The sequence below is a fragment of the Episyrphus balteatus genome, chromosome 4, assembly GCF_945859705.1.
Source record: "Episyrphus balteatus chromosome 4, idEpiBalt1.1, whole genome shotgun sequence".
Lineage (NCBI taxonomy): Eukaryota > Metazoa > Arthropoda > Insecta > Diptera > Syrphidae > Episyrphus > Episyrphus balteatus.
Window position 1 is genome coordinate 471,007 of NC_079137.1, and position 58,590 is coordinate 529,596.

At 32.0% G+C, this 58,590-nt stretch overlaps 1 protein-coding gene and 1 long non-coding RNA gene across 2 annotated transcripts; both read left to right on the forward strand.

Annotated features, from left to right (window-relative positions):
• The first annotated feature begins 24,726 nt into the window (after positions 1–24,726).
• Positions 24,727–25,430, forward strand: LOC129918075 (uncharacterized). Its single transcript, XR_008772918.1, has 3 exons — positions 24,727–24,921; positions 24,987–25,038; positions 25,120–25,430. It is a non-coding gene; the product is annotated as an uncharacterized LOC129918075 (long non-coding RNA).
• A 5,213-nt stretch (positions 25,431–30,643) lies between these two features.
• On the forward strand, positions 30,644–53,431 carry LOC129918068 (helix-loop-helix protein delilah). Its single transcript, XM_055998415.1, has 2 exons — positions 30,644–31,658; positions 51,639–53,431. The coding sequence occupies exon 2, from the start codon at positions 51,683–51,685 to the stop codon at positions 53,087–53,089; it is 1,407 nt and encodes a 468-aa protein (XP_055854390.1). The 5' UTR covers positions 30,644–31,658; positions 51,639–51,682; the 3' UTR covers positions 53,090–53,431.
• Positions 53,432–58,590: the final 5,159 nt, after the last annotated feature.

The window sequence follows — 58,590 nt, forward strand, 5'->3', positions numbered from 1 at the left end:
ATGTTCTTATTAAATTAAAGATAGGCCAACATTTTGGGATTGAGTAGATTCTGACTGGCATAGGGACATAGTAGGAAACTTGGAAGAAAATAAATCACACTTATGGAACGAAAGGCACTTGAAGCTTTTTATCGTTTCGTGGTTTTATTTTGACAAAAGAATTATTGAGCTTGTTTCCCACCAGCAGACCTTTTTTGTGGTATACTTTTCACGGATTTCATCTCTCTTTCGTCTGGCTCATTTCCTGATCAAACAAAAAAAAATAGAAGAAAAAAAAAGCTCCGATAGACCGTCAAGAGTGTAAAGATAAAATAGAGAACCTCAACATAGTATATCTATATTTTTGTATAAAACAGGGTACTTTGCTTGCTCCTTATCAAAGAGCCTATTCACAGCAAAAAAAAAAAAAAAAAACTAACAAGGACAAAATAAATCGTTTTAAAATTTAAATTTTCTTGATGGGACAATTATTGTCCCAAGACTCACAAGGACTATGTTAATGCCGGGTGATGGAAGAAAATTCAACTATTTACGGTCTACGGTCGGGTTCAACAGAATCGTTGAATTGTGGCTTTCAATTGAATTGCTTCCTCATGCCATCAAAACAGGACGACCGACACAGGGGCAGCAGAACTCTATAGAAATAAAAATTTATCTATGTATGTGTTTATGAATACATATATCCATTCTATATCCCAAGAGGAAATTTATCGTTCATATTCATATCATGTTCAAAAGTATATCATCTCTATTCATGTTTTTTTTTTTTTGTTGCCTTTGACAAATTCAAACAACAGATTTTCATTACAAATGATGACAAACACATACAAATACTAATTAGCTAATGTACAAGGAATATTTAATATGCCACACACAAGAAACTATATTTCTAATATATTAATATTGATTTTTCGTGTTGATGTTGCGAAACGAAAATGAAAAAGGATGAATTTTATTCTCCCTGAAGGTTTTAATATAGGAAGCTGTTGAACTTTTCAACAACAACAGTGATAAAACCTGCATCAAATATTAAACAAAAATCTTAAAGACAAAATATTATTTGCAATAATAGTTTCAGAATCAAATAGAGCTAGAATACAAATTTTGATGGTTGTTGGTTGGGCCTCCGTCGAATTATGATCACAAGTCAATAGTAGGAATTTGGTATTGTGTGAAGTGAAAAAAAGTTGCGGATTTGATACAAATATATGCGTTTTTAAATCAAAGTCTTCACATTTAAATGCATTGGGCAACCCATCAAGAATGAATTACGTTTTTTCCAAATCAATGAACAAAATTTAGGGTCAAAACTTGGCGCGGATTCATTTCAAAATTGTCAGTTTTAAAAATGTATTTTTCTTCCAAATAATCAAGAAAATAAGCATTTACAGATACTGAAATGAATTTGTCATTCATTTACAAATTATGAAATTATAGAGAAATCTTTCAAATCTCAAAAACTGCTCCACAATTTTTGCTGATATAGTCTGAAAAAGGTGACTGATAAATTACAAATTTCATGTTAACATGATTAATATCAAGAAATCCAATCAGAAAATCTACCTATTTTTTCAAATACTATTTTTTATTAACTGGAACTGTCAGTACATTGCTCTTCTTAGATTTTGTAAAGTTGTCCTCAGAAGAAATATATTATATTTAAAACATAGGTATTCGTGGAATATTGTATAGCTTTTAAATAAAGAGAGATTCATTGCATGATATGAATTCTTCAGAATCAATATGAAACTTTTATTTAAAGAACTGTAATGGAACGACGAATTTGTAGAGATATTCGAAATTACTTTCTCATTCAAAATTTTACCAAAGTAGATTCTAAAGTTGTGTTCAAAAGAAATATATGGTAGAACTAATATTTAAAACATATTCGTGGAATATTCTATAGATGCTTATTTAAGAGATTCATACAGGTCATATGAATTAATGAGAATCAACAAGAACAAACTTTCATATCAACATTTTGACTTCAGAACGTCAACATTTTTTAACTTTCCCGTTCAAAAAAGTACCAGAGCAAGTGAGTTTTCAGAAATAATCGCCCCTAAGTGATGGATTTAATATCAAGAAATATTATTTTTAAAGAGACATTTTTACAAGAAATGGTTTTCTTGAAAACTTAATATTTTTTTTTAAGAAACAACGACAAGTTGTTTTTTCACGATTAAAAAAAAAACATTTTTCGGTCTGTATTAAATAAAAACAAAACAGTCGGCTAAAAAAGTATATGTCGGGTGGAGTAATTTAGACTTTAGAGCAATACATGGCGATATTGTCTTGGATAAGGGAAAAAATTGCAAAGAAAGTCAGTTCCAATTTTTTTCTTAAATGATTTACTGCTTTTGGGAATGTCTTCTTAAGCCGAACCCCACGAATGTGTGATATTCACAAAATAAAATACAAGCGATGCTTCTGTAATTTTGTTTCTAACGCATCACACACTCTATCCGCTATTACTCCAATATACCTTGCGTGTATATTATAAAATTGATGTTTTCAAAAATCCATTTCAACACGCATTTTAAATCAACTACTCATCACTTCAATTACAATAATTCAAAAATTAAAAAAAATAAAACCCATTTAAACGATTTAATTTTGTTGCTAAATTGAGTAGGTTAACCACGAATTGACAATCCAGCCATCAGCTTATAGCCAAGCCAATCATTGAAGTCTAAATTCCTATTTCAAGCAATAAACTCCCAGCTAGCTACCAGCCATCAGCAGCCATCGATTCCAAAGTTTATGTAGTAATGATACCTGAGTGGTGCTTGATGGCGTCCAAACTAAACGTCATCGTTTAATTGAAAGCCAAACCGTGACATGTATCTTAATTTAACACTTGTTGAACTTTTCAAAATTTAATTGGCTCGTGTTTGTTGCAAGTCGCCAGCAGAACCGTATAAACGGCTTTTAAAAAATTGCATTAGAGTTTTTTTTTGTTGTTCGATTTTGTCTATTGGAGTGCTAAATTCAGTTGTAAAAAGTGTTTTGATTGGTGCAAGGCATAGTAAACGCATTTAATGGTAGTTCAGTTGATTTAAATTGTATAGTGGGAGAAAATAGCTTTGATAGGTTCTTTTTTTTTGGTTCACACGCATTTTGTCCGACATGATATTACCAATTCAACTCCATACTGACGATATCACCTTTAACAACAACACAAAAAAATTCTAAGACTTAATGGTGTCGTTTGATGTTTACATGTATACGAAATGTGCGGAATGGATTTGATTTGCTTGTCTTACATAAGAAAGCAACTAATGAGGCACCATATTGAAATGGAAACTATCATTTTTGGTATATTGAATTTGCATTGAATAAGTGAGAATTTATGTTATGGTTTTCGGAAATCAATTTTAATATGAATTCAGGATTATCTCATCTCAGATTATTATTTATTTACAAAAACTGTCAATAGAATTATTTTGAAAGTTTCATGCTCACACTTTATGCCTTGAAATTGCAATTAGCCAATAATAATTATTATTATAAACTTCTAAGTAAATAAAAACAAAACCAACTCTAAGAGTGAAAAAAATTTCCATTGAACAAGAAATTGAGGTCATCATTGACTTTTTCGCACATCCATTTGTGGAGTACCCACTTCTTGGCGCCACAATGATTCTTTTTATTGAACAGCGATATACACTGGGTATTACTTATTTGTATTGGTTACACTGCACCAATACTCTATGTTAATGGCTTTTGATTTCACTCAAAGTTGAGAGTTAAAATGACCCAAAGGTCCAGCAGAGAGCATGCGTGGCCGTGTGATTTTGGTGGTCAGTTGACAGTCATAATTATTGGCTTACCAAATTTGGACAATCATGTAACATGTCCAAGAAGCGTATATGTGCGACAACTTTGGTTGCATTGCATATTACAGGCACTAAACACAGTATTGCAGTAGGTACCTACACTCTGCGCGATAAGACATACGGCACGAGAAAAATGTTTTGAAAATGTTTCAATATATGGTTTGGTTCATTGATGCTGGTGATGATGATGACGATGATGATGGTGGTGGTGGGTGAATGATGAAGTGACCAAATCTGGAAAAGTCGTACTTCAAAAGAAATCTTTGATATTAACTTAATAAAAACAAATACAAATATCGAATTGAGAAATCGCAATGAGTAATATCATTTAATTTTTGGCCCAAGGAGATTTAGTCATTGTTTTTTTTTCTAAGAAAATGTTATGAATTTTAAAGTTTGTATAAATTTAAGTCTTGGATAGGTAAAATTAAATTTTCATTTTTTGTTAGGTATATAATTTTTTGTAAGTGACTATGTATCAGGGTTGTAAAACATCATTTTATTATATTAATGCATTTGCTCTTCATTAAAATTTTTTAAAAAAATATGTATTACAAATAAAAAAACCATTGATAAAAAAATATTTATTGCATAGCTAACTGAAAAATTTTTGCAAATGAAAAAAATTTGCATTGAAAATAAAATGTTTATTGCAAATAAAAATATTTTGCATTGAAAAAAAAAATGTATTGCAAATAAAAAATGTTCAGTAGGTATTGAAAAAAAATTAAATGCAAAATGTGTGCATTAAATATTTTTTTTTAATATTCTTCGAATTTCTTACAATTTTGAATATTTGACAATATATTTATTAACTATTTCAACTATTACATTGAACCTTATGTATGGTCAAAAATTCAAAATTGTTGGAAATTCGACAAATATTTAAAAAAAATATATTTAATGTACACACTATGCATTGCATTTTTTTTTTTTTTTTTTTTTTTTCAATGCAGAAAATTTTTTATTTGTAATAAAATTTTCTTTCCAATGCAAAATGTTTTTAGTTGCAATAAATACCTATTTATTTTTCAATGCAAATATTTTTCTGTTGAAATAAAAAATTTGTTTTTTAATGCAAATATTTTCAGTTGCAATAATTATTTTTTTTTATTGCAAATTTTTTTGTTTGTAATAAAAAAGGTACTTTTTTTTTAATTTCAAATTCATTTTTTTTTTTTTTAATTGATATTTTTACAACCCTGCTATGTATGACTAACCCCAACATTTAAAGGAGATCATTCAAAAGGATAAAGCGATGATTCTTTTTAGTAAACAGTTTCCCTTCAACACTGTAAAAAAGCAAACCAAATCCTTTGGTGGTCCCGAAAAAACCAAAGATATTCAGTACCAAGTGTAAAAAATATTCGTTCTTGTTGATTCTCACATTTTTAAGTACCTTCGATTTTGCTTTTTAGGTATAATTTTGTATTCTTTTTAATTCAACCGTGCGTCGTTTAATTTCTTTATGTATCTTAAATAAAATTGTTGTTCTACCTACAAATTCCATTAGGCAAAAGGCTTATTGGATTTTTTTTTTTACTATTACTGCTGCACGTAATGCGGACAATAACAACAGGTAAGTATAATGGCTCCCACTTATTTAAAGTTCCCTCCGGCAAATAGCGCAATAAGTGCAACATTATTGGTATTTTTGTTTATTTTTTTTTAAACAAGAACACTTCATATAATGAGAATAAGAAATGCGTGGACTCTTGTAGCGCACAGTTCGATTAATGTATTTTACGTAGGAGGCCAATGCACAGCGCATAGCTAAAACACCTCGGATAACTTGCTTATGTAGGTACATTTGTATATAGTATTTTCGACAGTATAGAGTAAGTGGTTTCAAAACCATCAAAACGAACAGTACCTACTGTTGTACTGTTTTATTCTCGCCGCAATGAAAAAAAAAACTATTTGATTTTCATTCATTCATTCATTCATAGTGATATTTTCGTATACCTATAGCTACGCCACTAACTTTGTGCTACCCCCGCAAAAGTCGTTAGGCTCGTCCCACGGATACTGACCTTCTCTGGTGCAATCTCGCGCGAGCGCGGCTCAATGTGACAGCTTAACTTGAACACCTTGCCCAACAAAGTTGATTTTAAAAGTTTTTTTTTACAACTTTTAGATACAGATCTTTTTCTTATACACCAAAAGGTGTATAACCGTTACCGTCATACTTTTTTATGCTTGCTGTTGTTATGTTACCTTGATCACCGGAAGTTTTCGTTTTGAATGAATTTTTTTTTTTTTTAATACTTTCGGATTCATTGATGACGCAAAATTAATTTCGCTTGAATGAAAACACACTATGACAACCAAATTTACATTTATGAATCAGTTTTGTATTTTTGTTAGATTACATTTGATGCTTGTTATTTTGAATAAATTGAAAATAAATTATTAATCAGAGTAGAATCAATGAATTTGATATTTTAGACTTTTATAGACCTAACACGGTATATGTATATTATAGACAAGTTGTGTATACCAATTAGAGAATAGGCAAATTAAAAGTAATTTTCTATTTTTCATTATCAAATTTGAATAACAAAAAATTATTTACATGTTCATAAGTTTTTTTAAGCATTTACTATGGTGGTTCTGTATAATATTTTAACGACCCGAGCGACGGTCATTAAATTGGCTCAGAATATTCAAAATAATACCCTATAAATTCTTTTAGTACATCCACAGGGTTTAATAATTTTAATTATGGTTTAAGTTTCCAAAATTTGATCCGATTGTATTGAAATTTCATTCAAATCATGTAGGCGTTTATGGGGAAGTCAGAAACAAGGAAAAATGTTTTATCAATTTTTTTATTGTTTTTAAAATATAATCTTTTTCAAAATTGAATTCAAAAGCTCTTCTCTCAAGAGTCTCTAAGAACGCTTCATATGTATTAAGTTAGAAGTGCAACAACCCATCCGTTTAGGCTACTTTAAACACAATAGTGGTTTTATTACTACAAAATTCGTTGTTGTAGTACCCCGTGGCTCTTTGGTAAGTGCGATGGACTGTGGAACCAGAGGTCTGGGTTCGATTCCCAGCGTCCACTACCTACAAATTAATTTTTTTTTTAGGGATAATAGGATTCATCGGGAAATTGCTGGTCCCTTCCATTTTTGCACATGAATGGTTGAGAATTTTTAGTCACTAGGAATTGCTCCTTCATGGGGTATTACATGTATCAAAATATTGAAACTACTTTGGGAGAAACACAATTTTTTATTATTCCCAAAGCAGAAGTTCAAAGTGATACAATATAACAAAACTACAAACTTCAAACATTATTGACAACCTTGAGGTTGCTATACCAATAAACCGCAAATATTTTTCAATTACCAAATTATTGTAAAGCTCTGCAAAATCAAATAATTTTATATCCACCATTAATTTAAATAAAATGTTCTCCTTCCTTATTCTTCTTCAATAAGATCAAACATTTTCCATTCGACAATTTGCAACCATAAAATAGATTCCTAATGCGAACCACATTATACAAAAGAGAAGAGAAGGACAAAATGGGATTCAATTACTGATTCGTGCATCATAGATCTCCTTTTGCGGGAGAATACCTCCACTCTATTCATGGATAAAGTGACGGTTTTTGTAACCGTACACTATCATAAGTCAAAATGTTTAGTGGCTATAGTTGCACGGATGGATATATGTTTAAAAAAGTCCAGTCGCCCAGTTCGGTCTTTTTCTCTCTCTCACTCTCTCTGTATAATAACGCTCTATATAGCCGTAGCCAAACTTCATCCTTGACTCAGCTCAACTCAATCCATTCAATTGCTTCATCATATCCTATATATTATGATGATGGTGATGGTATTCCAGAGAGTTAGGGTACTATTTCTCTATTCCATCCAATTCCTATTCCTAAATTCCTCCTCCTGCCAAAGTCATCTATGCCATTTGCGACTGTTTAGACATTCAGTTCACAGCGGGACTCATTGTATGTGTTACAACGATTTTACGTGCACAAATTGCATGCAAATGCTACTTGGAGGGTGGGTGGCTTCTGTGTCGGTCGGGCTTCAGGCTGTTTCGCATTGCAAGTTGCAAGTTTTGTCTCGCTGATATGTTTGAAAAGAGTTACCAGACTATTAAGATAATAACTTAATTATACCTTGGCGTATATAAATGCTATTCGTTGTATGGAGTTTTGAAACCTAATATTACGGAGGTTAAAATATTTAAGTGTTCAATTTTTGAGTCGAAATTTCTATTCAATGGAAAATTGTTCGTCCAATACATTAGGGATTGGACAGTTGGCCCAGTTTTTTCAAATCCTTTTATTGAGGGCTACGGTTATATTTCGAACAGGTATAGATGCCAAATGTGCCGGATTACTACACAGAAAAAAAATAACACAGAGATAACCATACTTCTGGTAGATTTAACTTCATTTTTGATATGTTTAACTATATTCTGATTAAATATACTAGAAGTAAAGTTATCCCTGGCTTTGTTTTTTTCTCCGTGTAGTATCTAGCATTTTGGCTTCAAATCAAGAATATCACGCCTTGAAGTCAATACTGGTAAAAACTAGTTTTATAAACCAAAAAACTTCTATGCCAAAAGAATTGCCATTTTAAATTAAAAATATGAGATTTCAGTTGAAAGCTGTACAATTTACCGGGAATGTCATTTTGGTTTGGATTTACTAATTTTCCCTGAAGTTTGGAGTTTGCACATCCGATTAACCAGTTTCCGCTTATATTTCACATTTTTGTCTGAGAATAATAAGTTTCGTCTGCAATGTAAAGTTTCAGTTACGATTTTCTAGGTTCCTCTATTATTTGTCAGGTTTTTCTGTGATTCACTACATCAGCTGAGATTTAACAGTTTCTGAAAAAGTTTCATGAACTTCCGCGGATACCACCCTCTGTGATTTGACGAATTTAACAACACAAAGTACGTCACAAATCAGCTTGAATCATAATTTTTTTCTGTCTAAACTTCTTAGAAGTTAATTCATTCTCATAAAACCTTTTAACAGCTCTGCCTGGCACTTAATCAAAGTTCCATCATAAACATCAAAATACTTTGAAAGTTGTATAAAAGTTCAACAATTCTGTTGAGCGACTCACGCGACTCCAATTATCATTAAATTACTTCTTCATTGAGTCTTTTGGTTCATTAAAAATGGAAGGAAAATATACTAGATAACTAAATCTGGTAACCATAATTGTCATGTATAGGTTACAGATATCACACAGACCAACATCACCACCGACACAAGGAGGCCACTAGAGACCACTTTGTTGAAACAACTTCAAGTGGGACGTGAAGGGGTTGAATTGGGCTGCATGGGGGCATTTTGGGGGGTAGGAGGGGTCATGAAGGGATGTATGAGGTTGCGAGAATGGATTGCTAGATGATGGCAAGCGGGTGCAGCAATTTTGTATCATCCAACAAAGGCGACCGAACAAAACTGCTGAAACCGAGAGCAGCGAATTACCAAGAACGTGGTTTGAGTATTTAATTAGTTGGCTTGACTTTATTGGTGCTGGTGCATTTCTTTTTCTTATACTCTCTCGACGTAGAACTCTACATATTCACTAGAGTCAAGTCACTATAGTTTGTATGTGTGTAAGAGTTTGGTTTTGTGTGTTATAATTTGCCACGAATCACAGTTCTTAATGTGTTTTATGTTTTTTTTTTTTTCAATTTTTTTTTTTGTTGGCTTCTTGTAGTTTTAATTCCTTTCATGTGCGCAAGGTTTTGTTACCAGCCTTAGTCTGTTAGCAGCACTTGTAGCACAGTTCCTATATATGGAGTAAGTTGGAGATACTATACATCATAAATAAAAGAGAATTTTTAAAAACCGACTTTACTTAAGCAATCTATGACTATGACTCTATGAGCTTGAGTTTGAGGGGTTTTTTTTTTCTTTTAATTTTTATTAAATGAACTCCTTACCACCCACCAAGAGAAAAATGCTTTGAATTTTTTTTTTTTATTATAGAACTTAGAACAGATGCCGCATTGGTTAGGTTTGAAATTTGCAATTTAGCTCTGACGATGTTGAAAGTTAATGTGACACGTCCTAATGGCAAAGGCTATAAATTTATTGAGTTATTCCGTATATGAGAGGTGAGGTGATGTTTTAATGGGTGGGAAGAGAATGCTTTAAAGGAAAATAAATTATGACAACATGCTCGAATGGGGATGACAGCTAGATGATATCACAGGGCTTATAGCAGTATCATAAAAGGTATGAAAGAATTGGATCATGCTGGATTTTATTAATAGGACTTGTGCAACAATTGCATGAGTGTTGGTTCCTGTTTTCGAGGTGTGAAGATGTAGAAGAAGTAATTTGGATTTAATAGGAGATTGTTTAAGCAGTGCGGAAATAATGAAGAGATTATGGGATATATTATTTTATGGGCTGGTTTTGATGGTAGAAGACTTGAGTGTAATGTAAATTTAAGAAAGTTTTTTTTTATAAATTCTGAATGGTGTAGATATTTATTACTCATGCCATTAAATTTGCTCTCACAATTTTGTTTGTGTATGTCTGTCTGTATCTCGAGCCACAGTTCAAACAATTGATACATTAAAGGAGAAAATTAATTTTTTTAGAACCAAACAGCACCTGCCATATGAGCTAGGTATATGCAAAAATTTCCAATTTCAAATAAGTTTCTTCTTTTGAGCGGCCATAATATTAAAATATAGCAAATTATAAAAAATAAATTTTTTCACTTTAAAATATTTTTTTTTTAAACACATTTTTTGAAATATTTTGTTTACAACACATGCGCACAAAAAAGTCGTACGTGTATTTGACCAGAGTGATGAATTTTGATGCGCTGGATCAGATTCCGAAATATGTTTGGCCCGTAAAGTTTCAAGTTTTTAGTAAACTGCAAAAACTGTTTCGATTATTTTGAAAAATATTTGAAAATTAAAAAAAAATTATTTTTATAAAACAGTTCTAACGATTTTGTTTTTGTTTTTTCAAAAATTCTTTTTATGCCCAGTAACCCAAATCCAGTGTTCGGAATCGAGTGTCGAACACATCATTGTCAAAAATGCAATCTATGCAAAAAAAAAAAACTGCATTTCCTAGCCTATGTTAATTTTAGCATAATTTTTGATAAAAACCATATAAAGCTTTAAAAAATCCAATATTGGAGCATAAAATAGTTTCTCTCCAAAAATTGTCAGTTTCATCGAATATACATAATTTTGTCAATAAGAACTCTTACTTAAAACTGATATTTAAAAAAAGGCGTAGAAAACTGAATTTCATGAAATAACTCCTTAACAATAGGCACATTTTAAAAACGAAAAATTTGGACAAAGCTTTTAAAACATAAATTTAATATTTTGAGATCAAAATCACATTGACCATCAAAGATACAGTTTTTTTGAGGTATGCACAAATTTGATACAGAAAATAAAATAATGTTAAAAATCCGACATTAGTTGTTTCTTTTCAAAAAATTACTCTTGAACATTGAAAATTCGAAATATCTGTAGTTGAAGGGAAGGGTTAGAAATTACAAATGTAATTCCTATTTCCAGGAAAAAATACATGACTCGTTTTTCCTTTTCATTAAAAAAAATGTCAGGCATTTTGAAAAATCACCAACTCATCATCATTTTCCTGAAAAATTCACAAAGGACTGCATTCTCAGAAATTCAATTGCAATTACCTACTTAAATGCCCTTCTTTCTCAAAGGCTCTCTAATTTCTTGCAATGGCCTTGAAAAACAAGATAACTTGAATAACTCTCGTATTACTTTATTATTCAATAAAAGCTCATATTTAAAACCTCTCCCAGTCATTATGGAAGATTTTTAATGTGCTTTTCATTTGACAAAAGTAAAATGACATTTGCTTCCAAGCAAGGGAACTAAATTTCACTTGACAGTCTTTTCCATGAAAATCGTGTTGTTGGTCGTCTTATCAGCTACCTCAAAGTATCAAGCTTTCTATTTTCATTGTGAGCACACCGGCGGGCGTGCGTAACCTAAACAAATCGTTAATCACTATTTGGCTGTGACAGGTCGCATGTGGGTGACACCTACACTCACCTGTCACTGCCACCAAGGAGTTGCACATCGCCTCTCTCTCAAGTTCTCTCAAATCACTGCTGTGTCGTGGCTGGGCTGTCGCCTCATCACTTTGTTGTTACCAACAGAAAATCTGAAAGTCCTCTTCGTTGTCGTTATCGGCAGTACACCGAAAAAAAAAACCAATATCAATTTAACATTTTTTAAATATCAAATTAACATTTTTTAAATATCAGCCAAAAATGCTCTATAAAATGTGTTTTATGATATTTAAAATGTTAAAACAATATTTTTCTTATCAGGATGATATTTAAATGTCACATTTTGGACATTTTCTTTGATATTTTATTATCATTTTTTCATATCAATTTCTGATTCCAAATTATTGAAAAATATTAAATAAGAAATTCTTAATGTGTACTTATTCAAAGGCGCTTTGTGTTTTTTTCGAAGTAAAATGTATGATTTACTGAGAAAATTTGATCGGCACTAAGATTTTACTTCACATAGTTTGGGAGAAAATAACAAAACAATTATATCACCTATAATAGAAAAAATAATATCATCACTATTTTTTAAAGAATATTCCCTTTCAGTAATGTTTTAAAAAAAGAAAGAAAATTCTTAAAATAATAAAAATAATAAAAAAGAAAAGGAAAAAAATAGGTTTCATTATACTAAACTAAAACGTAAAATCTAGTCAGCATTGATATTTTAATTGTCAAAGTGAAATTTTCACTATCCACTTAAACATAAAAAAATGTCAAAATGATATTTTAATTGTCAATGTGAAATTTTCACTATCCCACCTTAAATTAAAAAAATGTTAAAATGATGTGATAAAATATCAAAATTGATATTTTAATTGTTGGACGACTTTTGTCACTGAAAAATGTTAATTTGATAGCTGTTATTATCAAATTTTTTTTCGGTGTAGTAGCAGCGGCGGCGGCAACGGTGAGTCCTCATTTAAGTGTATGTTCTCCTACGAGACATCAAACAATAATGAATGGATTTAATTTTAACACCGCTGCCGCGCGCGCTGTGCAACAAACTCCTCTTCAATTCCGTGATAAACCGATTTGGCTATAAATTATTGTGCCGCCGCCGCGCCGAGCCGTGTTGCCATTGCTGCCACACTTTGCTTCTTTTTTTCATGTTTTTGACTAGATGTGTTGTCGTAAAACAAAAGAAAGCAGTGGGTAATTGGAAAAACCTTTTGTTTTAGCGTGTCTAAGCGGTACTTTGCATGTAAAAAACACTCAACGAGTCTTTATCCTTTTGTATGAACGAAACGAATAATAATAAACAATAGCACAAAAGCGTTCAGTAACTAATTGCTTTTCATGTTTCACATTGAAACTTAACTAAAGTGCTGAATTTTATGTTTGTTGGTCACTAAAATAGGAATGACGACGACGTTTTTTTTTTTTGTTCCTTTTTTTTCTTTTTTTTTGGTTTTGGTTTCCTGTTCAACTAGTATAGTTCTATTTTTTCCTCTGAGATTCTTTTTGTGTGTTCGGAAGTGTATACCTACTCATAATGAGTATTCATTCAATGGTGTGGTCAACAGTCTTCAAAAAGAAAAATTACAAAATTTCAAGGGTTATAATCATTGTAATTAAACAGAGAGAAATAACAGGAATAACAGAGTGGTTAAAGGGCTACTTCAAGGAAGTTTATCAAAGTGAGAACCACTTTCAAGTTTAGTGGTGAGAATTTTTTGAAAGAAGTGTTGCCTTGAACGTGTTAATTGGCAATATTTTTATATAGTTTTCAATTCAACTGGAAATAGTAATTCAGCTGAGAGTTCAAAATAAAATACACTCCTCCAAATTTATAGAAGGTTTTATGAAAGAGATAATGCTCAACTTTTTTATTAAAAAATTAAGGATTTGGTAAGCACTTTGAACTGACGACTGCCTTCACATGGGCAGGTAAAAAGATATCAAAGCTTTGATATGACTACTAAATTTTCAGCTACAGCACATTGTTTGATTTTTTTGTTTTCCTATTAGGTACAAATATAATGCCTTAACCATGAATAGTCTAGAATGACTGGTGCTTTTATATGAGTTTTCTTTGTTACATTGTACATATGTATACTTTAACTTTGGTTTTTTATTCAAACTAAAAATAAAGATTTTTTTTTTGTAAATTACTTAAATTATTTTGTATCGCACTACAACTTCTTATTAATCCTTGAAACAATTTCAGCTGGCATCTACATAATTTTAATGAACAGAAAATGGTTTACAAATATCAACAATTTCTTAAATTGTTAAGAAAAAGACAACTTTTGATCACCAAGAACAATTTTTTAAAAAAAGGTTACGTATACACCACAGTGACCGTTTCTGTTTCAACTTTGAAATATCAAACCAAAAACCTGGATAAATGTAGAATTTATTTGTTCAAAAATTATCCCAAATCTCAATTTTTTTCCACAAAATGGAATTAGAATCTCAATGCACTCGGCCGAAGTTACGTACCTATACTTAAAATGTGTACAAAAAAATTTAATTGTTGGTGACGATTTAGGTATAGCAGAAACATTGTTGGATGATTGGGGCCAATGCTGCTGATTAATAACTCAACAACGTTAGTACGATTATACCTATAGAAATTCAGCACTTATTATTTTTTTTACAGGACTTTTTTGTAGCTAACTCAAATGTGAGTTACTTCTGAACTAGTTCTGCAGTACCTCGAGGTTTAAATTTACAGAACAGTATGTTCAGATGTTTGCGGAGAAAAACTGAATCTTAGTATTCAACATTTTTAAAATAGTTTAAAAACCAACAAACCCAAATATGGTCACTCTTTTCATAAGCAGCGAAATAAGGACTCGAGAACAAGAAGAAGAAGAAGAAGTGTGCTTTCACTTGATACTTTATTCAAGAGTATTAATTGTGACAGAAGTGAAATCTACCTAAGCACTTATTTTCATGTCAATGGTTTTGACCTGAAAAGGTTCCTTTCGGCGCAGACCGAAAAGGAGCAAACATATCTTCAACAACAACTACAACAACAATCTCGCCTCAAAAAACAACTTTGACGAGAAAAGAACAGGGGGGAAAAAACTTTTTCAATGTCGAATACCAGCCAAACGATACAACCCCACACTCTGAACCTAGGCCAACTCGTTTGTAACAAATAAACGACAATTTATCAGCTCTCTGTCAGGGCATCTCATGCCATGGTGGCTCAAAGACCCCATCATAAACGTCCGTCTCCGTCCGGCAACCGACGCGTAGCGACGGGACGTGGTTTGCCGTTTCTTTCATCTGCATTGCATATTATCGTGGGCAGAGCTTAATGTAATTTTCTTTAAGAAAAATATAAAAAATATTCTTAATTTCGCGACTTTTATGAATTGCTCTTTTTGACTTTTGGTCTACTTGGGCTTATTATAAAGAACTTTATGTCAACCCCACATTCGCTGTCGCACACTGCACTGACTGGGTAATGTCGTAGGTGCATTGGTATGCCTGTCTGGATTTCTGGCTAAAACAAAAAAAAAGTAAAAAAAAACCATATCTCCGAGGGTTTTTGTTCTTTTTTTTTTTGTTTGTGTATTTTATTGACAGATCTAAGAATACATGAGTCAAAACTAGTTAAGCAGCAAGCAAGCTGGCAGCAACCCACAGCTTTTGGCGGAAATGTCACAAAGATAAATACAATAAAACGCTATCTGTCAAAGAAAGCACACATAGCAGATTAAAATGAAGTAGGAGAGTGGGCGCATCATTCTGGGGCATGCCGCATGCACAATATTCTCTATAGTCTGTGTATGCACAAGTCTACTTATATAAATACATAGCTGAGGATATAGCGTGATTGCATTTTACGCCTAAATACATACTCTTTGTTGTGATTAAGTGTTCTACATTCGTTATTCCTTTTTTTTTTCAACCAAACCAAAAATGCGAGGGAAAATCCAATTTGGGGAAAGCATATTACCATCAGCTACCAGCTACAAGCTTTGTCCATTTGTTCCATGTTACAAATGGGTTCGATGGAAGGGAACCTGCCAGTCTATTTAGCAGTAAAACTGTTTGATAAGCTATTTAGTCTGTGATCTGTGTCTTTTTTGTTTTGAAACTTTTTGCACATATTCGACCGACGTATTGATTTGATTCCTCGAACAAATTTAAAGTTCTCCTCTTGTCAGGGTCATTTTAAAACGAGGTCATGAAATCTCTATGTAAGCTATTGGAATCTTTTTTTTTTTTTTCTTCTTTTTTGTGTTCACAAAAATAACCCTAGCTCACATGCAATCCGTTCATAATACAGAAGATTAATGTTTTAATTATGAAATATATGTAAGTAGTTACTAGCAGCTAAACTTGGCTGATATGTCATGACCCAACATAATTAGAAGAAAACTTTTACTTATGAAGGATACAAACGGAAAATACAATTTTTAAACTGTCACAAAAAAACAAAAAAAGTAAAAGCAGGGATGGATTTAATAGAATTGGTCCATTGGTAAAAAGGAAAGTTAAATTGGGGAGTGCATTTTCAAAAAGGGATACAATAATTTTTCAATTTGTTAAACTACTTGTATGCATGCAGTTTTGTGCTCCTAATTTTAAGCTCAATAAAAAAGTTAAGTTTTTTAACACATAAAAAGTCAGGAAATTTGGACTTCTAAGATAAGCCAACCCTAACCTAAGAAATTAACAAAAATTATTGAACCTCAGAAAAATCACTTTACGCCTAAGAGAAAGACAGCTTCAATAGAAAGCCTCTTCGATATGCTTTAGATACTTTCCAGCAAGTTGTTCGTCAAAGTGATTCCATAAACTTAATTTTAGCACCCCTAACAGTTCTTCCAAAAAATCTTAGATGATTTCGTTTGACTGCTGCACTGGTACGATTTTGGGAACGAATCACTCATTCCGTCAAAATTTGGGGAGAATATATCAAAAACCTATTTTTCTTGTTAAACAGGATCTAGGGATCTCTCTAGAAGGCTTCAAAATATGTTCAGGTAGGTTCTTCAAATTCTGGAAATGCAGGAGCTTAGGGAATAGATAACTCGCCTATATAGTTTGTTTCCTCCACAAATTTTCAAACAATCAACAGAGCTTGGCCATTTGCAAAAAACTCGTCAACAACCGGAATTATTCATCTCTGACACCTTCACTAAGTCATCAAGCCGTTGCTTTGCCACATTTTTCTGAAATTTAACCTTTCACTTTTTCCGAAACAGAATGGTCTCATTTAGCATTTTTTTTTTTTGGTTGTGCTTGAAGACCTTATATTTTCATATTTCCCAAAGATTGCGATTTTCAATTTCATTTAAGATTGCTAAGTAATACTTCGATAAAATTCCATGGACTGTCACGCAAGTAGTTCTGGCTTCAAATGCAGCCTCTACCAAATATTTTTAGGGGTACTACCTCTTGCGAAGAATTCTTAATTCTTTCAAGACTGCCATAAAAAGTGCATCTCAACTTAGAAGTTTGGGATCGGCAGAAAACTGTAGGTCTCTCTACTCTTGCAAATTAAATCGGTTTTCCAAAAGTTCTGCTTTCAGTATTTCTTCACTTCTTCATTTCTTCACATTTTTACAGGTTTACCAGCTTTGCATATCTTCGACATGGTTATAATTCGTTCATTAAACCCCTGAATATTGGGAAATCCATATCGCTCGTCAAATCGATTTGTTAAAGAGTAAAAGGGGCACTGCAAAAATGATGTGACCTTAGCTGTCAACTGTCTTCGCCCAAACTTGATAACTGTGGTGGAAATTTCCGCCCAAAATGATACCAAGCTTTCTCATTTTTTTCTGTGAAAAATAAGATTTTGGATAAACGTCTTCAGTTTCTGTCAGAGTAAATCTTCATGGTTCACAGAAACCTTTCGTCGCGCCCGAAATTCAAACTATCGACAAATATTCTTCAAAACAGCCCTTGGTCTTCTATACAAGAACTTTAATTAATTCAAAGCAAGTTAGTTTTGTGGAAATAATCCCATACATTCAACAAGATAAACATGACGATAACCAGTTTTCTTTTAACGACGACGAACGACAGCGGACGTTCTAGTACGAGTACGTTTGTTTTTTTTTTTTTTTCTTTTTGCTGTCGAATATGTCGTGCTCTAGTTTCTTTAACCAGCGTGTTATTGCTCATTTTCACACATCGCTTACCACAAAATACAGTTTATGAAATGTCCTTGTGACATCAGCAGTACCTACCTAGTAGCGAGCGAAGCGAGCGACCAGCTTCAATTCAACTTCATCGTCATTGTCGTCGTTTTCATTTTCGTCGTAGTCGACAAACCAACGTCAACGTAAATTCATCCTCACTTTGTTCAAACAACCGTAATCGATCCACTTAGAAAAGAGCGGGCGTGGGACGTGTATGTGACAATTAGAAGCTTTATGGCTCCTTATTAGACACACACGTCTGTCGTCACATTGTTGGTCGGTTCACCCAACTGCATAACACAACACCGAAACTGCACCACAAACCCAATTATGACCACGGAGATATGCAAATTCTAGATACCGTCGTCAGCGTCACCATTACCGCCGCCGCCCATCATAGTCATAGTCAGTCATGTGGTGGACTATAGACTCTGGTACATATATGAACAAAGTTTAATGCTTCATGAGGTGCAACAGACGGGTAGAGGCAGCCCCCACTTGTTAGTGAGCTGCTTTTGGCACGCGATATTAATTTACCATTGAAAACAAGTATTAGCTAGGTTTTAGTGAGGAAGTGCCCCTAACATCACCCACTTTACTCTTGAGAACCGCACTAAACAGCTCGTTTGGAACTCTGGTATAGTGCAATTTTCAAAAAATAGGTATTGCAAGCGTTTTTTTTTAGTGTGTAAATTTCATAACATAACGTTTGGATGACCGACAGTGTCTCAAACAGTATGAAAACCTGTTGGCGGCAGCGGCGACAGAATAATTTTAATTAATTCATCAAGAAATCGTGTCACGCCGGCGATAAATTTGCCATGCGCTTACATTAAGTCTATCTCTGTTCCTCTTTTTGATATAGCAAGGGTCACCTGTCTGTCATTTAAACAACACATATTATAACATAGTCAATACTATATGCCAATCTCGGCTCGGGTGGTAGCAAGTGGCAGGCAGCAGGTAAATGTTGAAGATTGAAGCTTGAAGCCAGTTCAACTCAAATGCAACTCATGAATGAATTCCGCGCAATAAACTTGCATTCAATTATAATATTGATTCATGAATGGAAACCGCAATGAAATGGATGTTATGGTTTTTTTTTTTTATTATTGTGTGTTTGCTTGTATGTTTGTAGATAGGTTAGCTGCCTGCTGAGACTGCGACTCTATATCGGAACTCTGAGGAGATGAATACGAAAACGAGGAGCTAAAGTTATTCGATTTCAATAGAAATCAGACACTAGACAGGGTGTGCTGATTGGGACGAATATTTTAATTTGATGTTGAAAAGCTACGAAGGTGATTGCAGTTGTAGTTGAAGTGATGTTGAATGTGTGAGTATTTGATATTTTAATATAATTATATATAAACTGGGACTTTGAACTGAGCTTAAAGCTTGTTTTTAGACCACCTGTATGAGCCTTATACCCTGTGATTCAACTTTGTATTTTTATTCTACATGTCATTTACTCAGATTAATCAAATACTCGTCGCTTGTTTCTAGGGGCGAAATGATCCCTTATAGTAATTAGGTGAGTAGAAGAGATGCCTCCCTATTCATATTAAAGAGAAAACTTTCTACCAAACGACGCACATAGGGGTTTTCGACGCAAAAAGGTGATCAAAATTATTTGTTGGTATTTTCAAATGAAAAAGGTTTTTAAAAAGTGTAATTAATAAATACAAAAATTACTTATACTCCAGTCAAAGCGTCATTTGACCTTGCGCAGAGAGGCACTGTCAGTTTTTATTTCATGGATCCATAGGGGTATATTTAAAAGGCTTAAACCCAATTTCTCACCACCTGATCATTCTTTTTATTCACAAAAATGCATTTTTTGGGATATTTTACTTCTAAGCTAATATCGTTGCTCCAGATTGTCGTAGACCAAAAAATAAACATACATTCTCTTCCTTATAATATTTTGTTGTATGTAATTTCATTGTATTTGAGTGAGTAAATACAAAATGGCAAACATTTAAAGTCAAATTCTTGTTGTTAAAAAACACATTTTTGTCATTATTTCGAAAAAAGCTTATATCATGATTGACATTTTTCTAATCTATTTTGCCCTATTCATGTCCTGCATTTTACAGAAAAAATCAGCTCTTTATCACCAAAGATGGCCGAGCAATTGATAAATGAACGGATGCAAAACCGGTGCGAAAACACCCAAAAATTTCAGAGATTACTACCCCGTGACACAATGGTTAGTATGACATGGACTATTACGCTAGAGGTCTGGGTCAGAATCGTAGCCTAAAAACAGGGGTACTGCCTCTTTCTAGAAATTTACAAAGCTCCAAGAGTATCATTGTCATGAAAAAATGCATCTCTTCATCTCGGATGCGGCTGCCGTTAGATGTAAGTGTCATTCCATTCTTGCAAACACAAATATTGTTAGACACTAGAATTTGTGTGCTTAAGACAACCAGGATCAGAAAGAGGATGCTCTGCTCAGCCTTATATTACAACTTTCCTAATAAGCTTTACAAACCGAGAATCATCATAAGAAAAATGAAATACGATGAAAACAAGAAGTTCTACAGAGGCAAAAATCTTACAAATTTAACGATATCTTCTCTAAATCTAGTTCCCCTAATATCAACTATGACCTAATCAAAAGACCTGATAAATTAAAATGACGAAGGGCACATCCGATTTCTCGATAACTCTTACCACTTGGTTATTAAGATGTTTGTTTTAGATATATCCGCAAGAAACATAACTAAAAATATATTTTTTATCTTTAAACCCCCGCATACTATCTTAGATTGGCCGATAAAAGACTAGTATATCGTATAATGTGTCATCTGAAACTTTTTTGAATTTCCGCATTTACACCCATCGACTTTGTTAATGTTTAATAAAGCCATTGGCTCTCTTAATCGGATAATTAAACTTAATGCGATTTCTAATATCAATATTCACTGTCTCAAGGTGTCACTTTGACAACACTTCAACATCTGAAGTAAAAAAGCCTAAATAAATATTTGTTTTGCTGCCATCAAATTACGCCAGCAGCCATCATTTCTTCATGAAATAAGCTGGCTATTCCACACAGGGTCTATATATGCGTACACCAAACACAAATCTACAATTAAAATACTTTAGCTACTTGACTTTTCATTATTCCACCACACTCTGGACCTAAGCTCAAAAAATTTCAATATTGACCATTGTCAAACAAAACAAAAACAAAAAAGTGAAACAAAAATAACTGAAGCCAGAGAGGAGTCTACATTTAAGATGCCCCCTTTGGCTCATTCAAATTAATTGATAATGCGGCCAACCGTACGCACATACACGGCCAGCGCCGGCCGCCACCGTTCGTGCCGTATATAGGGCCCGAAGGAGTCTCCGCGTGTAATAAATCTACTGGACGCAATCAGAGAACGTGTGTGCTTTCAGCACATTTCCTCCGAGTGACAGACGCTCCTAACGATATACCAAAACAACCAACCAAAACCAACCTCTGGTGGTCAGTTACAGCAGCTTATATTTTGCGTTTTATATATGGGTTTTTTGTTATGGAACACAAGAAGACGGAAGAAGGTATCCGCATTGACATCACGAGGCCTACTTTTGATTTATGCGGGTGTTTGAGAGGCAAAGACGGAACGGGTCCAACAACGGTGAAATGACAACAAATTGCCAACCAAGTAGGTAGCTGATACAATACCTTTTGTTATACCTTGCTTCACGAAGAAGAGGCGGATTATCAATTTAAATTTTTTGAACTTTTCTTCAGATTGTGGATCAATATCGTCCGATTGTTCTTCTTCCAGAGTCCACACAGTAGGTAAGGTATAGTTGTTACAACAATCGGTGACGGTAACACAGCAGCACTTCACCTGTCAGTATAATTTTAAATCTCGATTGTTATAAATAATGTGGCAAGCCCATGCCTTTGCTTGGCTCATGTTGGCTGGACATGTCAAAGTTGTTAAATTGGTGCATTGTGCAATGAAAATAAATTTTCGGTACCAAAAAGTTTAAGTTGTAGCAGGTTTGAGGGAGAAATATATTATAAAAAAAACGTATCGCACTTGTCGTTTTGACCAAAATGTTTTGTTTTATATATGATTATTTGTGGTCGTGAAGATGACCTTTTATGGGAAACTTGTTTGATTGGTGCGGTTATGTGCAAGGGAAATTGTTTTATATTCGAGAAAAATTATAAAAGAACAGTTTTGTTGGTCATAAGTTGATACATTATTTTGTATTTTATTGCATTTCACTGACTTTTTGAAAGTTTTGTACGCGTGTTGTTATCAAAAGCACTTTATAGAGGAGGCTAGGGTAGGCATCGAATTTTGTACCAATACCTTCAAAAAAAATATATATTGTTTTTTTGCTGCAAATAAGTTTAAGTATATGTCAAAGTTATAAGCAACGATTGTTGTTATATGTTAATTTAGGAGAAAAAATCTGTTAACCATTTTTCCTCATTATCTCCTACATTTAAATGCGTAATTTTTGAAGTTGAAGATTTTAAGCAGTGAAACTTGCACCATCAAACTTATAAGGTAGCGAGCTTCTGAAAAAAAAAATTGGAGATTCAACTGACCTACATTGAAGACTGGAGGAATTTATGTAGATTTATTTGGATTCATTAATTGTTATGAGTTTTAGTGCACAAAAAGTTTTCAATAATTTTGTAATAACAAACATTTAAAAAACTTGATGTTATTGAAATTGTTTCAAAAAGTTTAAAATTGTGTCTAATGAGAATTACATACCTATCAGAAGTGGGATTCTTCTGTGAAATTCAATAACAGAACTATACCACTTTAATGCCAATTATAATTCTCTTAATTCTAAGAGAAATACAATAAAAAAAATCTCTAAAACTCTGTTAAACCAATTAACCCAATTTTTGATGAGAAGGAAAAGACAAAACAAAAAATACAACGAAAAATTTTTCATTCTGGAAAATTCATTTCATAACTCAAACAATCATCCGTTGTTGTTGTTGTTTTCTTTATTTTTTTAGATCACACAAAGTTAAATCTTAAACACTTTAAACTTGCCATATACCTCTAGATACTCCATATATAATTGCTAAGAATCATTTACAATTGAAAAATAACCATTAATTGATTTAATACACATTCAATCTATTTTCAATTAATTTTGCTGTTGATATTTTGTGATGATGGTTTTGGGCTACAACCAGCCACCAGATCACACAGTCTTATCTTATTATGCCTCCGGATCTGGCTTCGAAATGTAATTATATTTCGTCTGTGGTTGTTGGCATATATAAAATCCATTGGAATTAGTTTAATAGTCTCATCTGTAGAAGAAATCTTAATAATAGTCTAAGAATGAAGGGTTGCAAATGTTGAAAAATTAATAGTGGTTTTCGAAACTGAAAAAATCAAGTTGGGGACATAAAATGTGACGTTTTAATTTTTTAATTAGGTTTTATTTTTTAACTTTAACTTTAAGAATATTTATTAAATTAAGGGAATTAATATAAATAGAAGCCAAAATGAAGCACTACTTTCCAGACTATAAAAGTGTTTGAAAGAATATTTTTGCCAAAATAAAAGTTGATCGAAATCCCGAGAAAATAAATTCAAACACCTGAGTCAATAGACATAAAATGCTATAGAGTGTAGTATCTTTTAACTCTTAAAGGTTCTTAGTAAAAATACTTGAAAATGGTTTCAAAATTTGGAATATCAAGTTTTTATGTATGTACTTCAAAATTGAAGACAGGAAATGATAGGTAGGTATTCAATAAAAAAAAATTAAATTAATTCATCGAAACATTAAAATAAAGTTTAAAAACATTTAATCCATCCGTTTGCAAAAACTTGTTTGAAAAAAAAAATATTTTTCAAAAATCCAAATCTGTTTTTTTTAATTGGAGCGTTTTTTGGTTGGAGCGTTAAAAAAAAATAAAAAATAAAGGTTTTTAACAGAAACCGTTCATAATGTTTCAAAAAACATTCAAAGGTACTACAATACCGAAATCACTAGAGCCGTTTTTGAGAATATAGAATTCCCGTTTAGGTTGGCAAAAAAATCTCTATTTATTCTGAAATCACAAAAACCTAAGGTTTTCGATTTTGATGGAAATCGATCCACTGTTTGTTTGTAGCTCGAGATAGAGAAGGACAGTTAGACCAGACAGGCAAGATAAAAAAAATTGTAAAAAAAAATCCAACTTATCAAAACAATGGTCTATATGCAAAAAGGATGAGCTAAAGCTCTATCTCACTTTTCAGTACATTTTCTAGGATCTATTTCAAGAAAATGAGATGGATCTCAATGACTTTTTTTATTGAACAAACTATTGATATCAAGTTATATAAATTTTTAACTAAATTAAAGTATTAAAAATAAAAACTCTTTTTTCTTTTCTGCCCGTCATTTAGTCAACAGGCATTTAAAAAAAAGTTGTCAGTTGCAAAAAATACAATATATTTTTTCACAAAATCTTCTGTCATTAATTATTTCATATTTGTTTTAAATTTTAAATGCGAATGCAAAACGAACATAATAATGTATAGATTTACGTCATTAGAGAATAAAAAAATCCAACAATAAAACTGTAGTTTTTTCAGGCTTAAACGATTGAATTATTTCTCTGTCAGCTTAAAAACATCACTCAAAACAAAACTTTTAATTATGATTTTGTTTCTACTATTTACTTCCTCCCCTAATATAAAAATAATTAAAAAAAAAACTCATAAATATTCATTAGGAATAGCGTGCCAAAACTTTAAGGAAACAAAATAAAAAAAAAACAGAATTCAAAATCACTCAATGAAATTATTATATTGGAGCAAAGCAAATTTAGCTCAAAGCGCATTAGAACATGTGTATAATTTAATTATTGTCTGCACGGCAGCCACGGTATCTCAAGATTCTTTTTTTTTTAACAAAATAAAATTATTATTCATCATCTTGTTAATTCACAGAAATAAAAACAAAAAAAAAGCGGAGTTGTATGAGTGAATGTATCTAAAGACGGTGAGTTCTTCTTGTTCATTTGTTTTCTTCTTTTTTTTTTTGTTTTTGTTTTTTTTTTTCCTCTCTATTTTATCATTTTAGTCACGGAAATGAATTTACACTATAGCCGGGTGGTGGCAGAAGACGAGGAGTGTGGGTTGAAAACGGAAATTCTCTTAAAAAGATATTGTAGGTGGAGTTTTATAACCCACTAGATACCAGATACTATATCCCACCTACATTTCACCTGGCTGAGTTTATTGAAAAGAAGTTTTCGAGCTACAAGTGGATGGATGGATGCTGTTGCAGATGCGAAAATGATTTTAAGAGGAAAAAAAATGGAATAAAAATCATGTTTTTTTTTTATTTTAACTGTTGTCATTAATGATGTTCGGTGTTAAAGTTTAATGACATTTCCATGACTTTTTTTTGTTATTTTTTTTTTTTTTTTTGATATCTTTTTTTGTTAATTTTAATTTTTAATGCATTAAAAATACAGATTTTTTTGTTACAATTCATCAGAAGTGGGATATAGGAAAATAATAAAAATTGACATAAATTGGTTAAATAAATTGTTATGTTACGATGAAAATATAAATTGAAGATATTTTAATGTATCAGATAGTAAAGATATGTATCAATTAATTTTTTTATATTTTTTTTTTTTTTTGTAAATAAGAGCCCAGTAAAAATCGATTTTTTTAAATAAAAGAAAAATTAATACAAGCTCAATTTCGGAATAAGTATTTGGAAAAAATATTCCACGATTAGTGGAGTCAAATTAGCTTTATACCTCGGAATCCAGGGAAAGTCGATGCATCTGAAAAACGAGTATAGGGCTGCATTATAATAGGGTCAAATAAGAAAGTTAAAAAAAAAAATTTCACCGCTCTCGATTACAACAGTTTTTATAGACCGTTTACTGTCATTCCGTATGCAAGCGTCAATCGGAATTGCTGTCTCATTTTAGATTTTGATCAAACTTTGTAGGGATGTTCTCTAGGACTGTAAGGAAGCAAATCAATGATGATTTAATTTTAAGTTGCGTGGTTTCCCCGCTACCCGCATTCGAACTTTTTCAGAAGGTCATTTTTATGTTATTATAGCTTTGCGTCTACTAAAGATATCTTTTTGTTTGAAACGCCATGTTAAAGCTTAAGAGTAGTAATTTTTGAATATATATTAAAAAATTACGTAATAATTATCCCTGAATTAAAAATAATTTTTGAAAAACTGGTAATTTTGCTGATTTTTCATGGTTTTTGACTGGCTCCAGAACCTTGGCTATTATATGTAGGAAGCTTATACTTACCAAATTTTAAATATAGATATTTTTCAACAAAATAAATCTAAAATGAACTCGATGGCTGTACTCCTTATGCAAAAATTTAAAGTTCAAAGTTTTGAGTTTTTTGAAAAAATATTTTTTTATACTATGATTTTTTACGATTTGACTAAAGATAGAAACATGAAACTAACAGTGTGTTAAGTTGAAACTTTTAACTTTAAGTCCTCTAAATAAAATTGTGTTATTTTCATATCTTCTTAGTGTACCGCTTGTTTGAAAATTCAAAAAAATTCTAAAAAGCCAAAAAAACCCTACTTAAGGCTATGATTGCACTATGTTTGACATAAGATAGAAGCATGAAATGAATAGTATATTTAGTTCGTACTCTTTGCTTAACATACTGTAAGTTTCACATTTCTTCGTTTAGTCAAATCGTAGAAAATGACAGTATAAAAATTAGCTTTTTTAAAATACTCTATACTTTGAACTTAAAATTTTTGCATAAGGAGTACAGCCATCGAGTTCATTTTAGATTTATTTTGTTGAAAAATATCTATATTTAATATTTGGTAAGTATAAGCTTCCTACATATAATAACCAAGGTTCTGTAGCCAGTCAAAAACCATGAAAAATCAGCAAAATTACCAGTTTTTCAAAAATTATTTTTAATTCAGGGATAATTATTACGTAATTTTTTAATATATATTCAAAAATTACTACTCTTAAGCTTTAAAATGGCGTTTCAAACAAAAAGATATCTTTAGTAGACGCAAAGCTATAATAACATAAAAATGACCTTCTGAAAAAGTTCGAATGCGGATAGCGGGGAAACCACGCAACTTAAAATTAAATCATCACGGATTTGCTTCCTTACAGTCCTAGAGAACATCCCTACAAAGTTTGATCAAAATCTAAAATGATACAGCAATTCCGATTGACGCTTGCATACGGAATGACAGTTAACGGTCCATAAAAACTGTTGTAATCGAGAGCGGTGAAATTTTTTTTTTAACTTTCTTATTTGACCCTTTTATAATGCAGCCCTATACTCGTTTTTCAGATGCATCGACTTTCCCTGGATTCCGAGATTTTACAAATTTTATGTCTAATTTGACTCGACTAGATATTATTTTTCAAAATTTTCTCACAGTTTTGAAATTAAAGCTAATTTAAAATAAATTGCATACTTTTGGGTATCTTATGAAAAACAGTTCTGTAATTTGTATGTTCAATTTTATGCTAAATTAGCTCATCTACTTATTTGTAGAACATTGATTTTTGTCTAAAACCTAGCTTTTTAAGATATAAGTTTTTGTGACATATGCTCTTCTTTAGCGGCCCTAGAATAAGACATGTAAACCTCAGGACATTTTATAGATTGTAATCTATCTCAATACCAACCTGTATTTCAAAAATCAGTCAGTTTTTTTTTTCTTTCTGAGTTATTACCTCTCCTAATTAAGACAAAGTCCTGATGGCTACACATAAAATATTCAACAATTAATACCTTACAACCTCGTATGTATTTGCAATTAGGTTACATATCAACTTGTTTTGTACAAAATAAGCTACATATTATATTTATACACGAAGACAAAAAAAAAAAAAAAAACAAAACATTATTGAATCAACAACGTTGACCTGGTGATACATTGCCTTTTACAGCTCAAACATGTTCTTTGAATTTTCCACATTTCTTATTATGTTTTTTTTTTTTTATATATATATAATAGAGCAAAGTTTATATACCTACCTACAAAAAAAAAATGATAAGTTCAATTTTTCTTATAGAGAGCTTCAATGGTCGATTGAATAAATGATTTCGTTATGGCATCTCAAAACGAAAAACGCTTGTCCAATTGTCCATATTAAGCTGTTGCCACGAAGTTGCACCACCGATTCGATTAGAAAATCCTCCACAATTGGAGTGCAGTTTTGACGGTACAAGGACGCAGTGGCGCCGCCGCCATCATCATGCAATAAGCACTACCAATTTTTATTTTTTGTTTGTTTTTGTAAACAACATAGTGTACGCACTCGTGTGGTTTATTTTTTCTTATTTTTTTTTTTTTTTGCAATTTTGTCGTTGGTGCCGTTCAGCGGCGTCCGGCGGCGTGACGATGTAAATCTGACGTAATCCTACATTTGAGCAAAGAAAAAAATAACACACACATTTTCCTAATATTTCCCCCAAAGAAAACTACTTTAAGTCTTAAGTGGTGGCGGCAAGTGAACGCTTATATTGCAAAAACTGCAAACAACAAGTGATCAACATACGTTACTCTTATGGTTCGGTGATGAGGAACATAATGTAATTTGAAGGCTCTTAAAAGAGATGCGTAGGTGATCTGGAATTATTATGGATTGCCTGAGTGCTATAATATTTTTTTTTGTTTTTTTTTTTTGTAATTTGCATGCAAAATGTTGCAACAATCAGTTTAGCTCAGAGCTAGCGGTGGAGATCTATCATCATATAGCTAAAAGTAAAGGCGAAATGACTGTGTCATTCATGTAAAATGGACAAATTGTAACCAGGAACAAAATGAGTCACTAAAAGCAAAAGTTGATTTTTCTTGATAAGGACTGATAAAAGGAGCTGCATCCTAAGCACATTTATTTTTTTTTTTCTCAAAAGTAGTACCTAACGTGAATATTGGTAGTCTAAAAAACATTCTAGAAGTTTTAAGTACCTATAATTAAAAAAAAAAACTTTTATCATTTTTATCAAAAAAAAAAAAAAAAAACAAAATTTTCCATGGTTTTTCTCAAAGTTTCTATAGCCAGAACTGAACACTGCAGGCACCAGCTTTCTTATACAAAAAGAATTATCAAAATCGGTTCACTCAGTCCAAAGATATGAGGTAACAAACATTAAAAAAAAACTTTTTGGATAAGAACCTTCAGGCCTTAAAATCCGTACATGTCTTTAAATTTAAAGATAGTTAACGATGAAAAAGAGTAAAACCAACAATTCTTAGAAGAATGACTCCGAACTTTGTTAACAGTGCGCACAGCCATCAACAAAATGAAACAATTTTCTTAAAAAAAAAGTACGGCGATCGCTTTGCTTCTCAATACGCCGCCCTATTTTGTATTTTTCGCTGCTTATTGGAATAGATAAGTTTCAGTCAAAAGTGTACAAAGAAACTATAATCTGAAAGCTGAAACTTTGGACTTCTGCCATCACCGTAAAACTGAATCCATTTTTCAAAACTGCACGGCGATCGCTTTGCCGCCATAGCAGTTAACAAATTTCGAATTTCGTAACAAATAATTAAGTTTTTTTAAGAAAACTAGTGTATTTCATTTAAAGCTCAAAAAAAGTTGTTGAAGATCGGTCTAATTTCGTTGTTTCTAACAATATTTGTAACGTAAACTATTTTCGTACAGAATGAAGTAAGATTTAAGTTGAAAATATAAGTTTTCGTCTCTAAAAAAAAAAAAAACAAACAAAAAGTTTCTTGATTTAAAACTCTGAAGGAAATCCAAATCGATCCGTCATCATAACTGTCTTCCCCTCGAAAGCGACAAATTTATTTGCCTCCAACCTTTTTTTAATTATTTTTAATTCAACATCAAACTATCTTTCGAGAAACTAATGGAGCAGAACAAACAAACTCCACACACAAAAAAGATAGCAGGCATCAAAAGTGACATAAAAAAATCTTCAGCTTAATATTATATTTTTTGGGAGTTCAATCAAGTGAAAAACTTTTCACGATCATAAAAATTTTAAAGAAAAATTACTTAAACTTATACCTGACTGGTAACACATATACGCAGCTCCAGCTCAACGAGGATATACTTGTATTCGTTCGAAAACGCAGTGATTAACCTACTCTCTATACATACTGGCCAAATAGTAGTTTTTGCCATTTTTGTATGAAAGTGGAAGGTGATTCTCAAATCTCGAATCTCTCGAATATACTGGATATTATATGTTTATAAAATGTAGGTACGACATTATAATCATTCAACCTACCTAATTCGGCAAAATGTTATCGTGTGGGAATACTGCACGACAATATTCCGATGGTGAGATGGCGAGCGATGATGACGACGATGACAACAACAACAACAACACATTGCGATCGAGATTTGTTGTTTTATTTGTCAAAATCCGAATGAAATTTTGCTGTTGAGTGGTTTTCAGTCGAAATGTATACAACACATGATCAATTTTTAACTCAAAGAGAAATCCATTTCCCCACTCAAATGAACAACAAAAAATACACTCTTTTTAAATTTTGTAGTCTTGAGTTTACTCGATCCAAATGGGGGGAAAAAATAAACACAATCGACACCCACATAACATAAATTAAAGGTTTTTCTGACACTCGGTGTGGGTATACTTGAACCACTTGGAACGCCAGCGTGCGTTTGAAAGCCAAGCAGCAGCAGCATTCGCTTTGTTGAGATTGTTCAAGCTCTCTGAAGCTGTGCTAAGACTATAGAGTACTTGTATCTTTTTATATTATGATGGCTTCCCCATCACCAGAACCGTGCAAGACATCTATCCATCTTGTGGAAGGCTTTTTTCATTTCATATAAATTTATATCGCCCTCGCGACTTGACTTGGTTACTGGATTTTGTGTGCTTCATGCAGCACAGAGCACAGACAGAATTATTTTTCTGACGTGTTTTGATCGAGATTTCAGTGTAGATTGGTCAATTGTCGCGTGAAGACGGACTTCTATATCGATCGTGTGCAGCTGATCATAGATATATTTTTTTCTTCTAATCAAACTCAAATCGTATGTGATACAATTTTATTGAAGACTCCTTAAAGGAGGATCGTATAGAAAGATACTTAAAGTTTGTCAACTCTTGTGACGCGAACATTGTTGTATTTATAGATCGTGATCAAGAATAGAATTTCATTACTCAGTCGACAAAGTCTCAGAGTTGGAATCTACTTCCAAGAAAATTTTGAAAAATTCTCTTAAAGATTTTTTGTTATTTTTGTTGACTTGAGAATATAAAGATCGAAGAACCGTTGATTTGCTGCTTCGGCGGATTGCATAGATATTGTTTTGTGCGCGAGAGATATTCTTTGGATGTGCGGAAATAATTTCTTGTGTTTTGATTCTGTATCTTTTTTTTTTTTGCATTTAATTTGTACGAGAGAGTTAAATATTTATAGTGACATGAATTTATTATTATTAATGTTTTTGGCGCTCAGATGACTATTTGAAAAATAACAATTAAAAGAAGTGATATTTGAGAGGATCACTTGTCAAGAAAGTATCTTGTGTGGAAAGATTTAATAAATCATTGAGAATAACAACATTGGATTACGCCGATACAATTCTTCATCAAGGAGAGCGAATGATTATTTTGGATATTGACAAGGTATTTATCTTTTTTTTTTCTATATTTTAGAAGAAAATTTGTAGAGATACTTTTATTGGTATGGTTGACCTTGCATTCCAAAAATATTAAGTGTGCCAAAAAATCTTTTTTTTCAAAAATCAAAAATAATTTTGGACTTTTCCGAAAACGTAATTTTTTATTAATTCAATACGTCTAAAATTTCCTGACACAGCGCGACTATCCACCTTGTATGCAATCTTTATTATTCTTCTTTTTTGTATCAATCTAAATAAAAACATGTGTGTTGCCAAGTTATAGACTGTTTTTATAAAAACGCATCCAGAAGAGCTTCAGAAGATTTCAAAAATAATACAATTTTATATATCACACAAATTAGAAGCAGATAGGAAAAAAAACATATACACGCACCTAATGTACCTACATATAAGTATACAAAGAAGTGTGAATGCGCTTTGGTTATTTTTAGCCTTGGTTTTTTGGTTTTTCTTCTCTGTTTTTTTTTTTTTTTTTTAATTCGTATCTTTGAAGAAACTCTTGGATGTTTTTTACTGTTGATGTCGCGAACACAAAAAAAAACTCAGTCTCCTCAAGTCATGATCATTTAGTTTTCGAGTTCTTTTTTGAAGACTTGAGTATGGCAGCCTACTCCATGCACAGTTTCAGTTAATGAAAAAAAAACAAGAGCTAATAATAAGAAGGCTAAAAATGGATGATTTTCAAACTCAAGGGTGATTAAGTGTTCGGCTGTCGGGAACTTTGAACCAATTTTGGACTAAGATAATATTATTTGAAACACATAGAAATGCATTGCGTTTGAATTGAATGATACGTTAAAATGGGTGCTTTCAAGTACCTAATAGACTTTGTTTAAGGGTTTTGGGATATTGAGAGTTTAAAAAATGACAACTTTAGTGTTATTTTTATTCAGTGACCAAGTTTTGTCTCCATTGTAACAATAAGCAGTGACTTTTTCGAGTAGTTTTTAGAGAAAATTTTAAATTTTTTGAAGACTTCCATTATTTTTTTGGTAGGTATACAAAAAGTTCAATTAAATAAATCTAAAAAAAAATGCTCCTAAGGAAAAATTGGGTAAGGAAAAGAGAATCTCCAAGAATCTGATGAAAAATATTGTAATAGAAGAGCTAACTGTTAAAGTGGTCTGTTGTTAAGACATTATTGAATTTAATTTTAAAAATTTTCAAAAATTGTATTTGAATTGATGTGTTTTAAAATATGAAGTTAAGACAATATGTATGATCTATTCTTGTCTAAAAATGAGCGGTTATGTAAAAAGTGGCGATTTGATGTGGAACAATGTTACAGTGTTACAGAACGAGAGCCGAGTTCATGGGTATATCGTTTTTTTTTTGTTTGACAATTTTCCTATAGATTTTGAATCTACCAAAATATTAATCAGCAAGTTATGTTTTTAAAATTTTTTGAATTGAATATAGGTTAACAATAGTTTCCCTAAGGCAATTAAAGAGTTTTTGTTAAAGTTTTCTATAACCTCAAATCTCAATTGACACCTCAGAAATAGTCCCTTAGAAATGAAATATATGTAAACAAAGTGTTAATTGGCCCAAAACAGCCTTCATTTTTATAAGCGAAGCAAACAACAAAAGATCCAGCTAAAATACAGCAGGTAATTAATCATTCTGCGAAAAAATGGCACTAGCCTTGAAATGTTTAGAAAATGTTAAAACTTATAATTTTTAATTTTACCGACGGTAATAGTTGAAACATTGAAATGAGAAATCGATATTATTTAAAAGTCAAGAAGTTTAAACAATCTTACTACGTTATCACTCAGTGAAATAAACCAAATGTGTATGTACAGTTTAGGGCCTATGATACTTCCTTGTGGAACATCAACTTAAATTTGTTAGAGCATGCTTAAAAGTTTCGTAACCTTAGCTTAATAAATCTTGTTGCACTGCTCAAGGAGATCATATGCAAAATCTAAAGCGCTTTTCAAATTGTTGTGTTAGACATTAATCTATTATGTCTCACACTAACCATAACCCTCCACAATAATTTAATTCATTAATTCATGGGCACCAAGAGTAATTCGCTTTGTAAACAAAACAAACGAATTACTCAAATTAATTGGGCCAATAATAATTGTAAACACCTGGCCAATGATTCAACTTCAATAATAAGTTGAAGCGACGGCAGGTCGACGATCCGGTGACAAAACATACTGGATCGTCACAATTAAAATAAACGAAAGAAAATTGCTGATGGGTCATATTGGTTATTGAGTGTTGATGGCTCAAATTGCGTCACCAAGAAATTGAGGATGACGCAAAGTAAAGTAGAAGAAATTAAGTAGGTATAATTTGGAAATAGGTTAATAAACAATAAACAAAGAATTGCCCAAAATTGCATTGTATGCAATATTAAGTTTGTAACTGGGTAATTCTTTGTATGTCAATTTAATTAATAATAAAATAAAGTATTACCCAAGATTGCGATGTAAGCAATCTTAGTTTTGTAATTGGGTAATACTTTATATCGTAAACTTTAGTCTTATAAGTATTAGTGTGTAATGTTAAATTTAAGTAGTATAAATAATGTAGAATAAGTTAAGAAATTACACAGTCAACCTTATACACCAATAGAGGAACCTCTGGCCGACTACACAGGGAGAAACTAATATCGATACAAAAATAAATGTAAGAACTAATTCAAACAAAGTAATTAATCTTTTTTATTATTCTTTTTCAGGAAGTGGGCCTTAGTTGCCTCGAACTTAACTGGCCACCAGTGTGCCAAAAAGCTGGACAGTAGGGAAGAATTAGGGAATTAGGGAAATTGTTGAATAAGGGAGAGGAACCCATTTGTCGGGTTCATATCCCCTGCCTTTACGGCAAACCTCTCAATTTTACCTTCGTTACGTATGAAAGATTACGTAACAAGAAATGGCGCAGCCGGTAGGATGGTATGGCGTTTGGAGAATAAACAATTGCCTTAGAAACTGAAGCATCCTCCAGCTTCAGCATGCCATCCTACGAACCTACAAAAGAAAAATTTTAACTATAATTTCGTTTCCACTGACATGCTTTTATTTGAAGTCAAGTCACTTCAAACTTTTAATTTACTTCCTGATTTCAATATTTAAAAATAAAATAATAAAATAAAAATAAAAAAAAAAAAAAAAAAAAAATGAAATTTTATCCTGATAAAATTCAGAATCAAATAAAATCACTCTTTTTATAAGCAAACCAACATAAAAAATAAAAATGTCGTTAGGCTTTGAAAAACTTCTCAAGCTATCACACGGCGTTCCTGAATTTTCGGGAGGGAATGACCCAAGGATAGCACAAAAGTTACAAATTTTTTGGACATGCTTACGTCCTATTCAAAATCACATACCTAAAATAGATGAAAAACTATTCATAGAAATACTGACTACTCGATTACGAGAGGATGCTCTTGACCTTATATCAACTTCAAAGCCCTCTACATTTAAAGAGTTTGAAGAAATCCTAAACAGAGCATATTTACCAATTGAAGATTATAATGATCTGGTAAATAATTTAATCACCAGTCGCCAAAGTCCATTCGAGACTTTGAATACTTTTGTAAGTAGGCTTCGACATTCGTTAATACAATGTCGTGAGGCAGCGGACATTAAGTATGGTGATCAATCTGATGTTGTAAAAAACCAATTAGAAGATTTTGCTAAATCAGCCCTTGCTTCCGGGATCTCAAACAAACAATTAGGCCAATATCTGTTTACTTTAAGAAATCAATCTTTAGAAGAACTAATAAGAACCGCTTTTAGCATGGAAAAACACATGCAGAGAATGGAAACAATACCACTCTTACATACATCGTGCAACCACACTCAAGCGGCCGCGCCTACTTGCAATGATCTAAATACTTTATTACAAGCGAAAGAAAATATAATATGTAGCTTCTGCAGCATAAAAGGTCACACAAACAGTGAATGCCTTGAACGACAAAACACTCCAATTTGTCAACTATGCAAAAATTACGGACATGAAGCAGAAACTTGCAGAAAAAGGTTCAACAACAGCAATCAGAACTACAACACGAGTAATCAACAAAATAACTATCACAATAATCAGAGAACTCAAGATCAAAATAGATCAAACCCTTTTAGAAATGTTTATCCAAACTCTCAAAATCGAATAGAAAATAACAATGAAAAACGAGTATTCCATATGGAAACCGTTTGTGATTTTTGTGGAAGAAAAAATCACACAATCAGTGAGTGTTCTTTTAGAAATAAGTGGGAGAATACCCAGTCGGGAAACTCCAACTAGTCGACCGAAAGTTTCCCCGTTCGACTTTAAATAGAATTAAGACAAATTTAGGGCAACCCCATTGGAAACACCAAGTTCCAAGGAAACCTGATCCTATACAGGACTCAGAATTATTAACAATAAATAAAAAGATAAATTTACCTTCAATAGAAATAGGAATAGGAGTCGGTAGAAACAAAACAACACGGTTATTGGTAGACACCGGCTCAGAGGTTAGTCTCCTTAAAAAAGCAGCATTAGGATATAAAACGTTCATAAACACTAAAAAGAAGTTAACCATTAACACACCTTGTGGTTCTGATCGAACATTAGGAGAATGTATAGGAAAAATTGAAATACCAACACTACCCAAATGTGAATTTCAAGTTATAGAAGATGACCTAGCCATCCCAGGTGATGGAATTCTAGGGTATAATTTTTTGGGAAAATACTGTAATGTAGATGGCCCAAACAAATTATTAACATTTTCACAAATACACGAAAGTATCACGGGAACACACGTTGGTGAAGTATTCAGTATCCCACTGCTAGAATCCGATGTAACTACAGAGAATGGGTTGCCCATTTCGCACAATGGAAGTTGTTTCACGAGAAATCACTCGCACGTGTATAACTCAAACGAAACACAGCAACAAACCCAAACAAGCCACAATCAAAAGGTGAGGGGAAAAGGTTCAAACACACTTAATTTGGAGAAAAAATTACTTGAAGAAAAATGTAGTTTGCGGCGCAACATTGCGACCGGCATAGACAAAGATTCTGAAAGTTTATTGACCAACAATTTAGGTTCCTTAAGCACAACCACTAGTTTGCAATCACGAAAGTCTCAATATCCGCCTCGCAAAGTGGAACAAAAAGACGATGGGCAAAAAGTTAGTGCAACTGGAGAAGAAGTAAAACTGCAGAAAGTATCATTGCGACGTGGCTCTGGTAAGCAGAAAAAACTATCTCTCAGAAAAAGGAATATCAGAACTAAAACACCTTCGTGTACCCCAAATAATGGTATTTCTTCAAAAATACAAGAAGAAATTAGAAAAATGATGAATATAAATATTTCTGAAAATAAACATGTAAAAAATAATAAGAAAGGTCATAGAAACCAGAAGAAAATAGGTACTGCACACACAGACCACAATTTAGATAGAAAAATTAATACACTGCAAACAGCGGAAAAAGAAACAATAAATGGTTTTCACCAACAAACAAATAAAATTATAAAACAAGTAGAAGGTAATCAAGAAAAAACCTCACGAAATTCTGGAAATAACCTCAAAGATGAATGTAATTTGCGGCGCGATAATGCGACCGGCCTAGACAATGACTCAGAAAGATTATTTCCAGAAAATTCTAATTCTTTGAACATAACTAATTTGCAATTATCCAAGTCAAAAGACCCACCTCGCAAAGTGGAACAAAAAGATATTGGGCAAAAACAAGTTATGACTGAAGAAAATGCTAAGCTTAAAGAACCTCTAACGAGTCGACTCTCTGATAAGTTTAAAAAGCATAATTTCAGACAAAGAAAGAGGAATAAGAAACCTTCAAGAAATAAGAATAAATTCGAAAAAACAGAAGAAGAATTCAAACTTTTCAGAAATATAGATATAACAGATTGTAGAAACGAAGGTACTGCACATACAGACCAAAATTTAGATAAAAAAATGAAACAAAATACACTGCAAACAGCGGAAAAAGAAAAAAGAAATGGTTTTTACCGACAAACAAATGATATTATAACACAAGTAAAAGAAGAAGAAGTAGAAGATGAAAATTTAGTTCAATTAACACAACCTCAAGGGTTAGGAAAAACAAAATTACAAGAAATATATAAATTAATAATAACATTATCATATACAATTTTACATACAATTATATTAATAAGCACACCCATCCAGACAAAGGTTATAACATTATTATATATCATTATAAATAGACTAATATTAGTAAACACATTTCTCCAGACTAAAGTAGGTAAACAGAATCTACCACGTGAAAATGGCGACACATATAAAGAAAATATTAGTTTAACTTTGAAAAAGGAAATAAGAATTCCTCCCAGATCAAAAAAGATAATAGAATTACCAATACAAAATGAAGAAGCAATGATTTGTTTAGGAAAAGAAATAGAAGATGGAGTATTTTTAGGAAATTGTTTAGTTAAACATAACAAAAATAGTATATTAGTTCCAATAATAAATACAAAACAACATAAAATTAAAATACATAATATTGATTTAGAGTTAGTTCCTTTAAAAAATTATAATATAATAAATCTTGATAGGAATTTTACAGATACAAACCACGTATCATGTTATTACACAAAAACGTCAACAATTAATGAACAAAAAAGAATAATAGAACTTAAACAGAGTTTAAATAAAGAAAAAACTTTAAATAATGAAGAAAAAAAGGCCATATTAGATCTTTGTGCACAGTACAATGACATATTCCATTTACCAGGAGACAGATTGACTCACACAAATACAATGACACATGAAATACCAATAAAACAAGATCAGGCCCCAATAAATACAAAAATGTATAGACTACCTGAAAAACAAAGAGGTATTATAAATGAACAACTTGCTGAAATGTTGGAAAACGATATAGTTCAAACAAGCAAAAGTCCTTGGAACTCACCACTTTTAGTAGTACCTAAAAAGGCGGGTCCAGACGGTGAAGCACGATGGAGAGTTGTTGTTGACTTTAGGAAACTTAACGATTGTACAATAGGGGACGCTTTCCCACTACCGCGAATAGAGGACATACTCGACCAACTAGGACATGCTAGATACTTCACTACACTGGATCTTGCAAGTGGTTATCACCAAGTACTTGTCCATCCAGAAGATAGGGAAAAAACTGCTTTCAGTACAGCGTATGGACACTATGAATTCAAACGAATGCCATTTGGACTCAAAGGAGCCCCGGCGACTTTCCAACGACTCATGAACTATATACTAACTGGACTACAAGGTTTAGAATGTTTTGTATACCTGGACGACATAGTCGTTTATGGCAAAAATATAGAAGATCACAATACAAAATTGAGATTAATTTTTGACAGGTTGCGGGAACACAATTTAAAACTAAATGTAGAAAAATGTCAATTCCTCCGTCGAGAAGTTGTATATTTGGGACATAAGTGTTCCGCAGAAGGGGCACAGCCCGACCCCAGCAAAACAAGTTGTGTACAAAATTTCCCGGTACCCCGAACCGTTAGACAAACACAATCTTTCCTTGGTTTAGCCAACTACTACAGAAAATTCATTCCAGGTTTTTCAAAAATAGCACGACCACTTTCTAACTTAACGCGAAAAGATGTAAAATTTAAGTGGACAGACAAATGTCAGGAAGCATTCCAAAAACTTAAAGACTTATTAGTATCACCCTCTCTCCTAATTTATCCCGATTTTGAAAAAGATTTTATTCTAACTACTGATGCTAGCGATGAAGCCATTGGAGCAATACTCTCACAAGGAGAAGTAGGGAAAGATAAGCCTATTGCATATGCTAGCCGAAGTTTAGACAAGACAGAACGAAAGTATTCAACTATAGAAAAGGAAATGCTTGCTATAGTTTGGGCAACGAAAAATTTTAGATGTTACCTGTTAGGTAGAAAATTCGTTGTGTATACAGACCATCAACCACTGACCGGTATTTTTAGGGTAAGGGACCCCACATCTAGACTTATTAGATTACACCACAAATTATTAGAATATAGTGAATGTACTTTAAAATATAAAGCAGGAAAAACTAACATTAATGCTGACGCACTCAGTAGAATACCAGCAAATACGTCTGACAATAAAGACACAATGGACGAGAAAACTTGTTTGGCAGTCACTAGAGCTCAGAAAGCTTTACAAAAGACAGATGCAGAAGATAAAAACAAGGACGGAACTGACTTCGATACTAACATAGACGACGATGCCAATTCTCAAAATGAGAAACAAATTATTCAATCAATCGAACCTAACAAAAATAAAGATATCAAAAATACCAGAGAAAAAATAGACAATCACGAAGAAAAAATGACAATACTTAGAGATTATCACGATTCACCCTTTGGCGGACATCAAGGTGTTATTAATACATACAATAGAATCCGAAAGAAATACGTTTGGCCAAAAATGTTTAAAGACATTTCAAAATATATTAAACGATGCCCAAAGTGTCAGAAAATGAAAGTGAGCCCAGTGGCAAAAATGCCAATGGTAATAACGGATACTTGTGAAGTACCATTCGATAAGGTTTATTTAGACGTAGTAGGACCCCTTCAAGATTCACATTTAGGAAATAAGTATATATTAACTTTTCAAGACAACCTAACTAAATTCGTAGATTTTTATGCAATACCCAATCAAGAGGCAGAAACAATTGCCCATATATTTTATGAACAAATTATAACTAGGTATAGAATACCAAAGAAATTGGTAACAGATCAAGGAACCAATTTTTTAAGTAAATTATTTAAACAAGTATGTAAGCTTTTAAAAATAGAAAAATTACAAACAACAGCTTACCACCCTCAATCAAACGGTGCACTTGAAAGAGCTCATAGACCTCTTGTAGAATATTTAAGAACAATTTGTGATGAAAATCCAAGATCTTGGGACCAGTACCTAAGAACAGCAGCTTTTGTGTATAATAATAGTGTTCACGAAGGAACGAAATTTACTCCTATGGACTGTCTCTTTGGGTTTACCGCTGATATACCATCAAATCTAAAGCGAGACCCAGAACCAGTTTATGACAATGAAAATTATTACTTCATTCTAAGACATAAACTCCAAAAAACATACACAATTGCACGAAGAAACCTGATCAATAGTAAAAAGAACTCAAAAATTTATTATGATCAGGGCATAAAAATTAAAACATACCATATTGGAGACAAGGTATTAGTAAAAAATGAAAATAGACAACACAAACTGTCTGAAATATGGAAAGGTCCATACATAATAGTAGAAATACTTAGTCCTACAAATAGTGTAATTCTCATTAAAAAGAAACGAGTGAATATACACAATAATCGTCTTAAACATTACTATGATTCCGAAGACGAAAAACTTATTTAAAAAAAAAAAAAAAAAAAAAAAAGATATCAAAAGAAAAAATAATAATAATAATAATAATAAAAAAAAAAAAACAAAAACAAAACAAAAAAGATAATACATAGTTTAAAAAAATAAAAAAAAAAAAAAAAAAATTATATATACAAAAGATGGGAGAAAGATAGCCCCAATAACAGAATTAAAAAAAAAAAATAAATAAATAGTAAAAAAAAAAAAAAAAGAGCAAAAGATGGGAGATAAAGAGCCCCAAACACAATTACAATTAAAAAAAAAAATAATAAATAAATAAATAAAAGATGGGAGCTCTCTATCCCCAAATTCACACTAACACACATACACAAAAAACACCAACACTACACACACATACACTAAAATAAAACAAACAAAATAGGCACCCCACACAGGACTAAAAACTGATGGAAGACAGAACTAACCCACCGGACCAATACTAGTGGAAGATAGGCTAACCCACAGGACTAAAACCAAACAAGAACGCAGCTATTATTTGGATTAAGTTAAGATAAACAAAAAAAAAAAAAAATAGAGAAAAAATTATATATATACATAATCAATAGGTATAATACGTTAAAATGTGTTGGAAGTAAAAAAAAAAAAAAAAAAAAAAAAAAAAAAAATAGATAAAGAATCTGTAAATCATGAAATATTTAGTAATCAATTTTCCACATAATAACAAAGATAATTTTAGAATTCAATAATTGTAAATACTTAAACAATACCATTTTAATACATCAAAAAAAAAAAAAAAAAAAAAAAAAAAAAAAAAACAAAATATAAAATTAAATTAAATGAAAATATTAAAAGTTTAAAAAAAAAAAAAAAAAAAAAAATATCAAAAGAAAAAACAATAATAATAAAAAAAAAAAAAAAAAAAAAAAAAAAAGATAATACATACTTTAAAAAAAAATAATAATAAAAAAATATATATATATAAAAGATGGGAGAAAGATAGCCCCAAAAACAGAATTAAATAAAAATTTAAATAAATAAATAAAAGATGGGAGATAAAGAGCCCCAAACACAATTACAATATAAAAAAAAATTTAAATAAATAAATAAAAGATGGGAGATAGATAGCCCCAAATTCACACTAACACACATACACAAAAAACACCAACACTACACACAAATACACTAAAATTAAACAAACAAAATAGGCACCCCACACAGGACTAAAAACTGATGGAAGACAGAACTAACCCACCGGACCAATACTAGTGGAAGATAGGCTAACCCACAGGACTAAAACCAAACAAGAACGCAGCTATTATTTGGATTAAGTTAAGATAAACAAAAAAAAAAATAGAGAAAAAATTATATATATACATAATCAATAGGTATAATACGTTAAAATGTGTTAGAAGTAAAAAAAAAAAAAAATAAATAAATAAATAATCTGTAAATCATGAAACATTTAGTAATCAATTTTCCACATAATAACAAAGATAATTTTAGAATTCAATAATTGTAAATACTTAAACAATACTATTTTAATACATCAAATTAAAAAAAAAAAAAAAAAAAAAAAAACATGTAAAATTAAAATACCTATTTAATTTACTTTGCCTACTGTTTGATCACTAAATATACCCGCTCAATGACCAAAGGAAGCAACCCACTCAGCAATTTTTGTCTCTTCTAAACAAAAAATGCAATTGTTTTAAAGGGGGGAGGTGTTGTGTTAGACATTAATCTATTATGTCTCACACTAACCATAACCCTCCACAATAATTTAATTCATTAATTCATGGGCACCAAGAGTAATTCGCTTTGTAAACAAAACAAACGAATTACTCAAATTAATTGGGCCAATAATAATTGTAAACACCTGGCCAATGATTCAACTTCAATAATAAGTTGAAGCGACGGCAGGTCGACGATCCGGTGACAAAACATACTGGATCGTCACAATTAAAATAAACGAAAGAAAATTGCTGATGGGTCATATTGGTTATTGAGTGTTGATGGCTCAAATTGCGTCACCAAGAAATTGAGGATGACGCAAAGTAAAGTAGAAGAAATTAAGTAGGTATAATTTGGAAATAGGTTAATAAACAATAAACAAAGAATTGCCCAAAATTGCATTGTATGCAATATTAAGTTTGTAACTGGGTAATTCTTTGTATGTCAATTTAATTAATAATAAAATAAAGTATTACCCAAGATTGCGATGTAAGCAATCTTAGTTTTGTAATTGGGTAATACTTTATATCGTAAACTTTAGTCTTATAAGTATTAGTGTGTAATGTTAAATTTAAGTAGTATAAATAATGTAGAATAAGTTAAGAAATTACACAGTCAACCTTATACACCAATAGAGGAACCTCTGGCCGACTACACAGGGAGAAACTAATATCGATACAAAAATAAATGTAAGAACTAATTCAAACAAAGTAATTAATCTTTTTTATTATTCTTTTTCAGGAAGTGGGCCTTAGTTGCCTCGAACTTAACTGGCCACCAGTGTGCCAAAAAGCTGGACAGTAGGGAAGAATTAGGGAATTAGGGAAATTGTTGAATAAGGGAGAGGAACCCATTTGTCGGGTTCATATCCCCTGCCTTTACGGCAAACCTCTCAATTTTACCTTCGTTACGTATGAAAGATTACGTAACAAAATGATATCAAGTGATTAAAAAAAGTTTTTGATGTTTCCATCATTTTTAAAAGTTCTATTGATCTGTCATACATAAATTCAATTGGTGACTTACCTCTCTATAAATTGCTTCTGCAAATTCCAAATAATGTGAGATATTCCGAGTAAAGGCATGCATGTATTTTTGAAATTAAAACAGTTTGTTCCAATTAAAAAATATCCAAACGTGGAAATGTATCCAAAAGTTTTTCATTTCCAAAAACAAAAAATGGTAATTTAAAAGATCTTCTTCAAGAAAAACCTTCCTCTAAATAAATATTTATTTTGTAAAAAGAAATAATCACAAAAGTGCTTCGAGTATTCAATGTGCAAACATCAATTAACTACTTTAAGCGAATCTCTTTCTCCCACCTTGAAACAAATCTCAGAGAAAAAAAAAACAATAAAAGAAAAATATACTCTCCTCCTTTTTTATTTATTTTTTCAAACAAAAGAATTCGGAAATGCATTTTCATTTCGCATTAAACAAAAAGAAGAAGAATAATAATAGTGTGCTGCACGCCAAGAAAGCATTTTAACTTGTGTTTCTTTACAGGTAATATAGATGGATATCCATAGGATAAAACTTCTTTATTTATTTATTTTTTTTTTTTGTATTTTTTTTTTTTTTTAATTACAAAATTAAAGACGTAGATTTTGTCATGCATTACTCAATTAATCTGTAACTGTGTTACACAACTTCTTGACATACGCCAATTAAACTTAAAACCTTGCTATATACAAGACTAGAATAGGTACTATATCTGTACTTATCTTCTCTTCGCTATACTACACCCAAGCCACAATCTTAACCAACAACATCTCTATATTCTCTACCATCATCAGAGCCACCCAATTCAACAGATATCTTATTTCATGCCTCCATTAAGATGGTTATTTTGCTTTTTTTTATCTTGTTACCATCATCACATAGAGAAGAGCATCAGGCGTAGTAGCGCAGCATCAGTAATACTAGAAATGAGACATCCTTCGCTGATTCCATTATTTAGTTAAAAATAAAAAAGGAAAAAAAAATTAAGTTGCCTTTAAGTCACATAATTGCGACGTAGTTAAACAACATGCATTTTACAGAGAAAATAGAGTGCAACATGAACTTTTTATGTTTTTTTTTTTTTCATCTTCTTTTTTTTTATTATTTTGCGCTGCCTAAAGATATAATTGTTACAGTGCATGCGGCATGGTATAGGGAGGGTGAGGCGCGGAGTTATACTCTCCTTTTGTTGGAGGCAGCATATAGAATAATCAATATCAATATGTGATGCAGTTCCAACCTTATACTCAACCTACCCTCATAATGAAAATGGCTATTCAACACGTTAAAGACTATGGTGAATTTCACAGGTTCCGGCAAAGGTCAAATAAGTATATGGAATGGAATTAATAAGGAAAAATTCATAAAATTAGATAAGGATTTTTTTCTCTTTTCTGTTTGAATTGGTATGAAAAATGAAGAATTGAAAAAACTCCCAAAACAAACGAAAAACGAAATTGTCGGTATCCAATTCGAAACTAAAGTCTACGGCAACCCTGTTCAAGTGCAAAAAAATATATATACGAGTAAATGACTTTAAGATAGGCAATAAAAGAGCAGTGCAGATTTTAACAAATAGAGACTTTGATGTAGTTTTTTTTATGTTATGTTCACCCTTTTGCAAATCAAATTCACCTGTTTTTGAAAACATTTTAAATAGCTGAAAACTGTTATAAGGAAGACTTTCATTAAAAACAAGGTATTCAAAACAAAATTTAGGTAGAAATAACGAAAAAAACTTTAAAATTTTAAGCAACTCGAAAAGTTTATCAGCAGAATTTTTCTAATCACGGGAGACAACCTAAATTATTATAATGTCTTGACTGACTCAAATATCTACAAAAATTACAATTTGAATCCAACATTCCTATTTGGATTGATCTTTTAGGTACAATGTTTATAAGAAACTAATAAAACTAAGTAAAACAATATTCCTTGTGAAATTCCCCAATTCGAAAAAAAAATAAAAAATGTTTGTGGTATATACCTTTGGATGCTCCTGCACTCATTTTATGAATTGAAATTGGTTCGATTTTTTAAAATGGTTTTAATTGACTAAAACAATGAAAAGTCGTACAATCTCAATGAACATATAGATTGGAACCTACATTTTTTTTTTAACCAAACCAACATTTTTTCTATCTCTATTCTAGCCATGTTCAATCGAGAGGAAAAAAGGGGCTTGTGCGTTACCCAAATGTCCGGAAAATTGACGAAATTTTCCTCAAGCGCACCATTGATTTTATGACTCGCTCGGTTTGATAATAGATATTTTTTTTTCTCGTTCGTTTTTGGTACCTAATTTTTTTTTTAATTTTGATTCTTTAGGATATGCCCTCTTTTGCCCTAAAAAAGAATAAAATGATAGATAATTGAAATAGCAAAGCTAATAAATTTGACAGTTAAAGCATCTGAAAAAATAATCATAAAAAAATCGAATATTGGGTGTGGGCAGTTAGAAGAGATTAATGTTGTTTTTCCTGAAAAAAAAAACCTATCAGTACTTATATCTTGATGGAGGGGGCGCTGCTGTCGCATTATAGGTACGAAATAGATGCAGTGGGTGGAACTAATTATTTTTTTGTATGGTGAGGAATGCGTAGGAGGTCAAGTTGTAATGTCGAAATTCATGTTTTGACTTTTTGTTTTTATTATTTTTATATTCTTAAATTTGATGATGCTTAAAATTATGGTTTGTTTACGTTTCGATAAACGTAATCTAAAGGGCACAAAGTACAACAGCAATTTGCCTTAAACGAATAATGATTCCACCTTCCTGTCATGCAATATTGAAGTTGTTTTTGTGGCAAGACTCTTAAATATCGGTGATAAGCAGTGCTGGATTTGCAACTAAGGATGAAGAAGGCGATTTATGTTAACTCCGATTAAGTATTTTTACATGGAAGTAAAGTCATATTTATGCGACTACGGTTAAATCAGTATGTTTTTTCATCTGTTCCATCACAACTTCTAAACTACTTGGCGAAATTTGACAAGTGAGGTATCGTTGGAAGCGTCTTGCTGGTCCGCTAATGTTATGTCACAGAAAATAAAAAAAACAAAAATATATACCATGGTTCTAAATGGATCGTTAATTGCTTAAAGTTTATTTTAAATTCATTTTCTCTCTGGAAATGATATGCAAAAAAGAACCTGATCAAAAATAAATGATCTCTGGAAGTTTGAAATGCTTGAGTGATTTACAAACATAGTAAGTCCGCTGCTGACAATATAGGAGTGAACATTGTGGCAAGAGAGTAGTAGCAGACTGCTTTTATATCCGGACACAGGAAAATACATAAGAGCAACACCCTCAATTCCCAAGAGTTGCACCGAAGTTAATAACATGCATTTACAACAAACCAGTAGTTTGCATGTGGTATTTGAGTAAAGTGATAAGTAATGATGTGTTTAAAGACTGTTATACTGTAACTCTACATTTTGCTTTTGCTGCTACTGCTATTGCTGCTGTGCATTAATTGGTTAGACATTGCATTTGCAATATATTATATACAAAACTACCACCTCGGTAGTAATTATTCTTTCCTTATTGATTCGCCTATATATCCTATCCATCCATCCAATTCATAGTGTATGGGTTAACCCTTAATTGATAAGTAAGTGAAATTAACCAAGAGTTATTTTACTGTATATGGATGAAGTTTCGATACACATGCAAGTATAATATAAATTAATGACAAATATTATAATGTTGTCATCAGAGATATCATGTTGATGGTTAGGTCATGAATCATTCAAATGCGTAGGAGTCAACGAAAATAAAGAAGAATGTCAGTTCATTTGATGTCTTGGAACTAAATACTCCTGATGTCACCCACAATAAAAGTCTTTTCGGGTTATTGGATTTCAAAATACAGAATTTTCAACAGAGCTCAACTGGGTCACGTGTAATTGCTCTCACACTTGGCGTGATTACAGATTCTTAGTTTTCTTATACTAGGACCAATTTTTCGAAACAAAAAGTCATATCCGTTACGCCGTAGCAGAATGGTTAATATGACTTTAACTCCAAAGGTTAAGGTTTTGACTAGCCTTCACCACTAAAAAAATTTTTTTTTCTGAGATATTGCATTCTGCGAGGGACTAAAAAGTCTCCACGAGTGTTATAGTGGTGAAAAAGTGTAGTCAACTGAGATGTTACGAAATTTTGCATAAATATATTATCCCTCAATTTATTTTTTTAATTTCCACGGGGATGGCTTTTTTGATGGAAGAACTCACAATTTACTTCTATAATGCTTTTGCCTGTATTTTCACTATTTTAAAGTGCTTTTAGAGATGACTGTAATTCCTTAATTCAGTAGATTCAAAAAATGTATTCCAAATCAGAATAATGAAAAATACTCATTTTTGTTATTTTAATTCCGATGTACAGCTAATCATGGGACAAGTCATCATGGTCAGCTCATCAAAGGACAATTCCTCTCATTCCATTTAGGTTAACGTTGAAATGTGACGTGGAAATGATAATGCAATTCTATATAGAGATTTTAATTAAGCTCGAAATTAGTGATGAAATGAAATTTATGGTAGAATTTTGTTCAAAATTAATGGTTTACACAACAAAAATATAAAATCACTGAGACTAACCTAAAAATCAGTCTTTTTATTTTTAAATAATTAAAATCAGACCAAGTAGGAATATCACAAGTTAGAATTTTCTACTCCAAAGTTTTAATGAAAAAAAAAACTAAACCTAGAAATATGTTGCACTCATACAACAACAACAAATAAAATCAGGTCTTGTACATGTCTCATAAAATAAAGGAAAAAGATATCATCCGACAAAATCATGTTTGTGATCTTCTCGTTTATATAACTTCTTGAGTTTTTTTTTATGTTCCAAACACATTATGAGCCATTGAAGGCAAAAAGAATTATGAGGCTCTGTCATTGTACCACCTTGGCAGCTCAAACTGCTATACTTAGGCTCTAGTTATGGTAACTTAGCCTTATAGTCTATGTAAGGCAACTAATAGCATAGCAATATAGCAAGTAGTGACTTCGTCACTATGGTATAGTGTGGCGGGTGGTGTACTGCGTCCTTTCACATTCGCTGTCGTTCTTACATTAGTTTATGTCGTATAAAATATATATATGTGGAGTTGCATAGATATATCCCAATACAGATGTGGTCTTGCTAAACTTAGTTTGTACCATATTCATCGATTAATATCATATATGTATGTAAAAACTTTTTTTTTATCGATATGTTGAGAGTTAAGAATCCAAAGCAGTATCAACAAAACCAACCAAACATATAACCAAACAGTTGGGTAACTGTGCAGAGTGCAAATAAAATAGTTGTATGTTGCCATTTTTAGAGGGCTGTTTATTACGATATACCATTCCTACTGTAAACATTTATATGTACTTATATTCAACTCTTTATGTTGTGTTGTATGGATATCTTTACCGTAAGTCTACAGTTACATCATAAAATAAAAAAAAAAGACATATAAAATGAATGAAACTCAATATAACATGTTTGCATGTACATTGTACATAGGTACTCCTGCCTACTACTTTATTTGTAAACCTGTCTGTCTATGAGAGTTTGTGGGTTAAAATGTTCTTTAAAACTGAACCTGTCCAGCAATGTCCTTTTTAAGTCTTTTCAAGGTGTAAACTGTGCATATTAATGTTTAGCTTTTACATATTTTAAATATATAGATACTCGTATTTTTTTGGAAAAATACCTGCATATGAGACATTAAGTTGATACACGAATTTGATAAAGTTAAAAAGTTTGTACTCTTGAAAAAGTTTACAATATCGCATATCATTATATCGACGTAACAATCAGACATGACATCACGATGAAAAAGAATTTAAAAAAGTGGGTGCAGGCAATTCGACCTATCTTTATCGGTGCAGGGAAATAATTCCACGGGAATCTGCTCCACATGGGAATTTATTCCACTTCAAGTGGGAATCTAATACACTTTTTGAAGTGGAATAAATTCTCACCGTATAAGGGAATTTATTACACCTATTTTTTTGTGGAATTATTACCCACCAAAAATCTGAAAAATAGATAAATTTCTGAATATTTTGAGAGCCATATTTGAATTCATGTTAATCAATACTTTATGTATACGGAAATAGAAGGTTTAGTTTTACCAAAATATTTTATTTTAAAAAAACCACGTTGTATTCTTTTTCAAAACAAACGATTAAATAAATATTCACAAATGTTTATATAATTCCAATTCTTCAAAAAATACGTTTTCTCTCAAGTTGGTCTTATTAAAGTTTGACATTTGGACATAAATTTGCCGGGACATTTGAGTTTGTATGTGTTTAATAACATACCTACTGATATTTAATAGAAACACAAATGTACATTTATGTATATTGTATATGTCATATAATCCGGCAAACGCGAATCGGAAAAAAATTTGCTCACATGAGAATCTACTCAAATTTCACAACCGAAACGCGAAGCGGAAAAAATTTTGACCACGGGAGAATCAATTTTGAGGTGTGAAAATAAAAATTCGCGCGAATTTTTATTTTCACACCTCAAAATTGATTCTCCCGTGGTCAAAATTTTTTCCGCTTCGCGTTTCGGTTGTGAAATTTGAGTAGATTCTCATGTGAGCAAATTTTTTTACGCTTCGCTTTCAACCAATTATTACAAGAAGGATTGATATGTTTTTGATCATTAAGTTCTCATTATTTGTCCGCTTTGTTTGTAAGATATTTATTCAAATCACGCGAACTGAAATCTATGAGACTTGAAAGAAATCTTCTTCCTCTTTTCAGTAAACTATTGTTTTGCTATGAAATATATATTATTTTCCCAGATCGAATTGGAAAGAGCTCTACTTTTCTAGGCATGAAAATGGTTTATAAATTTCTGACTATTTGAAACAATTTTCTAAGGTGAAAAATCAACTAAGCTTATAATTTGCATTCAAAATTACATACGATATTTGTACCTTAAGATACTATCTTTTTCCGCAAAATCCAGCTTTTCTCCAGATTGCACATACAATACAAACATAAAGTAGAATCATTCTCCAAAGTGACAAGGAATAAATCATCAAATTTGAAGGTGAATTTATTTCCCAATAAAAAGTGTAATAAATTCTCACTCGAGGCGGGAATTTATTCCACTTCAAAAAGTGGAACAGATTCCCACATGAGGTGGAATAAATTCCCATGTGGAGCAGATTCCCGTGGAATTATTTCCCTGCACCATCTTTATCTCGAGCTACAGCTACGTGAAAATTAAAGGTTTTTTTTGTGATTCCTAAGGGGAGAGATTGAACAAAAATTAACGGTAGAGAAAAATTTACTTTTCTTAAAAATGGCCCAACCAGTATTTATAAAAATTTGTTTTTGTTTCAACAGAAAAAAGGTCAAAAAAAAACATAACTCATATTTTTTCAATCGTAATAGAACCATATTCTTTTTTTTCACTTTGTCCTGAACGACTAAACCAATTTCTACGAATTTTTTTCAAAAACAAATTTTTGTTTTAATTTCTTTAGTTTTCTTTTAATCATTTTTTTTTTATTTCTTTTTCTTTTAAATGAAAATGTTTTAACATTATTTTAAAGGAAAAAAGTTTTTTCTTGAAAAAAAAGGTTACAAAAAAAAGCGTACTAGGTACAAACAAATTATCATCTATCTACAATTCCTACCTTCTTATCAATCAAACCTATCCCTTCCAGATACCTCAGAATGTGTGTGTACTCTTTTTTAATTTAATTTTTTTTAATTAATGCATGATCGTGTAATGCAACTCAGACATCAGATAAGATACTTTTTTTTATTCTTGTCTTGATGTTTTGAGTAATTTATAAGAAATTAACATTTTTATTTCTAAACTACCTGTAATCACACATTTATGACGATGTTGCCAATTCATTTTTTTTTTCTTTCTTTTTCAGAAATCGAAAGAGATTTATTTGTTGGCCAGACAGCATAGTTTACAATGAAGTCAACGACTTGTCATAAGCAGACGACGACGACATCATTGACGTCGGCAACGTTTGCAGCGTCTGATGCCGCAAGCCATCATCGCCACCATCCAAGTCAATACCGGAACAACAGTATTAGCTGTAGAGGCAGCAACATAAAAATCAAACCCAGTGATGCGAATAATAATGACAATACCTCAATGATGACGAGCTCAACGACGACCAAGACGACAGCCAAGCTGCCAATCATCACCAGCACTCCTACTCGTAGCAACAGCAAAAACAGTGAAAAATACTCCTTGCGGCAGAGACAGAAACGATCCTTTGCTGTGCCATCATCCTCTACTGCCGCAGTGGCGGTCGTGTCATCGGAATTAAAGACTGCTGCCTCAGCTTTGGATAAATCAGCTACAGCAGTGGCGACAGTCAGCAATCGTTGTAATTTAAATTCTACCACCAAACGCTCAAACACCTCGACGTCTGGTTCCAAGGAAAAATCCAAGAGCAAAGCAGCACCGCTTAGCAAATACCGGCGAAAAACTGCCAACGCTCGAGAGCGAACGCGCATGCGTGAAATAAATTCAGCTTTTGAGAATTTGCGACATTGTGTGCCGCATACCATAACTGGCGATCAAACTGCTTCGTCAAATGAGAAATTGACAAAAATTACAACGCTGCGACTGGCCATGAAGTATATTCGAGTTTTATCCGAAGCCTTAGACAATCCATCATTCCAGGAAGATTTTCTTCTCGAATGTCTCAACGATGGCGATCACAGATTTAGTACTCCCAATTGGGTTCAAACCCCATTGGATGTCTCAGTTAATAGTGAAGAAGAAGTCCCTCGAGCTGAACCCACTCCAACCCCTCAAGCTCGGCCAAAAGCACGAAAGACAAAACTACAAACGACCAAAGTAACCAACAAACGCCAGCGAACAAAGACGAAAGTACAAGACACTCTAGCGCCGTATTTGACTTCTTCGTCAACATTCTCGTCACCATTCTCTTCGAGTTCCTCCTCAGCATACGCTTCAATGTCGGCATCTCCACTTTTCGATGACTGTCACTCAATGACTGACTTGAGCAGTATGATTCTGGAATCCGATGGTGAATCACTGCATCTCTCCGAACCATGTCTCAGTCCAATGAATAGGAATTATAATCTAGGAATGCCGTGTCTAGATAGAACGTCGACTCCAAGCCTAATGAAGACCATCCCAATGTCAATAGAAGCTGAAAATCCGCTTGAATTGAGTCTGAGACTTCTTGAGCCAGATGCTGATTCTTTGGAATTTTCAACCGATCAACAACCTTCAACGTGTATTAGTCCTTTGGCCACTCTTGAATCATTTAATCCATTTGGAGACCTACTGCATGTTGAGTTTCCTGAACACTCATCATTAGATCTGTTTTTGACATGACGTGGAGTCTATTTGAAATGATGGATTTAATCGGATGATATAGTTAAATTAACTTTGTTGTATTTTTAAATGCATTTTTATTTTGTTCGTTTATATAGTATTTTCACACTTTTTTTTAATGAATCATCATTTTTTTTTTAATTTCATAGCAAAAACAAAAAACAAATTTTTATGGAAAGACATTATTTTTAACAAGCACTAATTTCTTCTTAAATTAAAAAATAAAAATAATAAAAATTTTAAGGAAACGATCCCATAATTTCTTATTGTGTCATATTGATTTAAGTTATCATTTAATACTTTTTGTACATAATTTTAAGAATAAACTTTTGATACACAATTTTTTTAAGAAATATACTCACATGGTATCAAAAACGATGTTCTTTTCTTAATCTTCTTAAATATACTCGCAGTAATGGATAACACGGCTAAATAGCACTTATTTGCTCTTAATTTTACAGTAGTTGGGTTCTAGTTTTTAACTTTAAAATATTTTAGTTACAATCTGGTGATAAATTTCATTCCAAAAACAGTTCAGTTCAGTCGTTCAGACGTGTAACCACTCTGCTATTTCTATTAAACTATGGACATTCAATGTTCAAAGTGTAAAGTCTTAACTTCTAAAAGTAATTTGATTTACTGCGGGTGTTGCCGCTCGGCTTTCCATTTAAATTGTGCGAAAGTGAGTGAATCTCATCATTCCGCCCTCAAGTCAAATAAAAACTTAATTTGGCGCTGCGATATTTGTAAAAACATTCCAATTTTAAATTGCATAGCTAAAATCAAAGACTTTTATTCTTTCTTTATTGATAATAAGCTTGAATTTGAAAAGCTCATTACGGACCGTCCAAGTGGATCGAACCCCCCCCGGGCAACCCGATCTTACACTAATAAGGTAACAAAAGAATTAAATTTCTCTCCTTTTCCTCGACAATCATCTTCATCGGCAAACACAAGCAAATCTAAAAACACTCCCTTATCATCTCGCGTCGCTAAAAGTGATGGTGGCAAAAATCTCTCACATACTAAAAAACCGGTTTGTGCATCAGAGCTCGCTGCAAATCAAACAATCAATACTAATTCTTCAAAGCAGAATTCGAAAATTGATAAAGCTTTGTGCAGTGAGGAAACAAGCAAGATTTTTGACGGTGTCTCATTTGCTGATGTAGCTGCATCTGCTTCGTCTGTTGATTCAGACAAAACTGATGCAAATTCGTACATTGGTTCCATTCATCGAATCACTGAAGACGCTTTTGTGAAAGATGTTGCTATTGTCGATGACCATGATGTTACTTCGAAAGCTGATGTTGTGGTTGTTGTGGATGATGTTGCTGATGATAACGAAGTGGATGATGTAGCTGATGTTACAGATGATAACGATGTTACTGAAGGTGACCAAGTTGTTGTTGCTGTTGAGAGTGACCAAGTTGTTACTGCTGCTGAAGGTGACCAATTTGTTGTTGTTGCTGATGGTTATGATAACGATGTTGCTAATGGTGACAAAGTTGTTGTTGCCGCTGATGGTAATGTTGCTGATGCTGGTGGCATTGTTATGGTAGTGAGCGATGCTATTTCTCCTTGTCCTCAAGACATGAATGCACATGTAGAAGATGATGCGTTTGTCGGCGACACACACAATGTTGCTATGAAAATTGTTGCTACTGATAACGATGTATCGGGTGTAACTAAAACACTTATACCTCCCACTACTAGTGGTGTCAATGCAAATGATGTTACTATTAGAACTGATGAAAACACTCAAGACCGATTGAAGGAAGCCAAGTCTACAAAAAAGAGACACACTAAGGAAATCACAGGCAGTAAAATGATAGATGATGGGTGTTTCGGTGATTTAATTATCCAGAGTCGGAAATGGCTTCACTTATCTAGTTTTCGTCCTACTACTAGTACTGAATCGATAATTGAGTATGTTTCGGCATCTAGTGGCATCGATTCTTCGTTGATATCTTGCTTTAAGTTGGTTGGAAAAGATGTTAATATGGATCTACTTAAGAAGGTTAATTTTAAAATTGGTATTCCAGCTGATTCATTTAACTCCGTTTTCAACGCTAGTTTTTGGCCAAAGGGAATACGTGTAAAACCTTTTAAACATCTTCAAAAAAACGGGAAAGACCGGGCAATGGAAACACAGAAATGACATTTCCTTTGCTCATCTATAATACCGATCTAAATGCCATTGAGAATCCAAACTATAATGCTACTCCTACTGTCGAGTTAAATCCTACATCTGCTGAAGCAATCCTAATATACTACCAAAACGTGGGAGGAATGCGATCCAAAATACTTACTTTTCATAATGCTGTTATTGAGTGTAATTACAATATCATTGCTCTCACAGAGACTTGGTTGAGTGATGATATTTCGAATGCTGAAATCTGCAATAATAATTATGACGTTTATAGAAAGGATAGAGATAAAATCTGTACGGATCTGTCTAGAGGAGGTGGAGTGCTGATTGCTGTCATGAGTAATTTAAAGAGTAGGCAAATATCTCTTGCAAATTCCTCGGGTTTAATTGAACAGATATGTGTGTGCGTAAGCTTACCTTACAATTTAAACGAAATAAGTATCTATATTTTTAATTCATATATTCCTCCAAAATCGAGTTTTGATATTTATACTGCTCATATAAACAATATTAGTGAAATTGTAAAAACATTAGATTGTAATTCATACGTGGTAGTCTTAGGTGATTTTAACCTTAGTAAAGTAATCTGGATGTATTCTGAGGACGATAAAGCTCTTCTTCCATATAATGTTGTGAATGAAAATGAAACATTGTTATTAGACACCATGTCAGCTTTAAATTGCATACAAATGAATAATGTTGTTAACTCCATCGGTAGAATTTTAGATCTTGTTTTTGTGCAAGAAGACCTTGAAATTGATTTAACAGAAGAAGCTTTTCCTCTCTTAAATAATTGTATTCATCATAAAGCCTTACGCTTTGAATTAAAGTGCCTAAGATTTTATAATTTTGACTGTTCCAATCAAGAAATAGATTATAAGTATGACTTTGTCAAGGCCGATTACATTGGTATAAATAACTTTTTAAACAGCGTAGATTGGAATGTGGTCTTATGTTTCCAGGACTTAGAAAGAAATTATAAGACTTTTCAAAACATTATATATGAAGCTTTTTCTTCCTATATTCCTGTTAAACGGATGAAGAAAAATAATAAGCCCGTTTGGTTTACAAAAAGCTTATCGAGATTAAAGAACACATTGAACAAAACATATAAAATGAGTAAGGTTGGTTCAGGTTTTCGAAGCGAATATTGCCGTATACGTAGAGAATACGACTTTCTTAAAAAGTTCTTATACAAGCAATATGTATGGTCCTTGGAATCAAATATCAAAAGTAACTCAAAATGTTTTTGGCAATACATAAACTCTAAGCGCAAATCTGTTGGTATTCCGGCTTATATGACCTATAAAGGTATTGGTAGTAGTGATCTCAATAAAATATGTAATCTGTTTGCGTCATTTTTTCGATCTAATTTTAGATCTAATCCAGCTCATTCGGAACTGAACTATAATATTCCGACTATAATTGATATGGGTTACATATATATATCAGAAGAAGAAATTCTTTCTGCACTCGGCAAATTGGAAAATAGTGTGAGTTTGCCTCCTGATAATATTCCAGAAATTTTTTTAAAAAAATGTATGATAAATTTATGTAAGCCCCTCCATATAATTTTCAACTTATCTCTCCAAACTGGGGTTTTTCTTGATTCCTGGAAAAGTTCATTCATAACCCCAATTCATAAATCGGGTTCTAAACAATCAATTGAAAACTATAGGCCAATTGCTAAACTTCAATTGATCCCAAAAGTCTTCGAATCATTGGTAAAAACTAAAATGTATGATGCAGTGAAAGCACATATATCGCCCTTTCAACATGGCTTTGTTACTGGGAAATCCACAGCAACTAACCTCACACTACTAACAAACTTTTGTATTAACACAATCGAAAAAAGAAGCCAAGTAGACGTCATATATACCGACTTTTCAAAGGCTTTTGATAGAGTTAGCCATAAACTTCTTTTGTCAAAACTTAGATCTCTAGGATTTCACTCTCAGATATTTGACTGGATCAAAAGCTATCTAGAAAACAGAGTGCAATCAGTTAAAATTGGTCAAACTAAATCGGAAATAATCTCGAATTTTTCAGGGGTTCCTCAGGGCAGTCATCTGGGTCCACTCTTATTTATACTCTTTGTTAATGACTTACCTAGCTTTGTTTTAGACTCACAATGCCTTTCATTTGCCGATGATTTTAAGATTTACAGAGCAATCAATTCATTTTCAGATTGTGTGCAACTCCAAAATGATTTAACTTCCTTGTCAAAATGGTGTCTTTTAAATGACCTTGATTTAAATATTAATAAATGTTGTGTTCTTACATTTACTAGGTCTTTAAGTCCGATTTTCTTTGATTACCTTATATCTGATAACGTTCTTCAAAGAGTTTTCAATCACAAAGATTTGGGAGTTATCTTCGATTCCAAACTAGATTTTAGAATGCATGTGGACTATATCGTGTCTAGAGGAAACTCTATGCTCGGATTTTTGTTCAGGAATTCTAAGGAATTTAAGTGTCCTTATACAATTAAGTCGCTATTTATAAGTTTAGTTCGACCGATTTTAGAATACTGCTGTGTAGTCTGGTCTCCTTACTACAAAAATGCGTCAAATAGAATTGAAAGAATACAGAAAAGACTTACGAAATATTCGCTTCTGAAACTTGAATGGACCCACCCGTTACCAACATATAATGAGCGGTGTGCGTTGATTGATATTAAACCCCTTGAAATCAGGAGAATTTATTTTTTGATTTCACTCGCTAGAGATGTAATAACCGGTCATATTAATTGTACTCCTTTATTAGAACAATTTATAAGACATACACCTGGACGTTGTCTAAGACCGAGGGCTAATCAATTTTTCTTCATCCTACAACATTCGACAAATTACGGATTAAATGAACCGATTACTAAAGCTTGTCACTTTTTTAACAAATATGCTGATGTAATCGAACTTGATTCTACAAAAGAAGTATTCAAAAAACATATTATGAACATTATTGTTATCGATTGATTGGTTTAGAGAAATAATTATTATTTATCATAATTTTATATTTTTTGTATCTATGTCTAAGAAAGTAGTATGTATTATGTATGTATGTACTTATAGACGAAATAAATAAATAAATAAATAAATAAATAAATTAATTACAGAGCTTTTGTACTAAAAAAAAAAAAGAAAGAGCTATTCGAGTGCACTACATTCAATTGAATATAAAGGCATATAAGTTTCAACCAAGTCAAGCCTGTCTGAAGGATTTTATACAATTTTAAATTTTAAAAGAATAGTAAGAATATAGAAATGTCCGCCAAGGAAACGAATATACAAAGTTTGAAACAATTAATGGGCTGGGGTACCACAAGGTAATGTGTTAGGTCCAGTTTTATTCA

Excerpts from the sequence above, each read along its gene's own strand:
- LOC129918068 (XM_055998415.1), top strand. The coding sequence starts at position 51,683 with ATGAAGTCAACGACTTGTCATAAGCAGACGACGACGACATCATTGACG.